Raw genomic sequence first — 72089 nt, 5'->3', positions numbered from 1 at the left:
AAGACTGAATTGTTCAATATACAGAGGGTTGAATTTAGGGATAGAGAGAGACCCTGGATTTATTTTTCTCTGAGTCTCAATTTTTTCACATATACTTTGAGTGATGCTGAAGCGAGATCTCAGACTCCATAACAGACTCAGTGAGGTCAGTGGTGTGACAAAGCCCTTGGATGTTCTCACTGCTCTAATCTGTTACTGTCATAGATCTAGAAAGTTCCCATGAAGAAGCCATGTCAAACTTGAGCAACAATACAAATGCCAAGATTCTTTATGAACAAAAGCTGGAATTACTCAGAAACTCATTCTCAAACTACATAGTCAAATAAAAATCTTTGCATAGTTCTTGATGTATTGCCAAATTACTTTCCCAAAGGGTATATCCTCTTTCTCTGCCCACCAGTAAAATATATAGCTACCATGTCAGAAAGCATTTATAAGCTTATATGAAATGCAAACTTTATCTTCAAAAACTATCAGAATACTCTGTAGAATGTTACATAACCCATCTATTTCATAAATTTTCTTTACATTAACTTTATTCATTAGCCAAGACTTTTGATGCTGTATTTTACCAAATGTGGCCTTTTAGTTAAAATTCAAGACTGATTTAACTTGAATATGAAATGTTTCTTTAACACAACTCCAAATTACAGCTAAGTGAACTTTTAAACTACAATATTTCATGTTTAGAAGAAAAAACACAATGTAATAAATAGACAATCTTGTTGAACCTTTTGTCATAATGATATTTCTGCCCTGAATTGATTACTTGACTTCATTTTGACAAGTTTACTGCTCCAAAAGTATACAAAAAAACCCACACAAATTGCTACCTGCAACAAATGTTGAAATAGATTTAATATCTCTACTAAGGCAGCTTCAATATTAGTTTTTGGGTTGTTACTCTAAGGAAAAGCATTCATTCATTTTTCCTGTCTTTTATTTTTCTAAAACTGAGTCAAGCAGTTGAATCAGACAATCTGTAGTCTCTTGCTAACAAAATCAAAAAGAAGAAGAAGAAGCTGATATCTAGGACCAATGACTGATATGCCTATTAAGATCTTATGGGGTGCTCTTGGCTATGTCTTGCACTACACTAGTGCACAGTGCAAAAAAAAAGTAATTACTGGGTGCAGACATTTATGCAAGTGAAAGTGTGTATGGGAGGCAAAGGTCCATAATTCCCAGAGAAATCTCTGACAATGGGTGGAAAAAGGGAAAAGAATCTTTTTCTGGATTGGTTTGAATGCTTGTCTGGAGATGGAGTGAAGTTTGAGGTCATTTAAAAGCTTTCAGAATGGATATGTAGCACCAGGTTTTGACAGAAATAAGCAGTACTTCTCTCTGTCTCCTAGACGCTGGAAACACTTGGTAAAGGAGTAAGAGATCTTTTATTCCAGAAGACTTCTATTGGAGGAATTGTGGGGCAATTTAAAAATGCTAAATTTGATGGAATGGGTCATAAATTAATAAAAGCTATTTATGACAAACCCACAGCCAATATCATACTGAATGGGCAAAACCTGGAAGCATTCCCTTTGAAATCAGGCACTAGACAAGGATGCCCTCTCTCACCACTCCTATTCAATATAGTATTGGAAGTTCTAGCCAGAGCAATCAGACAAGAGAAAGAAATAAAGGGTATTCAAATAGGAAAGGTGGAAGCCAAATTGTCTCTATTTGTAGACGACATGATTGTATATTTAGAAGACCCCATCGTCTCAGCCCAAAATCTCCTCAAACTGATAAGCAACTTCAGCAAAGTCTCAGGATACAAAATCAATGTGGAGAAATCACAAACATTCCTACATACCAATAACAGAGAGCCAAATCAAGAGCAAACTCCTATTCACAATTGCTGCAAAAAATACCTAGGAATACAACTAACAAATGATGTAAAGGACCTCTTCAAGGAGAAATACAAACCACTGCTAAATGAAATAAGAGAGGACACAAACAGATGGAAAAATATTCCATGCTTATGGTTAGAAAGAATCAATATCATGAAAATGGCCATACTACCCAAAGTAATTTATATATTCAATGCTATCCCCATCAAGCTACCAATGACCTTCTTCAAAGAACTTGAAAAAGCCACTTTAAACTTAATATGAAACCACAAGAGATCCCGCATAGCCAAGACAATCCTAAGCAAAAAGAACAAAGCTGGAAGCATCACACTGCCGGACTTCAAACTATACTACAAGGCCATAGTAATCAAAACAGCATGGTACTGGTACCAAAACAGAGACATAGACCAATGGAACCGAACAGAGGCCTCAGAAGCAACACCACACATCTACAACCATCTGACCTCTGACAGATCTGACAAAAACAAGCAATTGGGAAAGGACTCCATGTTTAATAAATGGTGTTGGGAAAACTGGCTAGCAATGTGTAGAAAGCAGAAACTGGACCCTTTCCTTACACCTTAACACTAAAATTAACTCCAGATGGATTAAAGATTTAAACATAAAACCTAACATCATAGAAACTCTAGAAGAAAACCTAGGCAAAACCATCCAGGGCATAGGCGAGGACTTAATGACTAAAACACCAAAAGCAATGGCAATAAAAGCCAAGATAGACAAATGGGATCTAATTAAAATTCAGAGCTTCTGTATAGCAAAAGAAACAATATTAGAGTGAACTGGCAACCAACAGAATGGGAAAAATTTTTTGCAATCTACCCATCTGACAAAGAGTTGATATCCAGAATCTACAAAGAAGTAAAACAGACTTACAAGAAAAAAAAAACCATTTAAAAGTGGGCAAAGGATATGAACAGACACTTTTCAAAAGAAGACATACATGAGGCCAACAAACATGAAAAAATGCTCATCATCACTGGTCATTAGAGAAATGCATATCAAAACCACATTGAGGTATCATCTCAAACCAATTAGAATGGTGATCACTAAAAAATCTGGAGACAACAGATGCTGGAGAGGATGTGGAGAAATAGGAATACTCTTACACAGTTGGTGGGAGTGTAAATTCGTTCAACCATTGTGGAAGACAGTGTGCCAATTCCTCAAGAATCTAGAAATAGAAATTCCATTTGACCTAGCAATCCCATTACTGACTATATATCCAAAGGATTATAAATCATTCTATTATAAAGACACATGCACACATATGTCCACTGTAGCCCTGTATACAATAGCAAAGACCTGGAACCAACCCAAATGTCCATCAATGATAGACTGGACAAAGAAAATGTGGCACATATACACCACAGAATACTATGCAGCCATAAAATATGATGAGTTCGTGTCCTTTGTAAGGACTTGGATGAATCTGGAAACCATCCAATGAGAACACATGGACTCAGGGAAAGGAGCATCACATACTGGGGGCAGTTGGTGGGGGCTAGGGGAGGGACAGCGGGGGGTGGGGAGGGTGAGGAGGGATAACATGGGGAGAAATGCCAGATATAGATGAAGGGGGAATAGAGGCAGCAAACTACCTAGTTATGTATGCACCTATGCAACAACCCTGCATGACCTGCACATGTACTCCAGTACCTCAAGTAAATTTTTTTAAAAATGCTAAATTCTCAGTTTCTTCTCTGTTAAACAAAGATCAATTTGGTTTATTGGGAATTTCTGCATTCTTACTTCTTATTTCCTTTGAACTCCATGTCAATGTTTACACATAGAGAAGTCTCTGCATTAAAAAGGATATCATCTTCATTTTTAAGCATCATTTGACTCTGCGGCTGTTCATTGTTCCCATAATTTAAAAACCACTTTCTACACTGTTTGTACTATCCTGAAAATGCAACAGTGACCCTAATCAGTGGATTTTTTGGGTTAGCTCATTTTAGGCATTCTGATTTTCCAAGCAAAATTGCTTTGGGATTCCATCTGTTTAGTAACATTCAGTATACAATTAAACTAGGGGAAAAAAAAAGACAAGTTGGGGGAATCCCTGGGCAAAGTTTAACTGAATGACCTTTTCCCATTCCATCTCTTTAAAGGAGTTCAGGAAACTGGATGAGAAACTCCAATCCCGTTGCTTTCTTTAAAGGTTGGAGAATTTTACTTCTTCCTAGAGTTCCCAGTTTTAACAATGCAGGTCCTTAAGATAGAGTCATATCTCCAAGATCCACCATCACTCATCTGAGTTACACTTAACCAGACAGATCATGAGCTTTGAAGCAAACAGATTTAGATTTAAGTCTTGCATCTGCTGTTTAGTTGCCATGTGATATCAAATCTTACAACTCCAAATATCAGTTCCATTTGTAAGGTGGAAATAACATCCTATAATAACCTTCTAGAAGCCTTGTGGGAATCAACTCAGCATTAAAAAAAAATGTAAAGCAACAGCAAAATATTTGGCATGTAAGAGACCAACTAATATTAGTTGAATATATAAATGCAATAATGACTCTGGGAGATAGCTGTTGTGATTCTCACTTTACAGATGAATAAACAAGTTCAGAGACATTAAGGTACTTGTCCAAGGCCATACAGCTGCTCAGACCTTTAACCAAAGTGTTATACCCTTGACATCTCTTTTCCCCTCAATCGTGTTCCCTCCCCAAACCTAATCCATTAGTAAGTTCTACCCTAAAATGTTGTAAAATCCTGACATTTGCCATCATCTCTGCTACAACCATGCTATTCTAAGTCTCACACATTATTTCTCATCTGCTTATTTCAGCAGCCTCTTAACTGGTCCCTTTGTTTTAACTATTTCCTCCTCTGCTATCTGTTCCCAATACAGAAGACAGGATGATCTTTTTAAACCATAAATCAGACCATGCCAATTTCCTGCTTAACACTAGACAATGGCTCCCATCTACACTTAGAATCAAATCCAAATTCCTTAACAGAGCCTTCAGGACTCTGTATTATCTGATCTTTGTCTGTGCCTCTAATTTAGTCTCTGACTACTCATTCACCTTGCTGACGGTTTCAATTTCACCAGCCTAATTGCAGCTCTTCATGCAGCCAAAATGCTTTCCCACCTCAGAGCTTTTACCAGTCCTGTTTTGAAGGTACTTTTACCAGAACTTCCAAGGTTTATACCTTCTCATATGATGTTATCTAAAAAACATCATGACCACACTCAGTCATTGACCCATCATCCTGTCTTATTGTCTTTGTAGCTCTTCCCACTATCTAAAATTACTGTATTTACTTCATTTTTTACTTGGTTATATTCAGCTCCACCTTACTCCCAAAAGGTATGTCTCTTTCATGTAAAAAAGACAAAATGAAATAAAGCAAAACCAAAAACAGAAATAAAAACAGTCACTTAAGTAGAAGGGTGAATTAGCAAAATATATTTTGTTTTTAAGATTAATTAGCAAAAACATTTGATCCCAGACAACTAATGAGTTTCCAAATGTAGACACAATATAAAGGCAGGCATTTTTACAAACATTCAAACCCTCAGGATATCATTTAGCAAGGAGAAAAATCATCCAACTTTCTGCTCACTCAGGAATCAGGAGTGGGAATAGCATGGTTGATTTCCTCTCATTTTAGCCATTAGTTGCAAACCCTTCTCCAGAAAGTCTTTTGTCAAAGCTACTAATAAGAAGCCAAATTGACTGATTTGATCTTTACCATTTTTCTCCAGCCCTGAGCAGTGCATATGGGAGATGCTAATGAACAACAAACTGGCTGAATGCACAATCACAGGAGGCCAAAGGAGAAGCAGAGCAGAGGAGAGATTCCTGAACATGTTGGCTAATACGGCTTGCATTTCTTACACAACGTCTTGTCTAAAAATGTGAAGATGTAAGGTTTGGTTTACTTATCCTTGACTATGTGCTGATACAGGGAGGTGACCAGCCTAATGGGAATTAGCAAGAAATGGAGAAGTGGCCCAGAACCAGGCCAACACCTAAATGACAAAGGAAATCCAACTATTCAATATTAGCAACAACAGCCTTCACACCTAAGTAACTCAGGGCTTCACCAATACTTTAGTAAGGGTGGGGTATTGTATATATCAGTCTCATACTGTTGTAAGCTCTGTGTTATTGTGTTTACTGTATATATATAAACCGCTTAGTAAATACTATAATTTATTTTATAATTATTTGTTTACTTAACTAATTCTGAAGATGAATCTATCCAATGGCTGAAATCACTCCCTAGAGTGGGTATATAACAGTGGCAGAATGTACTCTCACAATTAAAGCCACACCTAAAGTTCACAGCTGAGTTTATCCTATGAATCTGGGATTGGAGCTCTTGTATCAGCCAAAATATTTTGTGATACTGTTTGATATAGACACAAAGATGCTGGAAAACTGTCAAAGGGAATTTTCTCACCAATAAGAGTATTCTCTCATATACATAGGAAAAATTGGCATGGCTTGTTTGTTTATATATCTCATACTGCTTGCTAACACTTGAGCAGTAATTCTAAAACGTGAAATAAAATGTTGGTGAGTACGTAATTCATTTGGAGATCTGAGTTTTCCAATTTGGTGACATACAATGAGCAAAGAAACTAACAGTAGGTCAGACTCTGTGCTGTGTTGGCAAGACATCCTCAGCGTCCCAGATTTCACTCCCAATGTGAGATTTACACTGCTCAGCAGCCACTGCAATGCACCTCTTTTGGCATTTCTATTTAAATGAGTGTTTGGATAAATGCTCTGATGTCACCGCTCAAAATAAAGACCCAACTGCAAGGGTTTGTTTAACATTCTGTACACATACCCCTGCAAAGTCAGCACATTCTCAAAGTTATTTCATAGCACAAATCTTCATCATAAGAGAACACTTAGGTCCCCCACACAAATTGGCTATCTCTGGAGCATTTTCTCAAGGTCCCTAATTTGTCACGTTACAGAATTAGAATGCTGTGGCTTTAGTTCCCAGGTCAGTATGCTCCTCTGTTCCAAGGATGTTTATCTTGCTAGTAATCAGTGCTTTCGTCCTATGAGAGAGTATTCTTATCGTCCACCAGTAAAGTCATCATTCTGTAACTGAGGAGAAAAACTAGCTTTTTATTATTCTACACTTAATCTACACACTACCACACACAGTCATAACAATAGCTATTCTTTGAGGGTATTTACTTTATGCTAGGAGCCAGAGGTTTGTACATAATTCATGGGGTTCACTATGAAATGAAAATATAGGACCTGTTCGAAATTATTAAGAATTTCAATGTGGTGACAATAGAGTATTAAACCAAATGCTGAACCCTTCTAAATGCAGGGCCCTGTGTGATTACACAAATAATGTGCCCATTAACTATTCCCAATTCCTCCCAGACTCCCACTACCCTTCCCAGACTCTGGTAATGATTCTTCTACTCTCTATGTTCATGGGTTCAATTGTTCTGATTTTTAGATCCCACAAATAAAACCTACTATTTGATAGGGTTGACTACAGTCAATAATAACTTAATTGTGTATTTTAAAATAACTTAAAGAGTACAATTGAATTTTTTAAAATTCCAAGAATAAATGCTTAAGGGAATAGTTACCCCATTCTCCATGATGTGCTTATTTCACATTGCATGCCTGTATCAAAATATCTCATGTACCCATAAATATATGCACCTACTATATACCCACAAAAATAAAAAATACAAAATTGAAAAGATAATGTGCTCATAAGTCAGTCCTGCTGAAAGCAGATTTCTTTATTTTTTTGTGGATATATAATGCTGGTACATATTTATGGAGTACTTGTGAAATTTTGATACAAGCATACAATGTGTAATGATCAAACCAGGGTGACTGGAATATCCATCATCTCAGGCATTTATAATTCTTTTATGTTAAGAGCAATGAATTTTACTTTTCTACTTATTTTGAAATACACAATAGTAAACTAGTCGCTCTAATGATCTATCAAACATTAGATCTTATTCCTTCTATCTTACTGTATTTTTGCACCCATTAACCATCCCCTGACATACTACCCTTTCCAGCCTCTTGTAACTATCATTCTACTTTCTATCTCAATGAGACCAATTTTTAATCTCTCCTATATGGTTAAATATTTGTGATATTTGTCTTTTTGTGCATGGCTTATTTTGCTTAACGTAATGCTTTCCTCTTCCATCCATATTTTGCAAATGACAAGATTTCATCTTTTTATGGCTGAATAATATTCCATTATGTATATCTAAACCATAATTATTTCTATTTTGCAAGGATGGAAACCAAACTCAGTGAAGCAACACATCACAAATTACACAGCTAGAAAGGGATAGTGCTAGGTTCATTGACTCAAACACCTATCTTCTTCCTATTACAGTAAAGGTTGACAAGCTATAGCTTATAGGCCAAATCTGTCCACAAGCTAAAAAATGTTTTTTATATCCCTAATTTGTGGAAAAAAAACAAAAGAGGTATAATATTTCATGACACTTGAAAACTACATAAAACTCAAATTTCAGTGTCCATAAATATTATTTTGTTGGAACAGTCATGCCCATTCTTAACTTACTGACTATTCTTGCACTATAAGAGCAGATATCTGTGCCTAAGACCAAAGCCTAAAATATTCTTCTTTTACAGAAAGTTTCCTGACCTGCAACCAGTGAGCACAGACTCATTTGAATGAAAAATAATATATATATGTATATTTAATTGGATATTCACTATCCTTGGCATCCTCATTTTATAGGGCTGCATAACAAAGTACCACAAACTAGGTGGCTTAAAACAACAGCAATGTATTGGCTCACAGTTCTGATGGATAGATGCTGGAGGGCAAAGTGTTGGCAGGGTTGGTTCCTTCTGAGGGCTGTGAAGGGGAATCTGTTCCATGCCTCTTTCCCAGCTTCTGATGGTTGCCTGTGATCATTAGGCTTGTAGAAGCATCACCTTGATTTTTGCCTTCATGTTCACGGTATTCTTCTTTTGTGGGTGTTTCTTCGTGTCCAAATTTTCCCTTTTAACAAGGACACCAGTCATATCAAAGTCTTCTCTAATGACTTCATCAGAACTAAATCATCTGGAAAGTTTCAATTGCACATATGGTGACATTCAAAGGTAACTTTAAGTGAAATTTTACTGGGGGTTGGAATTTTAACTTAATTTTTTTTTTTTTTGGCTGGAGGGAGGCACAATTTAACCAATAACACTTAGGATACATTTTTTTAAAAGTAGGTAAACAAAAAAAAATGAGCAAATTATGTACAATCATTTATCATTCCTCCACTTATTTTCCCACCCCTGGCCAAAGAATAAATCATGCAAGAAATATTTATGGCACCTTTCCAAATCAATGTTATCCATTTTGCAACCTTTATCTTACCAAATTTTTCAGATCTGGGGAGTATCTTTGATGCGCATTCAATTCTGCCTCTGAACAGCTTTGTTCTAGTTTGTATCACTCAAATCAGGTGATGCAATAGAGGTCTTTTTCCTCACTCATGTTCTGAACGTTAAGATATACACCATGATGGGGTTTTACACTTTATTCATCTTGTCCACTTAAATCCTGTTTGTTTTATCCTTAATATGCATGTTTGTATTCTCTGTTAGATGCCATATACTTGAAAACAGAATGATGCTTTATGGGAAACCCAAGGCTATCAAGCTGCTCATTGTCTCACTTGAATTTTTAGCAAATGCCTTTTGTAATTCTAAAGCATTATGGTGTGCCTTCAATTCCTGGCACGGTATTGCAGACTGCATCGTTCCTGCAACTGTTGGATACTTATCCAGCACTTTAACACGCAGGAATTACTTTCATCTTCAAAGTACTGCTTCCTGACTCAATTAATCTTTCTAATTTTCTACGAAGTAAGTGTGCTATCCATTAGTTTATATTAAAGGCAAGTGAAGTAACAAGAGGAATCATTTATATAGCACTGCAGATCCTTCTTAATGAGTAAGGATCTAGTTATCTTTGCCTGAGTTGAGAAAGCAAGTATAGTTTTGGTCCCAGAGCCACAGACTTCCTAATTATCCTTACATGGACTCACTACTCATCAAATACAAATACCCAGCAGATAATGACTGCTTAATAAACATTTGGTGATTGAATGAAAGTAGGAATCAAAGCACATTTTAATATCCAGGATGCATCAAGTACTAATTAAAGTCATGTATATACTCAGTTTGCTTTTCTCTCTGAGTTTTTTTGGCACACATTTGATAAATAAAAATTGTATATAGTTTGTGTGTATATGTGCATACATTATATATATATATATATATAAAATTGTGTACATTATCAGGTTTTCTGTTTTCTTCAATTAAGATGACAGTACATGTATGCTCGGAATGTATAAAATGACTTCCCTATACTGCCCACCTCATCTCTGCTGTTTCACTACCACAATCTCTGGCACAACCCTGTTATATAGAGATTTCAATTATTGTGTATCATGTCTAAAGTGCTTTCAAAGCCTTAGCGTGTAAGAGAAACCACCCAATCTAATTTTTGCTGAAGGTACAACGCTCGGTAGTCATGATCCCTTTATCCTTGCTCTGTCATTCCTTTTTCACTGTCTGGCTACAGTTAATCAGATCAGAGGTAGGAACATGAGCAAAGGGCAAAATGTGATATGGCCTGCCACACACTGAATAAATGGCCACCGAAACATGAATAGGCAGAGCTGAGCTGCTCCTTGTTCTCAGGAATTTGAACTGAAAACAAAGCAGGAAGTGAGGCCATTAACAAAAAGCTAAATCTGAAAGGCAAAGAACCTGCAAACAATTTTAGAGTTATGAAATTGAGTAATGAGAAAGTAGAGTGAGTGGAAATACATGGGACCAAGTGTTTTTCTCATCATTCATTAAATGTTTTAGATTTTAGCAACGTATCTCCTGTGTTGCTCTCTAATCATATGATTGTCATCAATTTGGCAATTTCAAAATCCAAATAGATAACACTACTACACCCTGGACTCAGCTACTTGACCTTCTCACTTCTGATTTTCTTGGTCTCCATTCCACCTTGAACATTCATTTTACAATTAATATTATCAGACTTATAACTCAATGACTCTGAAGACTGAACTAACATAAGTAGAGTATTCAGTGTGGATTATTCCAATAGTCAAGGCAAAATAGGATGATTGCTCCTACTAGTAAGCAGGCAGTAGAAATGGTTATAGAAGTGATAAATTTACAATAAGTTTATAATCTTGAATAACATAATATACATTGGAATATATTTTGACTTTAGAGGCAACAAGATTTACTGACGCACTGGATAGTGGTGGTGGTGAGGAGAGTCATAAAGGATGGCAACATATTTGTCCTGAGAAACTGGGTGAATAGTGATACTATTTGTTAGTGTGAAGAAACCGTACCGGGGGAAAAAACTCAGATTTCAGTTACTGACAAGAACAAATGTCAAGTAGGCAGGAGGAGTCTGTGTTCCAAAGACATGTCAAATTTGAAAGGCAGTAGCACATAGAGGACAGTTAAATCTATGAATCTGAAATCACCTAGGTTGTGAGTATAGAAAGCAAAAACAAATGAACAAAGTACTAAGCTCTGGAACACTTGAACTTTGAGCATTTGGGAAGAGAGGAAATAGAATATCCTTTCCTGGATAATAATGAGTGTGTCATGAGTTATGAGGGTGGTCAGCTTTGAATCAAAGAACATGAACAGAAAAATGAAGACAATACGAAGAAAATAGTGTAAAAAAAAAAAGCAAGTCACTCTGTTTTCTGGCTGGAAGGTTATGAGTCAGCTCACCAGTGAGTATATTAATAAGTATATATTAGTATATTAATAAAATCACCACGATTGGATATTTGAATGAGTTGGAGTCAACAGCGCTCACAAAAACAAATCAAATCTATATACATATCAAACAACAACAATATACACTTGTTATAGATAATATTTAGAAGTCAACTAAGAGCAATAGTAATATAATTCATAGCCTCGGTTTTATTATCCAACTCTTAAACTCAACTTTTACCGAAAGAAAGACTATTTATAACGAGATACTTTAAAAAAATCAAATTTCTAACATACTTTAACAATGTCACCTACTTATTAGAAACCACTCCTTTTTCAATTTAAATCAAGAATAAGTACTTCTCAGCCAGGCGCGGTGGCTCACATTTGTAATACCAGCACTCTGGGAGACTTAGGTGGGTGGGTCACTTGAAGTCAGGAGTTGAAAACAAGCCTGGCCAATGTGGTGAAATTCTGTCTGTACCAAAAATACAAAAATTAGTCAGGCATGATGGTGCATGCTTATAACGCCAGCTACTTGGGAAGCTCAGGCAGGAGAATCGGAACCTGAGAGGCGGAGGTTGCAGTGAGCTGAGATTGCACCACTGCACTCCAGCCTGGGCAATAGAGTGAGACTCTGTCTCCAGAAGAACAAAAAACAAAAAAAAACCAGAATAAGTACTTCTCCTCTATGCTGCAGATATCTAGCTTGTGTCTTTATTGAAACATTAGAAATTACAGTTATCCACTTATGTCTTATATACCTTCTCTTCCCACCATCATGTACATTCCTTAAAAATAGAAACTATGATAGCATATACATCTGTATATTTAGTTTTTAGCCCAGAACCTAGACCAGTGCATTTACTTATCAAAAAACATGTATTGAACACTTACTAACTCCATCTTTAGAAAATTCCATTGTTCACAGGTTTTCCTTTGTAAAAAGCTTAGGTAAAAAGAGGTCAATTAATTCTCAAGATGAATGTCATACTAGATCTTCTAGTTAAGAAGAAAGCAAATTTAAAAGATACCTGCATTATATAATGGAAAAGTGTCAGGAGCCCTTGGCTTCTATTCCTCTATGTCTTTAAAAGTGTTTATGATTCGAGGCTAAATACTTCTTCAAATTGAAGAATTTAAACTAAAAGAATATGATTATTTTAGCTATCAACTTATCCTGCATGCTAATTGTGACTGTCAATATTTCATGACGCTATTTGAATTTTTTTTAAAAAGGGTTTTTATTCTACACCAGTATTAAGATCTGGGGAAATCATTAATGAGAAATGAGCATATGAATACATGCAGGACACTTCCCAGGCACTGCATTTTCCTTTGGCAGACTGTAGGAGGCAGGGTGATCTTCAGCCCTTCTGATGTTACAACTCCTCATTTATGGGTTAGTTTTTCAGGGAATCAGACTCTTTCATCTTTACTTCTCTAGCTACAATTTATTCCATCACCATATTAAGATAAAAAGCAAAAGCCGAAAGCCTTTATATTAGGGAAAAATTCTTGATATTTTTTGCTTTTATGTTCAAAAGAATTTTATGTATGGAGGTTTCTCCCATACATTTTGTTTTATTTTATAGTTAGATGAAAATACTACATAATAAAACACACATAGATAAATGATGTTTGCATATAGTTTTCATTTTTATACAAGCAGTTCTTACATATAGGAAGTATTCAGTTTTCTTTCAGAGAGATTTTAAATGAGGTTAAAAAAAAATTAGCTGAAATCCACATACTGTACTTGATTTTAGCCAATCATTTATTCAATCAATTATTTCAACCTTTTCTTCCTTCCATGCTAATAAAAGAACCAACAATGATAGATACAAATTTTACTCCCTTTCTTATAGAACGGGGCAAGAGAAGATGCTGAAGGATGCATATACTATGTTTTTTAGTTCAGTATTGCAATTTTTAGTGCAATATTGCCAATTCTGAAAACAATGCAAATAAAAAATAAAGGACTAAATTGGGGCCATGCCTTCTTCATCAAATAATGGAAAACCAAAGCAATCATTGACTAGTTGGTTCTTTTCCCCAGAGAACACTTCACTGATGTTATCATGAGAACCAATGAAAAATCAGATTTATTTTATAGATATGCTTCAATATGTAGATATTTCATAACACATATTTTAACTATAATTATTATTGTTCCTCCACCAGTTTTTAGGGTTAAATAGGTTTATTTCTACCATGGGTTTAAATAGGTGTTCAGTTAAATTATTTCAACATCTTTGTATTTGAGATGCTGCACACCTTAAGTCCTAGAGTAAACATGGAAAAGGAGGCCTGGGATAGATTATCTGCATAGTGTATAATTAATTTCTACTTACATTTGTTCAACTGCATAAATTGCTAACAACTATGTAGTACTGAACTTTCTGAAGTTACACATCACTAGTCATTTTTATGCTACTTGTGTGATCAACTAAATACATGAGTTACATGTGCACTAACTTCTGAGTTTGTTCTTGAGTTTTTGTAAAAGTCACTTTGAATTTATAATGATGCCTGACCTCCAGGAAATGCAATTGTCGAGAGACAAAGAAGACTGTCCAGAGACTGAGAGAAAAACAAACCTTCATCATGCAAATATGTTTCCAGATACGAATGTTGTTTTTCCTTTATCACCCTAAAAATGCATAAATATTTTAATTGCAGCTTCTATGCAGAAGACAGTCAAGAGTTTGTATCCTGCCTGGTGAAAAGACTCTGAGGAATGCTAAGAATACTAAGTAAAGAGATACATGTAAAGAATAATACATATTTTTTTAAATACCGCATTAGGTGAGGGTTTTCTAGACTTCTGCCCTCTGCTTTCATGCTCTGACATGGGTATTGTTGTACTGTTAAAGACCAAGAAGGCTGATAATATTATCTTAGAACTTTAGCAAACTCAGAGTCAGAGCCTGTGTTCCTGTTTTGCTTTTCCTAGTCCTTTAGATATTTGTGAAGTTGACAATCTACTCTGAATCCCCCAAACAGGCACAGGTGTTTTGTACCTGTCTAGACCTGCTTGGAATTGAAAATATTTTTCAGGAACCATTTTGTGCTTACCAAAATCCTTGAAGACCTGCTAGGATGAAATTCACATTCAGTTACAATGCTGAGATACAAGAAAATCTAATGGAAACTTAAATAACTATCAATGGTTGCAAAAAGAATCAGTAATGGAGGGAGAATGAGAATCAGTGGGCAGAATTATGGTTTTCTCACTATGCACTCACCTTGAACTGATTACTACAGCATCTCTAGAAGCCAGACTAGGTTTGAATTGAAGCCTCAACATTTACTAGTTTGAGCCCCAGTTGTTCATCTGTAAGGTAATATATATCTGTGGTACTCACAATAATGTCCAAGCAAATATTTCCGTGTCCTAATTTCCAAAGCCTGTGAACGTGACCTTATGTATCAAAAGGGATATTGGAGATGTGATTAGTTGAAGAACCTTAAGAGATGGGTAGATAATCCTGAATTATCTTGGTACATCTGATGTAGTTCCATAGGTCCCTAAAAGTAAAGAAAGAAAGAGAATCCAAGGGATGGCATCACGAGAGGGATTCAGCTCACCATTGCTAATGTGGAAGATGGAGAAGGGGACTGTGAACCCCAAATATATGAGACAGGTCTCAGTTAATTTAGGAAGTTTATTTTGCTAATGTTAAGGATTCGTGCTTCTGACAGACTCAGGAGGTACTCATGATATGTGCCCAGGGTGGTCAGGACACAACTTGATTTTATACATTTTAGGCAGACATGAGACATCAACAGTCAAAGATGTTGTATATCCATGTAGGATATACATTGATCCCGTCTGGCAAGGTGGGACAGCTCAAAGCGGTGAGGAGGCTTTCTGGCCATAGGTAGGTAAGAGGTAAATGGTTATACGCCTTTAAGTTTCTGATTAGCCTTTCCAAAGTAAGCAACCAGATATGAATTTATCTCAGTGAGCAGAGGTATGACTTTGAGTTCTGTCTGCCCTTGGTCCAAATGGAAATTCCTTCTGAGGGTGGTATGTAGCCTTTTCTAAAAAAAAAAAAAAAAAAAAAAAATCTTAGTAGCTATCTGTTTTGGGGAATAGAATTAGAAGCAGCTTTGCCCTAAGCAGCTCCAAGCTTAATTTTTCCCTTTGGCTAGTGATTTGGGGGTACCAAGATTTATTTTCCTTTCACATTTCCCCATTTTCTTTTCAAAATCTTTCAGAGAAAGCATTTTAGAATAAAATGTGTCTCTGCTCTCAGGTTTCATTTGATTTCTTATGGATAGGATGTTTTATTCCTTGACAGGTGAGCCCCACGTTATTTGGAAAGCTCGTTTTTAGTATGGTGTGAAGTCTCAAGTCCTATAAAGAGAAAATAAGTGGAAGAAGGGAGAAAAACACAAAGAACAATGCTGGAAAATTGATATAGGCCATATTACTCTGAAGTCCACATGCTGGTCTTGCATCAGTGTGCCTTTGACATTAATAGTTAATTTAGAGAGAAACTGAGGTTATTTTATCTCTCAAAATTGGCCCTTACAATCTCATGCACCCACCTCTTCTATGATAGTCCCTGAGCTTTGAGGAATTGAATAGCTTAAATTTCTGGCCCTGTATCTCATGAATGCAGTTTATTTTGATGGGCATCTTCTACTGGGTCTGAAGATGAGGCTTTAACTGCTGTCACTTTAAGCTTTAGCAGGATATAGTATAGTTTTTAGACTCAAGAGTCAAAGCCCTGTAACTTAATGGCACAAAAAAGTTACATGGATGTAATATCTTCTGTAATTATTTTTACTTTCAGTTTTCTCTAAGCAATTCAAACTTAGTAATAACAGGAATTATTTTGATAGAGCATAAGATCTGTTTATTAGGCCATTTACCAAAACGCAAAAGAAAAGACCTTCTGCAGTGTGACTGCTGCTCCCTGTAGGGAATATTATGTTGGAAGGAAATATTTCCTTAAGACCTTTAAGATATTACTGTTTTGTTTTATTTTTTAGCATTTGGCCATAACATCACTATTGTAAAATGTAAGAATAGTGCTTGTGATATTTTACAGACTCAGTACTCCCTTGATATGCTGGTACCTCCCAGATCAATAAACTGGCTTATCTGGTCTTGACTCAGTGTAAGAGGATAGGTTTTACTTTCTATTATTTTATCTATGACCCAACCAATCAGAAATCCTGATTCACTGTCTCCTTGCCCACTAAAGTGCCCTTAGAAATTCTGATCCCCAAATTCCTGAGGATACTAATTTTAGTAATAATAAACTCAGGTCTACTGCACAGTGGCTATGCATGAATTGCTCTTCTCTATTGCAACTCCCCTCTCTTGACAAACCAGTTCTTTCTAGGCAGTGAGCAAGGCAAACTCATTTGAGTAGTTACAGTTCCTTCACTGTCAACCATTTTATAGCCTGTGAATTTTAGGTGTTTACCTAAATAAGAACCTTAAGATTAAATATATGGTCATTTTAAATAATTCAAGATTTAACTATTTTCATTAAACAAGTATTAATTTCTTATTTATAAAAATTACGCAAGTAAAGATCATTCCATTTTGGGCATGGTTTATAGTTTTGTATCCCTTATGCCACATTTTGACACCCTATTATGTTTAGCAGGAATAAGTGTGAAATTGCTTGATCAATAAATGCAAACAAAAATGTACAGTGGAAATTCTTAAGACATTTCTAATATTACTTTACCAATAATTTTAAGGCTAGCTTATTTACAATTTTTTATGTCATATGAACTTGAAAGTATTTGGGTTTATTGTTTAATTTATGAGTACTCTTGATATGGTTTGGCTCTGTGTCCCCATCCAAATCTCACCTCAAATTGCAATACCCACAAATCAAGGAAGGGACCTGTAATCCTGATGTGCCAAGGGAGGAAAATTATTGGATCATAGGGATGGTATCCCCCATGCTATCTCATGATAGTGAGTGAAGTGTCACAAGATCCAATAGTTTCAAAAGTGGGCAATTTTTTCCCTGTACTCTCACTTCTGTCTCCTGACACCCTGTGATGAAGGTGAGTGCTTCCCCTTTGCCTTTCACCATAAGTTTTCTGAGACCTCTCAAGCCATAATACGGAAATGGGAGTCAATTAAACCTCTTTCCTTTATAAATTACCCAGTCTCAGTGAAGTTCTTTAAAGCAGTGTGAAAATGAATTAATACAGTAAATTGGTACTACAGAGAGTGGGGTACAGCTATAAAGATAAGATAACTTGAAAATATGGAAGTTGCATTGGAACTGGCTAATAGTCAGGGGTTGAAACAGTTTGGAGGGCTCAGAAGAAGAGAGAAAGATATAGGGAAGTTTGGAACTTCCTATACACTTGTTGAATGGTTTTGACTAAAATGCTGACAATGATGTGTACAATAAAGTCCAGGCTGAGGGGGTAGTCTCAAACGGAGATGAGGAATTTCTTGGGAACTGAAGCAAATGTCACTCTTGTGCTTTAGCAAAGAGACTGAAGGCATTCTGCCCCCACCCTAGAGACCTATAGAATATAGAACTTGAGAGACATGATCTGAAATTGGAACTTATGTTTAAAAAGGAAGCAGAGCATAAAAGTTTGAAAAATTTGCAGCCTCATGATGTGATAGAAAACCAAAACCTATTTTCTAAGGAGAAATTCAAGCCTGCTGCAGAAATTTGCATAAGTAACCAGGAGCCAAATGTAAATTGCCAAGACAATGGGGTAAAATGTCTCCAGGACATGTCAGGGGTCTTGGCAGCAGACACTCCTGTTACAGGTGCCAAGGCCTAGGAGGAATAAATGGTTTTGTGAGCTGAGCCCAGGGCCCCCGATCTATGAAGCCTCACAATTTGGTGTCCTGCATCCTAGCCACTCCAGCTCCAGCCATGGCTAAATGGCACCAAACTACAGCTGGGGCCATTGCTTCAGAGGGTGTAAGTCCCAAGCCTTTGTGGATTCCATGTGGTGTTGAGCCTGTGGGTTCACAGAAGACAAGAATTGAGGTTTGAGAACCTCCTAGATATCAGAGGATATATGGAGACACCAGGATGTCCAGGCAGAATGGAGAACCTCTTCTAGGGTAGTACAGAAGAGAAATGTGAGGTTAGAGCCCCCCCACAGAGTCCCCACAGAGGCACTGCCTAGTAGAACTATGAGAAAAAGGCAACCCTCTTCCAGACCCAAAAACGGTAGATCCACTGACAGTTTGCATTGTGTGCTTGGAAAAGCTGAAAGCAATCAACACCAGCCGTGAAAGCAGCCAGGGATTGGGGACTATAACATGCAGAGCCACAGAAGCAGAGCTGCTCAAGGCTGTGGATGCCTACCCCTTGCATTAGCATGCCCTGTATGTAAGACATGGAGTCAAAGAAGATTATTTTGGAGCTTTAAGATTTAATAACTGCCCTGTTGGATTTAGGACTTCCATGGGGCCGGTGGCCCCTTTGTTTTGACCAATTTCTTCCATTTGGAATGGAAACATTTACCCAATGCCTGTATCCTCATTGTTCCTTGGATATAACTAACTTTTTTTGATTTTACAGGCTTACAGGTGGAAGGAACTTGTCTCAAATGAGATATCAGACTTGGACATTTAAGTTAATGCTGGAATGAGTTAAGACTTTGGGGGCCTGTGGGAAGGAATGATAAGTTTTGAAATGTGAAGACATGAGATTTAGGAGGGGCTAGGAATGGAATAATATAGTTAGGCTTTGTGCCTCCACCCAAATCTCATCTTGAATTATAATACCCATATTCCTTTTTGTCTAGGATGAGACCTGGAGGGAGATGATTGGATCATGGGGGCAGATTCCCCCATGCTGTTCTCATGATAGAGAGTGAGTTCTCACAAGATCTGATGGTTTTAAAAGTGTCAGTTTTCTTTTTCCTACATTCACTTCTCTCTCCTGCCACCTTGTGAAGAAGGTGCCTCCTTCCTGTTCACCTTCCACCATGATTGTAATTTTCCTGAGGCCACCTCAGCCATATGGAACTGTGAGTCAATTAAACCTCTTTCCTTTATAAATTATCCAGTCTCAGTGAAGTTCTTTACAGCAGCAAGTAAACTAATAGAACTCTTTAAGCCAAATTGGTACCTTGGGGCCAAAACACATTGAAATACATGCATGTACATATAAACACACACACATACACACTCATACAACAAAAGGTCCTATAGCTTTTACTTCAGAACTCTAGTCATGAGATATTAATACAAACTCATTGGTTTGCAAAATAGTAACAGGAAGAAATGGTTGGATGCAAACAGTGGATTTTATCTAAGTAGAAAAGTAACAACAGCTTTAAAGCAGGCAGAAAAGAAAACAGAGAAAAAGAGAACTTAGGAACTGTATAGTTTGCAGGTCAAACTTAGGACTATTTTTTCTTAGTGTAAATGTGCACCGACATCATAGTTCCACTTAACACAAACTCTAGCAAGTAGAAGAACCATAAAATCAACAGAGTTCCCCAAAAGGGAAAATTCTCCTTGTTTTCTCCTCATTCGTAGATTATTTATTTCCCACTTCTTTTTTTGCTTAAAAAGAGGAACTGAGCTGTGGCCTAGGGTTTTTGTGGAGTGGGTCAAAGTGTGTGCTGGTTGTGGGACTCCACAGTGTATTACGTCTTAGTCATTTCTGCCCTCTTACCTGTCTCAGTATCTCTCTCCAGAAGTCAAAGCACCTCCAGGAAGGCTGAAAGAGCAAAACGGCCAGTTCCCATATGTGCTTCTTAGACAGCCTTTTTTAAACTAATTTTGATGGCAGTTCCCTGTAGGGATTCTGTATGTCACAGAAGCTCAGTAATGTGGTTTGGCTCTGTGTCCCCACCAAAATCCCATCTTGTACCTCCCATAATTCTCATGTGTTGTGGCAGGGACCCAGTGGGAAATGATTTAATCATGTGGGCTGGTCTTTCCCATGCTGTTCATGTGATAGTGAATGGGTCTCATGAGATCTGATGGTTTTAAAAATAGGAATCTCCCTGCACAAGCTCTGTCTTTGCCTGCTTCCATTCATGTAAGATGTGATTTGCTCCTCCTTGCCTTCCACCACAATTTTGAGGTCTTCCAAGCCACATGAAACTGTAAGTCCATTAAACCCTGTATAAATTACCCAGTCTCAAGTATGTCTTTGTCAGCCGTGTGAATAAGTACTAATACAGTAAATTGGTACCAGTAGAGTTGGGGGCTACTGGAAAGATACCTGAAAATTTGGCTGCAACTTTGGAACTGGGTAACAGGCAGAGTTTGGAACAGTTTGAAGGGCTCACAAGAAGACAGAAAAACATGGGAAAGTTTGAAACTTCCTGAAGACTTGTTGAATGGCTTTGGCCAAAATGATGATAGCGATATGGATAATAAAGTCCAGGCTGAGATGGTTTCAGATGGAGAGGAGGGACTTGTTGGGAACTGGAGCAAAGGTGAGTCTTGTTATGTTTTAGCAAACACACTGTATGGCATTTTGCCCCTGCCCTAGAGATGTGTGGAACTTTACACTTGAGAGATTATTTATGATATCTGGTAGAAGAAATTTCTAAGCAGCAAAACATTCAGGATGTCACTTAGGTGCTGTTAAGGCATTCATGTTTATAAGTGAAGCAGAACATGAAAGTTCAGAAAATGTGTAGCCTGATATTGTGATAAAAAAGAAAATTCTATTTTCTGAGGAGAAATCCAAGCTGGATGCAGAAAATTTGCAGAAGTAACAAGGAGCCAAATGTTAATCCCCAAGACAATCAAGAAAACGTCTCCAGGGCATGGCAGAGGTCTTCATGGCAGCCCCTCCCATCATAGGCCTAGAGGCTTGGGAGGAAAAAGTGGTTTAGAGGGTCAGGGCCAGGGTCCCCATGCTGTGTGCAGCCTACGGACTTGGTGCCCTGCATCTCAGCTACTCCAGCCATGACTAAAATTGGCCAGGGTATAGCTTGGGCTATTGCTTCAGAGGGTGGAAGCCATAAGCCTTGTCAGCTTCCATGTGGTATTGAGCTTGTGAGTGAACAAAAGTCAAAAATTAAGGTTTTGATTAGCTACAGATTTGACTAATTATTATTGACAATGAGTGCATCTCTTCATGGATATATATAAATAGTTATGGGTATAATTAGTTATAGACAGTTATAGTCATAGAGAGGTAGAAGCTTAGAGTTATATTTCTTTGATCTGTAATGTAGTCTAGTCACCAAAATAACTTTAGGTCTCGCAAAGCTTTCATCAAGCAGGGTGACTGGGCAGCATGTTTTTCATATTTGATTCCACCACATTACGTTCATTTATTGTTACTTATAGAGAATCTAAAGTACAATGTCTTAAGACATAAACTCATGTATGTAAACTCCTGGGAGGTTTCTTGTGCTCCTACATTCCATTTGTTATGCTCAAACACCAGGAGGTTCATGATGAATTAAAAAGCCAACCACCTGTGCAATTTTTATTCCTAGCAAGTGCTTCCACTCAGAAGCCCTGGCTCCTGTCCAATTATAAGGGAAAGTGAGCCAAAAAGAAAAAGAAAAAGAAAAAACTCTATGAGGAAACTTGATAATTCCAATTTTAGTACCTCTGAATCACTCCTGTCTAAACCCTCAGTCCAGTGTTCCCTTGAGGAAAAACGTTTCCATGACACTGAAATTCAGATATGCCTTTAGTCCAAACTGGAAAGTAAGACAGGCATACAAGGTGGTCAACAACATAGTCTATCTACCTTTCAAGGTCTTATACATTTACTAAGTGCCAGTTAAAATCCTACCTCCTCCAATAAGTCTTTGCAGATGTTTAAAGTCAGGATTCATCTATTATTTTTTCACAAAGCTCTGTTTGTAGGTCTAGTGTAGCACTGAATACAGTCTTAGTTGCATTGGCTTTAATATTAATGACTCTGTTTCCCTCAGTGGAGTATAAGCTTCTAGAGAATAGAGATGCATGCTTAATTTGTTTCTCTATGCACTAGAGATTGGCAGTGGTTCTAAATTATTGGAGTATGTCATTCTTGTGAAATCAGTCACAATGAACATAACTAACAATAGAATATCAAAGCTTATGATGGCATATTCTGCTTTGGCATATACACATGCATGTGTATACATTATATGTGTATAAATACAAACCTGCAAGCTTCGCACATGTATCCCAGAACTTAAAGTAAAATTAATAAAGAAACAAAACAAAACAAAAAGGGCGGCCAGTACAGGCCCAATTGAAAGGTGGCATTTGACTTGAAAGAGGGTCAGTGCCATGGATGTATAGGAAAGAATCATCCCAGGATGAAGCAGCAGCCAGTGCAAAGACTCCAAACAGGGAATGAGCCCAGCATGATCAAGGGACAGCAAGGAGTCCAGGGTGGTTGAAGCAGAGTGAAGTGAAGCCCCACTTCTCCATGCACCCACCATGTCTTGTATCCCAATACACTGCTGCCCTTTCTCTATCCTCCCCATGTTGCCTTGCCATGCTATCACCTGGCACACTGTCAGTTTTCTCTCATGGGACTTGGACAACTAACTCCCCCTCTAGGGATATTTTCTGCCTCAGATTACAGAGACTCACCTGCCTCTGCTTTTACACTCAAGTACTGTGCTGCAGCTAATTCAAGTCCTGCATTCCAATGAAAGGGTGAGGTTATTCTCCCATGCACAGACCATCCAGCACTGCTCCCTGGTCACCTGCTGGCTGCAGCACAGGCAGCAGTGTCTGAACCTGGCCTCGGGAAGGAAGCTGGGGAGGTGCTTGTGGTTCCTGGAAATTCAGGGAAGAGGAAAGAACAGACCCAGGAACTCCAGAACATAGCTTTTGGCTGAGGAAACAAAGACTGACAAGAACAGCAGCTAGATTCCTGTTGACAGGCACCCACTACCTTTGCCTCTCAGACACTGCATCAGACCCTTTAGCTCATTAGACACACCTGAGAGATAAAGATCAGGAAACTCCTAGGGCACTCCCAAGCCCACAGTTTCTGAGGGTTGGAGCTGGGATTTGCATGAGGCTTCAGGACCCATTGTCATAACTGCTGTGCTGGGCTCACTTAAACCCCACGTTACCTGTGTGTAAAATGCGACTAGACATTGTTTCCTGTTCCATCTGCCTCTAAATGGTTGTGAATTTGGTCAAAAGACAAAGTCTAGAGGAAGAGTTTATCTGCCACTCTTTTCTAACTTTCTTTTTAATAGCTCAGATTACTTGTAGGTGGTATACTTGTTTAAAACAGAAATGGTGACCTTTCTGTTTTATGAGGTTTCCAGCTTAGTATCTGAAATGCAGAAAGACACTGGGTATGTTCATTTGTGAATCTACAATCTCAATACATTCCCTTCTCTCTACATAAGACTTTCTAGCAATATATTGAACTCTTTCTAACATGAATGCTCACATTTTCTTTAGGCAACTTCTTGTCACTGCCTGTCACTCATTCTTCCTAGGGGATATCTCCATTCAGCAGAGGGAAGTCCAGCTTCCAAAATGAAATCTGAAGTTAGCTTCTGTGTAATTTATCTACCTGATCTTCAACCCTTACAGCAGAAGCTTGAACGAAAGCACATAATTGAAATATTCCTTTTAAGTTAAGAGATCAGGCTATCACCCAAGAGTCCCTTCTAAAACAATAAGCGTTAGCTGTCAAACACCCTCACCAAGCCCCATACAGTACTAGACATTTCCAATGCAAAATTCTGCACTAGGCAGAGGCCTGGGGTTGTCTACTTTGTTCTTGGTTCATTCTGTAAACAGCATACCCAGAGGCGATCTCATGGTATGTACACACTTGGAATAATTTGATTGAATGCCCCCAGTACTTACCTCACAGGATGTTTCAGGACAGAATCTGCCACCAAATGACTTTGTCAGAAATGTGCTCATCCCTTTGCCTCACCCGTGTCCAATTATCTTGAGGATGTTAGCTTTTTGCTTCTTTCACCTATACTCTGTAAATATGCGGTAATTCACCTAAGGTCCTGGTTTTCAAATTACTCCTTTTCCTGACCTTGATTGCCAATCACCCCCTCCCTAGTAACCCCTGTTACTAGACAGTTGGAATTCACTTTTCTAAATGAATCAATGACTTAATGTTGCCTACCATGACATTGGTTAACTTTCAGGGAAGTCTCAACAGAGGGGCACAATCCCAGGAGCAAATGTGCAGGGCAGAGCTTAATCTTCTCTCATATTTTAACCTTGCCCTTCAGCACCTTTAATCAGCCCTTACCTATAAAACTGAGGCTATCTCATATTCTTTCCCACAATTCTAAAATATCTCACTCTGCATTGTATCTTAGACAAGCAGCATTTATGCCCTGTGTCGCCTAAACAAGATGCCAACCCTGTTCAGCAACACATTCCAGATGGAATTTGTTACCTTCTTTTTTCTAACTTCTCATAAAATAGTTAGACCAGTGTTTTCCAAATATTATGTCATAATAGGAACACCAAATAAATATTAGTTACTGTCATGAATCCATGCATTGAGTTTAATAATATAACTCTCATTGAATATAATATAAAGTAGGTAGATACTTTAAAGATTTTTGTGTGCCGAAGTTCAGAGAAGTAAACCAAACTCTTGGGCATTATAGCTACAGACGTAAAATTTGAATAGAAGTCTTCATGACTATAAAATTTATGTTCTCTACCACTATGCTGTTCCTTTTCCATAAATGTCTGAACACAGAGGAAATAATCAAGTCTCAACTTGAGATACTGCCACATGCTTATGAGATTACAGAGCTAGTAAATATAAGAAAACATTTGTTGTGTTTCTGAAACTCCCACCTTCAGATGGAGACACTCACTATCTTACCAAATGTACTCTAACAGGAAAAATCAGTTTGCTTCAATTATGAAATTTAATGAGAAACACCAGTATATAAAATGGAAGTCATAGGTGTGATGTGGAGACAGACATCAACTCACTTGCCCCGAGAAATTCTACCTTTGGCAAATTAAGGGAAATATCTCTTGAAGCAATCTTCTCTGACCTGGGGATGGCGTTGGTTATTGGAAGAAAGTCTCCAAGAGAATAATTGAGAATTAATATGTGCCTTGAATTTGTATAAGCCATGAGATGGGATAGGAAATTCAGTTATGGGACTAGATCAATGTTAACACAACCCTCTAGGCTCATTAATATTCCACTAGAATCCATTGGATTAAAACTCTGGAGTCTCCCTCCATTAGACTTCCAGAGAAATGTACTTTTCTTTGTTTTTATGGCCATTATTGCTGACTTTTTTTGTGTCTGGGACATAATGAGTATTCATTAAAGTGTTTCAAAGGGACAAATCTATGAGAAATAGGATTGTAAATGCATTTTGTTAAATAGAAGAAAACGTATTTGTAAACAAAAACAGGTAGGAATGTGAATGGCTAGGTAGAAAGGATTCAGGAATGATGAATTTCTTGCAAAACTTCATAGAAATGCAACTATCTCCTCTGGAAAAAACAAAAACATCCAACATAAATAACTTTTTATCTATTTAGTCAAGAATGATTTCATGTTTAGTCTTAAAGTGGAGAAACCAATGAATCAACATTTTGGTCAAATTGCTTTTAAAAAGTCTCCTTACATCCCATGTAGAGATAATTTGCCCAAGGTGCTACAGTTACTAAGCAGAAATTTCTGGATGCAGGTGCTACTCCTGTGATTTGAAAGAGAGTAGATGTTGGAAATCCTATTCTTTTCACTATACTCTGCAAGGAAAAAAACAAATACTGGCAGCTACTGTGCAAACACATGAGAGGGTGGGTCTTATTTTGTCTGAAGAGGTTAGAGCGATTTCCAAAAAGTTATTATTTAACTCTGAAAGAATGTAAAAGGATTTTCCAAGAAGACAGGATAGGGAAGGTGATAGGGATTGGCTGTGTCGCCACTCAAATCTCATCTTGAATTATAGCTCTGATAATTCCCACATGTTGTAAGAAGGACCTGGTGGGAGGTAATTGAATCATAAGAGCAGCTTCCCCCATGCTGTTCTCGTGGTAATGAGTAAGTCTCACAAGATCTGATAGTTTTATAAGGGGAAACTCCTTCGCTTGGTTCTCATTTTCTTTTTGCTAGCTGCCATGTAAGACATCCCTTTGCTCTTCCTTCATTCGCCACCATGATTGTGAGGCCTCTGTAGCCATGTGGAACTGTGAGTCAATTAAACCTCTTTCCTTTATAAATCACCCAGTCTCAGTTATGTCTTTATTAGCAATGTGAATGCATGAAAATGAACTAATACAAAAGGATATCAAAATTATGTGTATTCATAATTCTCCTGCATGCATAAATGGAAAAGGAGTGACAATCTGTGTGCTCATTCAAGGATCTGCAAGTAACTGGTATGGCTTAAGATGATGCTGCACATGGGAGAGTAGTGCCTCCTTGGGTTGCAGAGGTTATACTATGGTGTGAATGTTTGCACTCTCCCCATCATATGCTGAAATCCTAACACAAGGCAATGGCATTAGGATATGGAACCATTTTTTGTTTCATCTTCAATTTCTTTCATCAGTGTTTTGTTTTCCTTGTATAAGACTTCTATGTTTGGCTAAATTGATACCTAGGTATTTTATATTCTTTTTAGCTATTCTAAATGGGATTCCTTTCTTGAGTTCTTTTTGAGACTGTTCACTGTCAGCATATATAAATGCTATTGATTTTTGTATGTTATTGTATTCTACAACTTTACTGAATCTGTTTATCACCTCTGACAGTTTTTGTGTGTGGAGTCTTCAGGAATTTTTCCAAATATAAGATTGTGTCCAAAAAACGGCTAATTTGGTTTCTTCCTTTCCAGTTTGGATGCCCTTTCTTTCTTTCTCTTACGTAATTGCTCTGGCCAGGATTTTCAGCACTACACTGAATAGAAGTGGTGAAAGTGGGCATCCTTGTCTTGTTCCACATCTTAGAGGAAAGACCTTCACTTTTTTCTCATTCAGTATGATTTTCTCTGTGGGTTTGTCATATATAGCCTTTATAATTTTGAGATATGTTCCTTCCATACTCAGCTTGATGGCAGTTTTTATCATAAGTGAATGGTGAATTTTATCAAATGCTTTTTAAGCATCTATTAATATCACCATACAGGTTTTTGTTCTTTTAATGTGATGTATCATGTTTATTGAGTTGCATATGTTGAAACATCTTTGCATCCCTGTGATGAATTCCACTTCATCATGGTGAATGATCATTTTTTGTACTAAAATGACTTTATTACAGTTGATTTTTAAAAACATTTCCTTTGCTATGATACAAAGGATACTTACAGACAAAATATTACATATGATCTTGTTTTCACTCATGTTCTGACAACTTGGTAACAGCTTTAAATGAGCAATCTATACAATTAATACAGGTTGAACTAGAAGGTATGCTGAACCAGAAGAGTACTGACAATGTACTATACAATAAGCCTTATCAGTCAGTGCTGTGGACCACTTATGTCAAAAAGAAAATACACTTCTGTACAGTCACCTTTACCAGCTGGTGCTGACAGAGAGAGAGAGGTTTCTTCCCCAATACAACCCTTGATAAACCTCCACTGTGAGCATCTGTTTGGTCCAAAAATTGAAAGGACAGTGCATATTTAAAATGAATTATTGGTAAAGTGGAAGAATATCACACTTTAAACATGATAATCTCCCAAAAATTATCAGTCCCAATTTTAAAAGACAACAAGTTCTTGGTCCATTATGAAAACCCTACAGGCACAAGGGCTTTGGGAGATGAGAAGATGAAGGCTGCAAAAAAGGAGGCAAGAAACCAAGCCAAAATCTAGGTCTTGCAAAATCATCATTTTTCCCTTCAGCAAAGGAAACTAGAAATGTACAAATTCATTGATGAACCTCAATGATAACATATCAGTTAGCTGATAACCCTCATTTTATCTGGACCCCTGACTTGTAGGAATAACTGAAATAGATTGTGGATAACAGATACCACTTTTATAAAAAAAACCTCTTGCTTAGTTAACATATTACCTTTAGCTACCAGAGCTGGTCCTGGGCTATTACAGGTGTCCATTCATCTCTCAATGGTCTACACAGAAATGATAAGGTTATAGCTTTCCTTCTTTTAAAATAAAAAGAAACTGAAGCATTTATTTTTTTGGGTAAATAGCAAAAATAAAAATAAACCCTGCCATTTGCACAAATAATCCAAATGGAGTGATATGGTCTTTTTAAAGTATTTATTTATTTTTAATATATATTTGATTGTGTTTTAGGTTTTGGGGTACATGTGAAGAACATGCAAGATTGTTGCATAGGTACATCCATGGCAATGTGGTTTGCTGCCTTCCTCCCCATCACCTATATCTGGCATTTCTCCCCATGTTCTCTCTCCCCAACTCCCCACCCCCCACTGTCCCTCCCTTACCTCCCCCCCACAGACCTCAGTGTGTGATGCTCCCCTCCCTGTGTCCATGTGTTCTCATTGTTCAACACCCACCTATGAGTAAGAACATGCAGTGTTCGATTTTCTGTTCTTGTGTCAGTTTGCTGAGAATGATCGTTTCCAGGTTCATCCATGTCCCTACAAAGGACATGAACTCATCATTTTTTAAGGCTGCATAGTATTCCATGGTGTATATCTGCCACATTTTCCCTGTCCAGTCTATCATCAATGGGCATGTGGGTTGGTTCCAAGTCTTTGCTATTGTAAACACTGCTGCAATGAACATTCATGTGCATGTGTTCTTATAATAAAACGATTTATAATCCTTTGGATATATACCCAGTAATGGGTTTGCTGGGTCAAATGGAATTTCTATTTCTAGGTCCTTGAGGAATCGCCACACAATGGTTGAACTAATTTACACTCCTACCAATAGTGTAAAAGTGTTCCTATTTCTCCACATCCTCTCCAGCATCTGTTGTCTCCAGATTTTTTAATGATTGCCATTCTAACTGGCATGAGATAGTATCTCAATGTGGTTTTGATTTGCATTTCTCTAATGACCAGTGATGATGAGCATTTTTCATATGTATGTTGGCCTCATATATGTCTTCTTTCATAAAGTGTCTGTTCATATCTTTCAGGAAGTAGAAAGGAAGAGGAACATGAAGAAAATTCAGAGAAAATGATGTACTAATTTTTTTCTTTTAAAACATTTCTACATGTGCAAAATAAAAATGCTGTTTGAGGAAAACAAGGGGAAATGAATACATAAAACTAAAATGTTGTTCCATATCCTTCTGGCCTATATGGTTTCTGTTGAGAAATTTGTTGCCATGGGAATTAGTTGGAGATCCTTTATATATTATTTATTTCTTTACTCTTGCAGTGTTTAGAATCTTCTCTTTGTCTTTGACCTTTGAGGGGTTTATTTTATGCCTTGAGGAAGTTTTACTTGGGTCAAATATGTTTGATGTTCTCTCTTCCTGTACTTGGATATTTATGTTTCTAAAGTTTTAGAAACTTTTCTAGCATTATTTCTTTAAATAAGCATTCTACTTTTTACTCCTGTTCAGCTCCTTCTTGAATACAAATAATTCTTAGTTTTGATCTTTTGTGGTAATATTTTATATCTCATAGGCAATCTTAATTGCTTTTTATTCTTTTTTCTTTCTCCTCTGACTGTATAATTTCAAATACCCTGTCTTCAAACACCCCAATTCTTTGAACTGCTTGATCTACTCTGTTGTTGAGAGCCTCTATTTAATTTTTCAGTTCAGACTCTTTAGCTCTAAGATTTCTATTTGATTTTATTTCAATCTCTTTGTTACATTTCTCCAATAAATTTCTGAATCACTTTTATTATCTTGGAGATCACTAACATTTTTTTTAACGTTTCAGATCATTTCTTTATTATTGGTTTTATAGAATTTTTTTTTTTCCTGGTGTTCTTTTTTTATTGCATTTTAGGTTTTGGGGTACATGTGCAGAACATGCAAGATAGTTGCATAGGTACACACATGGCAGTGTGTTTTGCTGCCTTCCTCCCCTTCACCCACATTTGGCATTTCTCCCCATGCTATCCCTCCACAGCTCCCCCCGCCACTGTCCCTCCCCTATTACCCCCAATAGACCCCAGTGTGTAGTACTCCCTTCCCTGTGTCCATGTGTTCTCATTGTTCATCACCCACCTATGAGTGAGAATATGCTGGACTGGGATCACTAACTTTTTTTTAAATTATTTTGAGTTGTTGGTCAGAGAGTTTACATATCATCATACAGTTAGCAACAGTTATGGGTTGCTTGCTTTATCCACTTAGAGAGATTATGACTTCTTGTTTCCTGTTGTGTCTTGTGGATATATGTCTATGTCTCTGCATAGAAGGATTAGGTAATTATTCTAGTCTTCTCTTTCTGTTTTGTTTTTATTTTTACTGGGCATATTACCTTAGAGGTTCTTTACGACTAGGTTGCTGACTCCTTTTATACTCTAGATTGGATCTTAACTCCTTAATCCTAGGTTTACAATGGCTTTAGTAAAGGATTGGAGTGCTGCCCTTCCTGAATACGGGAGGTGCCAAAATGGAAATTTTAGCAGTGAGGAAAGGTAGGTTAAGCAATTGTGCCCTGAGGACCAGTGGAATGAACCTCCTACAGTATGGTGTTGCTGAATAGTCACCCTGATTTTACATCTCCTTTTGCTAAGTTACAGAGCAGTGTTTCCAGGGCTGGAATGGTAGTACCACCACCTCCCCCATTTGTGTCTGTTTGTCCTCAGGAATATTTCTTACTTCAGGTTATTGTAATGCTTTTAGTGAGTAAAGGCAAGGACAGATCTCCTACCAGATAATCCAAGATAGTGAGAAAACTTGTAGCCAATCTCAATCTCATTTTTTTCCAGTAGAGAAACTGAGTTGGGGGAAACATTTTTGCATGCTTGGTTCTGGGCAGAATTGAGGAAGATGTCATACATGTGGAAGTCTGATTATCTTACTGTCCACTCGAAGATTTTTCACTATTTTGTGGCCCTGGAAACTGTCTCATCTCATATTTTATTTCCAGGATATTGCTGGTAGCAATCTTCACAGTGTGAATTGGTTTTTGGTTTTGCAGGAGAGAAAGGGAAATGAAGTCAGCATGCTTCTACACAATCATAGTGGAACCACCATAGCTTTTTTTTATTATGTTTTTAGTATCATACATGGGGCTTTATATTTCTACCTAAAATTCAAGTTGAAACATCTGACAATTTTATTGGAGAAGACTTTATCTTTGCATGACATAAATGAAATAGTTATTTTTTAAAGTCTGATCTACAATCTTGAGATTAAAACTTTTCATTCCCATAATATTTTATAGCATATACTTGTGACTCTGTTTACTCAGAAATGAAATGTTATTAAAATGTTGTTCTTTTGCTTAAACAGATAGCAGGTACTGAGTAAAGAATATTTACCACATAAAACGTCCATTAAAAAAGCAAGTTTAATTGTTTTAGATTGTTCTCAAAGAAATTGTGATACTTAATAGACATGTGTCATTGATCATTGGAAAGTCTGATGCATCTAGTCTTTTCACACCAATAAATGTATTTTGTACTTGACTGTCTTACTGAACTTAAGCCTAAGAATAATAAGAATATCCAGAAGAAATTAGGTGATAACCTATAAGTATGTGGTACCTCAAGTCTAGAACAAGTCAGATTTTCCTGATATTTCAATTCTGAATTTGAATTGAACCCAATTCAATTCAAAACAACTGAACTAACCTTAAAAAGATGTAAATGATTGGAGAAGAGCTGAATTACAAAGTGAATATGCTTCTGATATGGCAGGACTTCTGATCTCTGTTAGTGTTGCAAATGGTATGGATAAGTTTTGTCGTGTGTATATGTGTTTACACACATGTGTGGGTGTGTGTCATGCAGATGTGCTTTAACTAAATAAAAAAGAAGAACGTCCTCTATACTAAAATTATCACTGAGAAAATTTGCCTTCCATGTGTCAGCATTTTTTATTCCTATTGTAAGAAAAACATATATTAATAAAAGCATGTATGCTTTTTTTTTGCTTTTTGTCTTTATTTTTTTTTTAATTGAATTTTAGGTTTTGGGGTACATGTGCAGAACATGCAAGACAGTTGCATAGGTACACACATGTCAGTGTGTTTTGCTGCCTTCCTCCCCTTCACCCACATTTGGCCTTTATCCCCAGGCTATCCCTCCCCAGCTCCTCCCCGCTGTCCCTCCCCTATTCCCCCCAATAGACCCCAGTGTGTAGTACTCCCTTCCCTGTGTCCATGTGTTCTCATTTTTTCATGATGGATTAGAGAAAGCAAAGAATATTCCAAAGGATATTTTTAAAGGACAATGACCCTGATGTTGCAGAGATGCACGATTAACATAACAGAAGGCCAGTCAGAATCACACTTTGCCTGTTGGAAAAGTGGTTCCTCTGTCTATCACCTTACATTTCTGCCTACTCAGGCACTCCAATAGCTTCGTTTTGAATTACCTTTACCTTTCTATTTTCCCCTTTATTTGGCAACTGTCATTTTAATTACCTAGAGAAATCTCTATGCATTTTCTCCCAGGAGATTTTTGAATAGTAATAATATACCATTAGCCATCTTTGGGGAAAAAGCAAGTATTTCCTGAACATTAATCTTACTAATATTCCTTTGAGTTGCCTGTTTCTTACTCAAGTCATATTTCAGATTTCAAGATACAATTCTGACTTGTATTTTTTAGAAAAAAACAGCCCATGGGCTGGTACTAAGAAGAAAACTATTCTCTTATTTTCAAAACATTCTGGGAAAACAGCATTAACACAACCATATATCACATTGCACATGTTTAAAATTCTTTACAATTCATATGTTTGCTCCTTACAACATTGTTTTCAGGATATTAAGGAAGACATTGGGATGGATTCGCATTTTTCATTGCAAGGAAACCTAATAACATTAAGAGAAGCCATTTCAGGTTAGGTTAAAGGAGTGGATGATTGGCTTTTATCACACATCTAGTACATGACAAAGCCAGAACTCTAACCTAGGATTTCAGTTTCTTACCCACACATTCTCCTTCTCTAAATCTTAAATTACTTTTGTCTTCTTTATTCCTTAAATGATAAAGATGAGTTACATTTTACTGGGCATTTTATTGGTATCTTTACATAACTCATCCAATTCATGTATTTGAAATGCATCTTCTTTACGGACATGGACACTTTCACGAAGAGACAAGTGAGACTGAATGCTAAAATCGGTGCCATTTGAACAGGTGAAAAGAGACTTGTTAATTAGACATGCTTTGCTGGTTTTAGCTGCTGTTGCTGCTACTACTACTGCTGCTACGCCTAGAGACACAGTAACAGCATTTGCGCACATTGGTGGCAGCAGTAGACAGGATACGGGGATATAATTATAAATCAGCACCTGAGGAAGGGAAGACTCCTTTGGGGAGCATCCCATTGCTAAAGGAAAACTGTTAGCAGCTATGATGAGACTAGGAAAGGTGTTCTGAGTACTTTAGCAATTGCAAGGCTAGGAACAGGAAGTAGTTGAGGAAGAGGAAAAATGTGAAAATATTCCTCCACCAATCTCCAGTTTATTTTTTCTCCAGATAGCACTCAGCAGTGTTATTTGTATTACGAATAGGAATGGTTTCAGGAATAGTTGGCTTCTCTTGAACAAAAAGGGACTGCAGGTGCAGAAAGCATGGTTATGTGTGTGAAGCTTGAGCTCCGGTGTCGAATAAAAAACTGCCTCTGCTATTTTCAAGTTATGTGAATGGGGAACAATTACTTACATCTCTGAGTCTTTGTTTCCTTAGCTTTCAAATGTATATGATAATAGCTAGGTCAGAGAAAATCTTATTTGCTCATATCACTGTGCCACTCCTGCTAACCCCCAATATTTACTGACATGTTAGAATGAGATTCTCCAGTGCCAGGGCTCAGAAAAACACCACCTCAAAATATGACTATAGAAGACCAGAATATACCACATCAAAATATAGTTCTTTGGCATATTTTGAGCTACTTATTCTGAGACCCTGCAGACACCGGAGGAACTCTGAAAAGCTACCCTTTTGTAAAGAAAATTTGCATATATAAAAGAAATCTACATTAGCAAAAATATCTGTATCAGGAAGAGGGCTGCTGCAAGGCAATTTTTATTACCTAAGAGTTTTTTTTTAACTACATAACATGATAATCTTTATGCACTATATATTTTCTCTTCTTAACCTCCCATAACTTGTGGCTACCACCAACCTAGAAGTCCCAATCACCTATTTCTTTCTTTAGCTCAGGATGTTATATAAGTTTTAATCATCTTGCTCTTCTTTGAGTCTCATGTTTTATGTGACTCTCATGTGGATTTATGCATTTAAATACGTCCTTACTCCTGTAGCTCAGGCAAAGAATCATGGAGGGTGGAAGAAAGCACTTTTTTCCTCTTTGACAAGAGAGATTAAGCATATAGGGATGGTGGTGGTGTGTGGAGGTGATGCTATTATTTACAGGGACTAACCATATGAAGGTGTGTATGGGGGGTTGCTATTATTTATAGATGAATTGTCACATGTCAGGCATTATTCTAAATAATGAAAGAGTTCAGAAAATGCCATCCCAAAATATACCACTTTGAATATCAAACTGAGGGTACTCAAGAAGCAGCAAATGCATGGAGGAGATTTCTCTGAATTTCCCTTATCTGCCTATAGGCAGATTCTACAAAATGAATGTAACTGTCATGATTCCTTTTTCCAGGAATCTCATAAACTAGGAATGATTAACTTGGATTAAAGGTGAGGAAAATGGATGTGTACACCACTCCCAGATGGGCTTCCACCTTTTCTTCTAAGGACTCCTTTATTTTTTCTCCAAATCATTTACTTTCGCTTATAAAGAAAGCATATAAGCTTCTATATATCACTGGGTTTGGGGGTATTCACTTTTCTTTTCTTTGATGCCCTCATGAATGTAATAAATCTGTGTATCATTTGTGCGGCTACTATGTCTACTGTCCGTTTGCTTCAAAGACTCAATTATCAAACCCTCAGAGGGTTGAAGTTACCTCTCCCCTACGGGGACTTCTAAATAATAACTTATTTATTCCTTCAAACATGTGTACATCTTCAATTTACACATTAGAAAACTGAAGTAAGGATAAGTTAAATAATTTGTCCAAGGTCACAGAGCTATTAAATGGCAGAGGCAAAATCTGAACCCAGAAGTCTTACTCTTAACCTTAATGCTTACTACATTACGTTTCCCCAAGTCTTAAATATTTTTTAAAAATGTGTTGCCTATGTGCATACAACAATCAAGTAGCACCTTTGTGAGATTTACTAAGCATCAAATGGCCAGAAATCAACAAAATTATCTTCAGATTCTACCTTATTCATTTTAAAGCTTCTTAATACCTATAGGGAAAAGACTTTGTTCTGTAAATATTTGTTAAGTCCTTTTGTTCTAGGGTATAGGTTAAGTCCATTTTATCTTTGTTGAGTTTCTATCTTGATGATCTGTCTGGTGCAGTCAGTGGAATACTGAAACTCCCCACTATTATTGCCATATATGACAAATCTACAGCCAACATTATTCTAAATGGAGAAAAATTGAAGGCATTCTCTCTGAGATGTGAAACAAGACAAGGATGCTCATTTTTACCACTTCTAATCAACACAGTACTGGAAGTCCTAGCCAGAGAAATAAGGCAAGATAAAGAAATAAAGCATATCTCAACTGGAAGAGAGGAAGTCAAACTGTTGCTGTTTACAGATGATACAATCGTATACCTAGAAAATCATAAAAACTCATCCAAAAGTCTCTTAGATCTGATAAACAAATCCAGTAAAGTCTTAGGTTACAAATTCAATGTACACAAATCAGTAGCATTGCTATATATCAACAAAAACCAAGTGGGCAATCAATCAAATTAAGAATTAAATCCCTTTTACAACACCTGTAGAAAAATGAAAATATCTAGGAAAATACTTAACAAAGGAGGTGAAAGATATCTACAAGGAAAACTATAAAACACTATTTAAAGTAAGCATGGAGGACGGAAACAAATGGAAATACATTCCATGCTCATCGATGGGAAGAATCGATATTGTGAAAATGACCATACTACCAAAAGCAATCCACAGATTTAATGAAATTCCTATCAAAATATCATACTTTTAAAAAAATCTAAAATTCACATAAAACCACAAAAATCCTGTAAAGTCTAAGCAATACTAAGCAAAAAGAACAAATTTGGAGGAATAACATTATCAAATTTCAAACTGTGCTACAAGGGTATAGTTACCAAAGCAGCATTGTACTGGTATAAAAATAGGCACTTAGACCAATGGAACAGAACAGAAAACCCAGAAATACACCCAAATACATGTTGCCAACCAATCTTCATCAAAGCCCAAAAAAACCTTAAATTTTAGAAAGAACACCCTATTCAATAAATGGTACTTGGAAGGCTGGCTAGCCACATGTCACATGTAGAAGAATAAAACTGGATCTCCATCTCTCACTTTGTACAAAAACCACCTTAAGGTGGATCGAAGACTTAAATCTAAGACCTGAAACCATAAAAATCTCAGAAGATAATATTGGAAAATCTCTTCTGGACATTAGAATAGGCAAAGAATTCATGAGTAAGACTCCAAAAGTAAAGTCAATGAAAACAAAAACAAATAAATGGGACTTCATTAAACCAAAAAGCTTCTGCACAGAAAAATAAATAACCAGCAGAATAAACAGACTACCCACAGAGTAGGAGAAAACATTTGCAAATTATGCATCCAAATAAATGACTAGTATCCAGAATCTACAAGGAATTCAAGTCAGCAAGAAAAAAAAAACACAAATAATCCCATCAGAAAGCGGCCAAAGATATAAATAGACATTCCTCAAAAGAAGATTTAAATCAAGTTTAGTCTAAAGCTCCCACGTTACATATTTTATGTTCGGCCTAAAGGTTTCTCTGTACATCGTAAACTATACCTAAATACAGTTATAAACAGACTGTAGCCTACTCTTGTGCCAGTCGCTGAGTTTCGGCCAAAGGTGGCCAAATATTCAAACCATATTCAAATAAGGAAAACACTGAGCTATAACCAATCCAGCTGTTTCTGTACCTCATTTCTAGTTTTTATACTTAACTTTATTTTTTCTGTTTATAAGTGTTTTTCCTCCATGTAGCTGTGCTGCAGTCTCTAAGACTATTTTGGCAAAGAAGGCTGCCCAATTTGCAAATTGTTCTTTGCTTAATTAAACTTTTAAAATTTTAATTTGACTATTTTTTTTTATCAATGGCATCAGAAAGGAGACCTGAAGTAGAGCTCCAAGGGATACCCAGGAGCACTAAGTGACAAAATGAAGTACTCACCAGGCCCATTATGTCTATTGCTCTCTCAGAGCATCTCGGGATAGTGGTAAATACTCAGATTCTGAAGTTCCTCAGATTTGTATTTTGAGCCCTCTGAGTTTCTTTGAACAAATTTCTGATCCCAACTGTGTTTGGAAGTCATGACAGAAACTGGACTGGGTCCAGGATCAAATTGGATCTGTCAATTAACTGGCTTGGATCCAGTTAGAGGCCTCTTATGTTTACTGGGACAGAAAAAAAAATGGTAGTAAATGGTAATATTGCAGAGGGTCTAAAATTCGGCTTTTAAAAATTCACAGAGATTTTTGTATTCTACTACTGTTTCATTTTGCGTGTGTGTTTAGGTAGAAAAAAAAATGGCCAAGTTGATAAAAGGGAACCTGAAAGCCAAAGCCAATATTTGAGATAAAAATGGGAATTTCTGAAGAACTGAGTTCCTTCAGTCTTATACATGCATAAGTATTAAGCCTCTAAAGCAGCAAAATCTTACAGAAATGGTGAAATATTACCAACGTTACAGTGGAAAGTTCCAAATGAACAACACTGCACTGAGCAAGTACATTTGAAAGTGAGGGTTCACGAGACAGTGGGACGTCCAGCTTCTGAGCGGTAACCTTTGTTGCGCTGACGATGAAAAAGAATTAAATACGGGTGATGTTGAGAAAGGAGGATTTTTATTCAGAAGTGTTCCCAATGTCACACGGTGGAAAAGGGAGGCAAGCACAAGACTAGGCCTAATCTCCATGGTATCTTTGGGCGGAAGACAGGTCAGGCCTCTGGATTCACTTACACTGAAGCCAATAAGAACAAAGGCATCATCTGGGAAGAGGAAACACTGATGGAATATTTGGAGAATCCCAAGAAGTATATCCCTGGAACAAAAATGATCTTTGTCAGCATTAAGAAGAAGGGAGAAAGGGAAGACTTAATAGCTTATCTCAAAAGAGCTACTAATGAGTAATAATTGGCCACTGCCTTATTTATTACAAAACAAATGTCTCATGACTTTTCTATGTGTACCATACTTTAATAGATCTCATACACCAGAATCTACATCATGAGTGACTGACAGAATATTTTGTTGGGCAGTCCTGATTTAAGACTAAGACTGGCTTGTGGTTAAATGAATATGTTCAGTTTTTGGATTTTAATAGTAATTCCAATTTAGTAAATTCTATCACTGTTTACCCTTCTAAAGATGTGATTAGACTTCATTAGTAATGTTAAACTTTTCGCAAAGATGGTGAGTGCCATCTTAAAACTTACTGGAGATTGGTTTTATATTTAGATTTATATAACTGGTTATGTGAATATATTTAAATATGGGGGAAATTCCTTCACTGTCTCAGAACCAAGCAAGATTCACCTGTGTTTTGTGTTCACTTGCCTCTTAAAGGCAAGGTTGAAGATAAATGGGTAGCAATAGCTATTTTATATTTTTGGCCTTAACTATGCCAATCTAATTAGTGTTCCCTGTATTTAAAATGGTTCCTTTTACCTATTGAAAGGCATTTTGTGTGGTTTATGTGTAATATCAAAAATTATTTAACACTTCACACATTTTATAGATGATCTATAAGGTCACATGCTTTTAAAATAGTAGCCAATTAAACTTCACTCTTGTATTCTTTACAATCTAAGTCAAACTAAGTTATAATATAGGATTGTCTTTAAAAACAGCCATTCAGAAACAAAACTATATAACTGCTGTGTATTTGTGATTGGGAGTGGTGCTTTTACCAACTCAAAAGGATTAAAGTAGAAGAGATATACACAAATTTAAAAATGATGTGTGATCATAAGACTTAAGATAATTAAAAAGAAAACCACAGATCATAAAAGAAAAGAAAATGAGGGCTCACAAATTAGTCTCATCTAGGGATGCCTATTGATAAGCAGAAGCTTCTAAAAAGATTTCAAAATTTATATTTAAAAATTTTCTGAGATATTTGTAGTAATTTCTGATGGTGGTTTGTATTTCTGTGGAATTAATGGTGATATCCCCTTTATCATTTTATATTGCATCTATTTGAGTCTTCTCTCTTTTTTATTAGTCTGGCTAGTAGTCTATTTTGTTGATCTTTTTGAAAAACCCACTCCTGGACTTATTGGTTTTTTGAAGGCTTGTCTCTATCTCCTTCAGTTCTGCTCTGATCTTAGTTATTTCTTGTCTTCTGCTAGCTTTTGAATTTATTTGATCTTGCTCCTCTCATGCTTTTAATTGTGATGATAGAGTGTCAATTTTACATCTTTCCTCACTTCTCATATGGGCATTTAGTGCTATAAATTTCCCTCTAGACACTGCTGTAAATGTGTTCCAGAGATTCTGGTACATTGTGTTGTCATTCTTATTGGTTTTGAAGAACATCTTTATTTCTGCCTTTATTTCATTATTTATCCAGTAGTCATTCAGGAGCAGGTTGTACATTATCGATGTAGTCATGCAGTTTTAAGTGAGTTTCTTTCTTTTTTTTTTTTTTTTTTGAGATGGAGTTTCGCTATTGTTACCCAGGCTGGCGCGCAATGGCGCGATCTCGGCTCACTGCAACCTCCGTCTCCTGGGTTCAGTCAATTCTCCTGCCTCAGCCTCCCGAGTAGCTGGGATTACAGGCACGCGCCACCATGCCCAGCTAATTTTTTGTATTTTTAGTAGAGACGGGGTTTCACCATGTTGACCAGGATGGTCTCCATCTCTTGACCTCATGATCCACCCGCCTCGGCCTCCCAAAGTGCTGGAATTACAGGCGTGAGCCATTGCGCCTGGCCCCTGAGTGAGTTTCTTAATCCTGAGTTCTAATTTGGTTGCACTGGTCTGAGAGACTGTTTGTTATGATTTCCATTCTTTTGCATTTGCTAAGGAGTGATTTACTTCCAATTATGTGGTCAGTTTTAGAGTAAGTGCAATGTGGTGCTGAGAAGAATGTATATTCTGTGGATTTGGGGTGGAGAGTTCTGTAGTCTATTAGGTCCACTTGGTCCAGATCTGAGTTCAAGTCCTTGATATCCTTGTTAATTTTATGACTTGTTGATCTGTCTAATATTGACAGAGGAATGTTAAAGTCTTCTACTATTATTGTGTTGGATTCTAAGTCTTTTTGTAGGTCATTAAACACTTGCTTTACGTATCTGGGTGCTCCTGTATTGGGTGCATATATATTTAGAATAGTTAGCTCTTCTGTTGCATTGATCCCTTTACCATTATGCAATGCCCTTCTTTGTTCCTTTTGATCTTCACTGGTTTAAAGTCTGTTTTATCAGAGACTAGGATTGCAAGCCCTGCTTTCTTCTGCTCTCCATTTTCTTGGTAAATCTCCCTCCATCCCTTTATTTTGAGCCTATGTGTGTCTTTGGACTTGAGATGGATCTTCTGAATATAGCACACCAATGGGTCTTGACTCCTTAACTAAATTGTCAGTCTGTGTCTTTTGATTGGGGCATTTAGCCCATTTACATTTAAGGTTAATATCATTATGCATAAATCTGATCCTGCTATTTTGATACTAGCTGCTTGCTTTGCCCATTAGTTGATGCAGTTTCTTCATTGTGTCGATTGTCTTTACCGTTTGGTATGTTTTTGCAGTAGCTGGTACTGGTTGTTCCTTTCCATACTTAGTGCTTCCTTCAGGAGCTTTTAACATTCCATGCTCATGATTAGAAAGAATCAATATTGTGAAAATGGCTATACTGCCCAAAGTAATTTATAGATTCAATGCTATCCCCATCAAACTACCATTAACCTTCCTCACAGAATTGGAGAAAAAACAACCTTAAATTTCATATGGAACCAAAAAAGAGCCCATACAGCCAAGACAATCCTAAGCAGAAAAAAAAAAAAGCTGGAAGCATCATGATACCCGACTTCAAAATATACTACAAGGCTACAGTAATCAAAACAGCATAACACTGGTACCAAGACAGAGATATAGACCAATGAAACACAGCAGAGGCCTCGGAAGTAACGCCACACATCTACAACCATCTGATCTTTGACAAACATGACAAAAACAGCAATGGGGAAAGGATTCCCTGTTTAATAAATGGTGGTGGGAAAACTGGCTAGCCATATGCAGAAAGCTGAAACTGGACCCCTTCCTTACACCTTATACAAAAATCAACTCCAGATGGATTAAAGATTTAAATGTAAGACCTAACACCATAAAAACCCTAGAAGAAAACATAGGTAACACCATTCAGGACATAGGCATAGGCAAGGACTTGATGAATAAAACACCAAAAGTAATGGCAACAAAAGCCAAAATAGGCAAATGGGATCTAATTAAACTTGAGAGCTTCTGCACAGCAAAAGAAACAATCATTAGAATGAACCAGCAACCAACAGAATGGGAAAAAATTTTTGTAAGCTACCTATCTGACAAAGGCTAATAGCCAGAATCTACAAAGAACTTAAACAAATTTACAAGAAAAAACAACCCCATTGAAAAGTTGGCAAAGAATATAAACAGACACTTCTCAAAAGGAGACATTTATGCAGCCAACAAACATATGAAAAAATGCTCATTGTCACTGGTCATTAGACAAATGCAAATCAAAACCACATTGAGATACCATCTCATGCCAGTTAGACTGGCAATCATGAAAAAATCTGGAGACAACAGATTCTAGAGAGGATGTGGAGAAATAGGAATGCTTTTACACTGTTGGTGGGAGTGTAAATTAGTTCAACCATTGTGGAAGACAGGGTGGCAATTCCTCAAGGATCTAGAAATAGAAATACCATTTGGCCCAGGAATCCCATTACTGGATTATAAATCACTCTATTATAAAGACACATGCACACATAATGAACATTGTGGCACTGTTTACAACAGCAAAGACGGAATCAACCCAAATGCCCATCAACAATAGACTGGATAAAGAAAATGTGGCACATATACACCAGGGAATACTATGCAGCCATAAAAAGGGTGAGTTCATGTCCTTTGCAGGGACATGGATGAAGCTGGAAACCATCATTCTAGCAAACTGACACAAGAACAGAAAACCAAACACCACATGTTGTCACTCATAAGTGGGTGTTGAACAGTGAGAATACATGGACACAGGGAGAGGATCATCATACACTGGGGCCTATTAGGGAGTGTGGGGGGATAGGGGAGGGACAGGAGGGGGTGGGGGGATTTGGGAGGGATAACATTAGGAGAAACACCTAATGTAATTGACGGGGGGTGGATGCAGCAAACCACCATGGCATGTGTATATCTATGTAACAATCCTGCATGAACTGCACATGTGCCCCAGAACTTAAAATTTAAAAAGATTGATGATAAAAGCACAACACCTACAACAACGTAGATATTTTCTTTTACCTATTTAACTCTTTGATTAACTAGTATTTCTCATTTCTGCCATAAAATCTTTCAATTTTGGTTAACCACAGCACGTTCACATGTGCACATCTAACAGGCTATTCTCTACTTTGCCCATATGCTTTAGCTCACTAGTATTCATTCGTGTGTTGCCAAGGGTCAGTTGTGTTTGATCCTACACCTGTTTCATTTGTTCTTATTGTAATTACTGTATGTAAATTAATCAATTGCATTAGCTTTATGAAAAGGGGTTGTTTCTATAGTAACTGAATATAATGCTTTGGAAAAACCTTATAGAAGCAAGGTTATTTCAGGGAAAAGATAGTATCAAATTTAATGTGGTTTAGATAAGTTTGAAATCTTGGTAAAAATAGTGTCAACACCCAGAAGGATTTTACATTCACACTGATTCATTTAAATTTTCACTACTTTCAAACTGAACACATACTAAAACTCATGGAGATTCACTGTTGATGTGGTTTATGCAGAGAAGAGAAGACAGGCTGTATTTGAAGGAACCTTACAAAGATATTATTGGATTCTGTCATGGATTTTATTCACGTATACTGATATGACCTAAGTTTTCCCATATTTAGTTTGTTAATATGGTGAGGTCATTCGTTTTCAAATATTAAATTAATTCTGTCTTTCAGGAATAAACTGTACTCGATAGTGTCTTTTTCATAAGTTTTCTGATTTTAGTTGCTAGAATTATGGCAATTGCATTGCCATATAGTTTCCTTTTCTTATAATGTCTTTGATTGGTTTGATATTAAGGTAATAAAGGCCTTACAGAAGGAGTTAGGAATTGTTACATCTTCAATTTTCTGGAAGAGATTGTGATTGATATTTATTCTTTAATGATTGGTAATTAATGTTTTATACATAAAATACCTTTCTTATAAGAAGCATATACTCAAGCCTTGCTTTTACATCCAATCTGACAGTCTCTGATTTTCAACTGGACTGTTTAGAACATTTATATTGGATATGATTTTTTATATGTTTAGGGATTTCTTTTCTTTGTTGCCTTCCCACAAATATAAGGAGTTTGCAGTAATGCCCCAATGAAAGCAGTGCTTTTTGTCTTTCCTCACAGAATAAGGCTTTTGTTCTACATTTGAGATAAGAGGAAAGCATCTGGGGGCAGTTTTTCCCCCCCTGGAAATCAACTATTCTTTCTTTTTTTTTTTTGAGATGGAGTCTCACTCTGTCACCAGGCTGGAGTACAGTGACATGATCTCAGCTCACTGTAACCTCTGCGTCACAGATTGAAGCAATTCTCCTGCCTCGGTCTCCCAAGGAGCTGGGATTACAGGTACGTACCAGCACACCCAGCTAATTTTTGTATTTTTAGAAGAGACGGGGTTTCACCATGTTGGCCTGGCTGGTCTCAATCTCTTAACCTCCTGATCCACCTGCCTCTGCCTCCCAAAGTGCTCAGATTACAGGCGTGAGCCACCACACCTGGCCTGAACTATCCTTTTCTTGTGTCCCAAGTCTGCAACACAATAGCCATTTCTTTAGGTTTCTTTCCAGTCTTTTCTGTTTGGACCATTGCAGTTGTTGGTGAAAGAGACGATAAGTGGATTGGAACTCCATCAATTTTTCTGACCCTCTTAGAGAATTCACACTATACCACCAATCTGATCTTGGTCTTCATTAATTTGACATTCTCCCTGAATTCTTCTTCCCACTATCTGGTTAGATCCACCTAGGTTGTGAAAGAGTTCATGACTACAGACCCCGAAGGCACCTTCTACCCTTAGGTTTTGAGTCAGGTAGTTGCTCTGCAACCTCGAGTCTCTCTGTTTGAATCTGAGTATCAATTTAAAGTAAACTTGTCTCTTTTTCATTGTAAATTTAGGACTTATGCTCTTTCTATACAGCTATTTCTCATAATAGAAGCTGGAAATCCTTTGGTGTACATCTTTAACTTATCACAAACTACTTGCAAGTGATTTATACTATTGCACATATAGTTTAAGAACCTTATAATAGCATAGTATAACTTTTTTTCTAGTCTTTGTGCTATTGTTGTATATGTTACTTCTACATATGTTATAAACATCATACAACATTACATTAGAATTTGATACGTGTGCTATGATGAGGAAATATAAGCAGCTATGGAAATAAACATAAGAAGTGTTCCCCTTACCCATTAAGGGAGGAAGACTATCAGAAAAGCATTCTCAGAAAGTGATATGAAGTCCTATAATTGAAACATGAATAGAAGTTATCCGGATAAAGTGGAATGGGCAGGGAGGAGGTAATGCTAGGCTGAGCAAATGGCTTGGGTTGAGGCTGGAGAGATAGGGAAGGATCAGAATGTATGGTACTTGTAGTTTATGGTGAAGAGTTTAAACTTTAAGCAGAGTAGTAACCTATGAAAAGGTTTTAAGTAGAAGAAACATGTGATACAATTAATTTTTTAATAGATTATACTGCCTTCTGTACGGAGAATAGATTTTTGTACAGGGGCAGGAATCCAAGTAGATAGAGGTAGCCACTGAAATACAGGAGTGGGGACAGTCTAGTATGAGGAAATAGCGAGAACAAAGGTCCCAATGTAATAAGGAGCTGGGTTGAAAAAGAGAAAGGTGCCTGTTTGCCTCAAGTGTGGTTAGTAAGAGGGAGTGTGGTATCATCAGATAAGATTAGACAAAAGAGTCAGAGACCAGATTATATAGGGATCTGTAGAACAAGTTTAGATTTTTTGTTTTGATTGTAAAGGAAAAAAAAAGATGTGAGCAGGTTGAGAGAAAAGGGAAGAATGAGGAAAATTATTTTTATGTTTCCTTTACTGTTTCGCACATTTCTGTTTATAACAGATTATGCATACAACTTTTATACTAGAGAGTGAATTTTTTTATTAAAAAAACAGCAATGGGAAACGGCTGAAAAGTTTTTATCCAATAGTCATAATGTAACTTGTATTTTTAAACTTTACATGCATTTTAATTTTTATTTTTTGCATAAAATCGTTATAGTAATGAATAGAGTTCTTATAAACCCTTCACCTAGCTTCCTATATAGTTAGCATCACATATAATTATAACACAGCAATAAAAAAACAGAAAACTAACCAATCTTATTTAAATTTCACCCATTTCACTACTAATGCTTTTTTTAGTTTGTTTTGGTCTATGATCTCACACTGTATTTTATCTTGATATTCCCCTTAGCCTTCTGCATTCTGCAAGAGTTCCTCAGAGTTACTTTGGTTTTTGTGATCTTGGCATTTTCAAGAGCACTGGTCAATAGTTTTGTGGAATAGTCCTCACTTTGCATTTGTCAATGTGTTTTCATGACTCTATTGAGCTTTTGAATTTTTAATAAAAAATTACAAAATGATGTTGTGTCCATATTAGAGCATAATAGCAGGTGCATGATGTTAAACCATCTTGGTACTGGTGATGTTAACCTTGATAACTTGATTACAATGATGTCTGCCAAGTTTCTCTATTGCAGATATTATTTTTTCTTGACTTCTGGGTTTAATCTAGTGAATGGATTGGTGTAAAGCAAGATATGAGTTAGGCAAAATAGAGAAGAGAGTGTTAAATTTGATCACATGAGCGATAATGTGACTCAAACTAGATAGTGGTAAAAAAAGAATTATCTGCTACATATTTTGGAGTAAAATCAATAAAATTGGTGATGAATTGAATATGGTTGGGTGAGAAAATGAGATATAAGGAAGAACTCCAAACTTTCTGCCTTGTGGAATTGGGTGAATGGTAGTGACATACGTTGGGATGAGAAACATAGATGAGTTCTGTCAGTTATGTTAAGAGGAAATATGGCTAATGAGTTGGAGAAATACAAGAGTGTAAGAAAAGAAACTAGTTAGGAAGTTATTGCATTAGTTTAGATTACCAATAATGGTTTCCTTGGAATAGGAGGGATGACAAAACAGAGCAAAAAAAAAAAAATCTTGCTGATGGGGGAGATGGTTTAAGAACGACACTTGATAGGTATTATGCCTTAATTGATTAGGGGATTTGGTGAGCAAGAAATGGGTGGCAAAGGATAACTTCTAGATTTCTTGCTTTCACAACGGAATGAACTGTGATTTTATTTATTCAGATGGGAAGCCATGATGGGAAACTAGATTTAGAATTGGAGTTAGTTATCCATTCACTACTAATAGTACAAAGACCAGAAGCAGGAGAGAGAGTAGTAGGGATGAGGTAGATTTCTCCTGATGGAGAAAGGTTAAACATGTACTGTTAAAACATGGCTTTCCAGCAGTATATTGTAGAGTCTGCCAGGTTAATATTTGTCATGGTTTTTAAAAGCAAGAGTCAAGGAATTTTGTCAAGAGATATAGCTCTTGCTCATGCATATTACTAATTCTTCTTTTAATTTTTAAGTTCAGAGGTAGATGCACAGGTGTGTTACATAGGTAAATTTGTGTCATGGGGGTTTGTCAAATACATTATTTTGGCACTCAGGTATTAAGCCTAGTACCCATTAGTTATTTTTACTGATCATCTCCCTCCTCCCAGCCTCTACCCTCCAGTAGGCCACAGTGTGTGTTGTTTTCCACTATGTGTCCATGTTATCCTTTGATAAAATGCATGATGTTGCTTTGACTAGCATCACTGAATCCCTGCTGGCTTTCTATTTCAGCATGAGAAGCTCTTAAATGAAGGCCACAGCACCATAAGGTAAACATTTTAAAAATTAATCCATGTAACAAATATCATACCATCTGCACATTATATGGAAGCAAAATCAGGCAAGGCAAAACTTCCTGTTGAAGAAAACACATTGTGCAACCACCTGAAAATTTCAAAACCACCAGGAAAAGAATGTAATGGCCACAGTGAGGAGAAAAGCTTGAATGTGCTTATAACTAGAAGTAAAGTATGTTTACCCCTTTCTAAATAGTCTATGATCAACAACATCTGTATCTTTTTAAGAATAGAGGTATTTTAATCATTTGCAGAGGATGAAATGGAGATGGGACTCAGAGGTAAGTGAAAAATAAAAGCTGTGAAAGACATTGAACCATATAAAGACCAAGCTAATACTTTTTTTTGTTTCCCGGTAACGAAGAATACTATTCACTTCTATTCCACCTCTTCCTTTTTTCATTAATTTAGCAAATATAGAGAGAACTTCTAACATGTGTACTTTATTTTCACTATCTATGGCTTGATGGATGGCAAACTGCATACTTTATCTAAAATTATAACACATAAATCAGTGGAAAGATCTAGGATTCTTTGTTATCAATTAGAGATCGTATAGAACACATTGGCAAATAAGAATAGAGAGGGAATTCGGAAATGTATCTTAGTTAGCCAATCTAGTAGTTCTTTGTAGTGTGGTGTGTACCATGTGTGATTTTATAATCATTATGACAAAATGAAATAAGGAGCTAATTATTAATGACATATCATAGACTTTCAAGAAGGTAAAAATTTAATTTCTATTAAACCATAAAGAGAACACAAAACCTTTTAGGAATCCTAGACTCTTCACTTAAAATTTATTAAGTCCAACTAGTCAATACACCACCCTCAAACTTTCATCAAATATTTAATAGAATGCACTGTCTTTTCGTTCACAACTGTTGACTTTTTACCACTCATTGAAATGTACATACTGAATGGAAGCTTAAAATACAATTCAGACTAAGCAATAACTTTGTTGTTCAAAAGCCTAGGTATATCAAATGTGGATAGCCTGAATTATCTAGATTAATACTTATTTAACTTCTTATGTGTATAGACAAATTATTTTATTGTTGCAAAGAGTCTTGAATACATTTCCCCTAATAATATCTATTACTCAGATATCCAGAGTAAAATATTTTAAATACATGTTTTTCTAAAAAATTTACTAATGAAATATTGTTTCATTTATTTTCCATATGCCTTACATTTTGCTAAGATGAAATAAAGGTTTTGTTCCCAAAGAAGCAAATCTCTCCCTGCTTCATGCTACCAAAAAACACTAAATATGGTAGACAAGAATGCCCTCTAAATGACAAGCGAAGAAGGTTTCCGCCTACCTGAAGTACTAATAAAACCCAAATAATCAAGATTTTTTTTCTAGGTAAAGTCACTTTGTCTCTGGCAGCCACTAAGATAAGATTGACAAAGCAGCAGTTTAACTATTGAACTCTCAAACTCCATGAGCACTGGTCTTGTTCCAGCACTTGGTTGTTTCTCAAATAAGACCTTTTTCTAAAACCTGAAGTTAATCCTCATGAAATCCCATAGGATCTAGAATAATGATTGATACAAATTACATGCAGATTGGAGTGTGATTTTCAAATAGAATATGCTGAATTAGGGAGTACGTTCATGGTCAGCTTGTTGATATTTTCTAATTTTGATTCACTGAGAAATACAATTTTAAATGGAAAATATCCCCTCTTAGAAACTAGCAACTAACACAGCTGGTTCATTTTTCTTTTTGTCTCCACATGAGTCCAGTTGCAAAAAAAAAAAAAAAAAGATTACTCTAGGCTATATCTCTTCTTAAGTGACCTGCATTCAAATATGTACTACTTTCAGTGCATTTGAGCTACTCAAAAAGAAAATAAAGGAATGGCCCTTTCTTGAACACCCCGTAAGAAGCAGGCAGGTTATTAAGAGATCTATTTAAGTACTTTATCATATGCTAAAGGACTGAGAAGGGGAGCATGCACATTCTCAAAGTCTGCACAGCCATGAGGAAGAACTGATTATTGACTGAGACTCTGGGGAATTGGGGACTGGAGGTCCTGCTTACATTGTTTTGTGTGTGTGAATTTTAAATTTGGTTTGGTAGAATCTGAAGAAGGGATAATGGTGACAGTTTCTGCCTCCCTGATCAGGAATAAGTATAGCTTCACTTGAGCAAAAAATGCAAAAGTACAATGGAAAATAGATATTCATATATTCATAAAATATATGAAATGAAAATATATTTCAATATATAAATGAAAATATATTCAGTCCTCAGTAATCATAAAAGGAATTTAAAATAAAAGCAATATATCATTTTTTGTTGATCAAATTAGCAAAAATTAAAAAAATACCAACATGTTTTGTTGGCAAGGGGCAGATAAGAAGGGTACTTTTACGTATCACTAATGAGAATGTCAACCAATACAAAGTTACTGTGAAAAAAATGACAAAACATATATGAGCCTTTCAACTGTTCATATCCTTTGATTCTGGAATTTAGAATTAATCCAATTTGAAAAAGGTGGGTGATGGTTAGGTAAGTCAGAGGCCTACTTCTAGCTGACCTACAGAGTGAAGCCAGAGTGCTCTGTTGGGACATTTGGCTCACATGCCTGCTGGGTTTGAAAGAGTTCAATGCTATAGTGATTGCAGTTGGATCCTAAGGGACTTTTATCTTTGAAAATATTATTTTAAAGTCTAAAAATAAAATGGATTAAACAATGCACAGATGAATATTTCTTTAAGTCAATGTTCATAGAAAATGTTTAGATCTGCTGTTTTATCTCTTGGAAAGCGAATTTATTTAATTGAAGTAAATCTCCAAATATCAGATTAGTAAGGGGTACTTGATAGCAAGTCAAAAAGAAACTGTTTTTTCCACACATAGTAAAGGACATATTAGAATAAATTGAGTTCGTTTTAATCAAGTAAGCAGCTTCAGAGAATGGATTCTCGAAGGCAGCCTTAGAAATGTCAATCATGTAAATGTTTACCAAGAAATGCATCTACACATTTCCCTGCTTGGCAGCTGGGGTTGTTGTGAATGCTCTTCACCCTGCTTCACTGCACACCTACAATTAAATTACACTTTTCAGTCCTGTATGGGTTCTCCTTTGGTTTCCCAAGGGCACTGGATTTAAAAGGATAGACCCTGTGCACAGCCAGAATGGTCCCGATAGAGATAATAATAATCTTTAAAAATATACAAAATATATCATAGGTCTTGAAGACCAATGAATCATACATGTCTAACTGACTGAAAAAACTGCAAAGTCACAATGTAAAAATTCTTGAGCACAGTCCTGCATTCTTGTTGCTGACTGAACACTAAATAATCATTTGGGAAGAATGACATGAGGATAAAAATATCACGATGCACTGTTAGAAAAAAGGATTAAGTAGCCCTAGTAATTAACAGTCTGTCATTTTGATATGAAGAAAAAAATCACAAGAGGTACCAGATATCTGGGAAAGACATGTGCTTGTCATTTCAATACAGAAACAAGAGAAAACCAGCTTGATTAGAAGAGGGCACATTGGAAAATAACAGTACTTTGCTTTTTTATAGATTTTACTCAGAAAAACATTATTTTAAAAAAATCAAAAAGTGGCCCTTTAACAGTCCCTGTAAGAGTCTTTAGACAGCTAACAGTGTTGAATAACAGCCATGGCTGTATTGCATGGTGTCTTAAGACTATTATGCCTGACACATGGAACATCTTTTTGACTTAAATGTAATGTGGCTTCTAAGACATACAGAAACTTTGATGCCAGACTGTCAGATTTTTGTCGACTTGCTAGACTATGGTGACCACAGCAATACAGCCCATATCAGAGTTACATGACCACCTTCTCCCGCATTTACTTTAAAGCTTTTAAAATTGTTTTTCATTCGGGTATTTAAAATATATTCTTCAATTAAATAGTGTCCATTTTATGGATACAAAAACTAACTACCAAGGTGGTGAAGCAACTTGCCAAAGGCCACACAGTATGGAATTGGAGAATAAGAACTGTCCCTAGGTTTGTCAGATATTTATAAAGCCTACATATTTTATTGTACCATGACTCTGTAAGAATACTGGCATAAAGACAGGAGTCTAAACCTGGAGTCTGATATGACATAATTTGACTCTGTGTCCCTACCCAAATCTCATGGTGAATTGTAATTCCCAATTTGGAGGGAGGGACCTGGTAGGAGGTGATTGAATCATGGGGGCAAATTTCACCCTTGTTGTTCTTGTGATAGTGAGTTCCCATGAGATCTGGTTCTTTAAAAATGTGGAGGACTTAGGACTTTTCTCTCTCTCCTTTCAACACGTGAAGATGTGCTTGCTTCCCCATCACCTTCCACCATGATTGTAAGTTTCCTGGGGCCTCCTAGCCATGCTTTCTGGATAGCCTGCAGACCCGTGAGTCAATTAATTCTCTTTTCTTCATACATTACTCAGTCTTAGGTAGTTCTTTGTGAAAGATTGAGAACAAACTAATACATAAAATTGGTACCAGAAAATTGGTACATTACTGGAAAGATACCTGAAAATATGGAAGTGATTTTAAAACAACAGGCAGAGGTTGTAATAGTTTGGAGGGATCAGAAGACAGGAAAATGAGGGAGTTTGGAACTTCCTAAAGGCTTGTTGAATAATTGTGACCAAAATGTTGACAGTGATATGGATGTAATGGTTACTGCCAAGTTTAAAATGAGGAAACTGGGGCCAGTATAAGAACAATTAGATGCCAATTTATTTATCTCCTGGATGAGGTTCTGTGGTCCTGGGGAAAGGGGCCAGAGAAGTCGCGCTTGACTTCTCAGGGCAGGGGGTTTTATGGGGGGTTAGAGGGGGGCTGGCCTAGGATGCATGGGGTGGGCTGCCATTGGGTAAGGCTTGGCAGGATTTCTTCCATTTTTGTGGGTTCAGCTGTATAGTTTAGTGCTGAGAGTGCACAGTTTAGTGCTGAGGTTCAAATGCATAGCTTGGTGCTGAGAGTGCATATTCTAGTGCTGAATATAGACCTGGGGGCAGAATGCAGAAGTGGGCGAGGGGAGCCTGCATGGAGGAGCCAGATGCTGAGTAATATGTTCTGCCTGATAAGCTGTTATCAGGCATAGAGAGGGGTGGGTGTTGTTCATCCGGCTCTTAGCAAGGCTATTGGCCTTACAATGGACATTGAAGTCCAGGTTGAGGTGGTCTTAGATGGAAATGAGAAACTTATTGGGAACTAGAGTAAAGATCACTCTCGCTATGGTTTAGCAAAGAGAATGGTAGCATCATTCCCCTGCTCTGGGGATCTGTGCAACTTTGAACTTCAGAGAGATAATTTCAGGTATCTGGAGGGAAAAAATTCTAAGCAGCAAAGCATTCAAGATGTGGCCTGGCTGTTTCTAAAAGCTTTTATGCTTGTTTGCCTTAAGAAATTACCTGAAACTAAAACATATTGAAAAGAGAAGCAAAGCATAAAAGTTTAAAAAATTTTCAGCTTTACTATTTTAGTAGAAAAGAAAAACATATTCTCTGGGGAGAAATTTAACCTGCAGAAATTTGCATGAGTAACCAAGAGCAAAATGTTAATCACCAAGACAATGGGGACAATGCCTCCAGGGCATTTCAGAGACATTTGAGGCAACCCCTCCCATCACAGCCCTGGAGTTTTATAAGGCAAAATTGGTTTCATTGGCCAGGGCCAGTGTCCTGCTGCTCTGTGCAGCCTCAGGACATGGTGCCCTGCATCCCAGCCACTCCAGATTCAGCTCCAACCACAGCTAAAAGAGATCAAGATACAACTCCAAACTGTTACTTCACAGGGTGCAAGTCCAAAGCCTTGGCGGCTTCCACGTGCTGGGCCTACGGGTGCACAAAAGGCAAGGGTTGAGGTTTGGGAGCATCTGCCTAGATTTCAGAGGATGTATGTAAATGCCTGGATACCCTGGCAGAAGTCTGCTGTAGGGGCACCACCCTCATGAAGAACCTCAACTAGGGCAGTACAGAGGGCAAATGTGGGATTGGAGCCTGCACACAGAGTCCTCACTGCAGCACTTCCTAGTGCAGCTGTGAGAAGAGGGTCACCAACCTCCAGAGCCCAGAAATGTTTAACAAGTTACAGCTTGCACTGTGCATCTGGAAAAGCTGCAGGCACTCATTGCCACCTCATGAAAGCAATTGTGTGAGCTGTACCCTGCAATGACACAGAGGCAGAGCTATCCAAGGTCTTGGCAGTCCACCCTTTGCATCAGTGGGGCCTGGATGTGACACATGGAGTCAAAGGAGAGTATTTTGGAGCTATAAGATTTAATGACTGATCGACTGGGTTTCAGTCTTGCATAGGGCCTGTTGCCCCTTTCTTTTGGCCAACTTCTCCCTTTTGAAATGAGAGCATTTACCCAACGCCTGTCTTTCCCTAGTATCTTGGAAGTAACTGACTTGTTTTTGATTTTACAGGTTCATAAGCAAAGGGACTTGCCTTTTCTCAGTTAAGACTTTGAACTTGGACTTTTGAGATAATGCTGGAACGAAGACTTTGGGGGACTGTTAGAAAGGTGTGTTAGTCTGTTCTCATGCTGCTATGAAGAAATACCCAAGACTGGGTAATTGATAAATAAAAGAGGTTTAATTGACTCACGCTCCATGTGGCTAGGGAGGCCTTGGGAGACTTACAATCATGGCAGAAGGCCATACTTCACAGGGTAGCAGGAGAGAGTGAGAGCTGAGAAAAGGGGGAAAAGCCCCTTATATAATCATTACACCCATGAGTCAATTACCTCCCACTGGGTCCCTCCCATGACATGTGGGGATGATGGGAACTACAATTCAACATGAGATTTGGTGAGGGACACAGCCAAACCATATTATTCTACCACTTGCTCCTCCCAAATCTATGTCCACACATTTTAAAACATAATCGTGCCTTTCCAACAGTCCCTCAAGATCTTAGTTCATTTCATAATTAACCCAAAAGTCCGACTCCAAAGTCTCATCTGAGACAAGGCAAGTCCCTTCTGCCTATGACCCTGTACAATCAAAAGCAAGTCAGTCACTTCCTAGATACACTGGGGGTACAGGTGTTGGGTAAATACACCCATTACAAATGGGAGAAATTGGCCAAAATGAAAAGGCTACGGGCCCCATGCAAGCTCAAAATCCAGCAGGGCAGTAAAATTTTAAGGCTACAAAATAATCTCCTTTGACTGTATGTTTCATATCCAGGTCATGCTGATGTAAGAAGTGGGCTCCTTCTTTGGCAACTCTTTCTCCACTGACCTAACAGAGGTTCTCCATGAGGGCTTTACCTCTATAGAAAACTTCTGCCTGAACATCCAGGTGTTTTCATATATCCTCTGAAATCTAGCTGGAGGTTCCCAAACAGCAATTCTTTACTTCTGTACACTCACAGGCTAACACCACATGGAAGCCACCAAAGTTTGATGCTTACACTTTCTGAAGCAATGACCTTAGCTCTACATTGGCCCCTTTTAGCCATGACTGGGATACATAACTCCAAGCACTGAGACTGCATAAGGCAGTGGGGCCCTGGAATTGGCCAACAAAATCATGTTTTCCTCATAGGCCTCTTGGCCTGTGATGGGAAGGGCTGTCGGAAAAACCTCTGACATGCCCTGTAGACATTCTTCCCATTGTCTTAGTGATTGACATTTGGCTCCTCATTACTTACACAAATTTCTGCAGCCACCCAAGTCAACACTTTAACACTTTGCTGCTTGGAAATTTCTTCTGCCAGATACTCTAAATCATCTCCCTCAAATTCAAAGTGCCACAGAACTCTAGGGCAGGGTCAAAATGCCACCAGTGTCATTGCTAAAACATAGCAAGAGTCGACTTTATTCCAGTTCCCAAAAAGTTCCTCATCTCCATCTGAGACCACCTCAGTCTGGATTTCATTGTCTATATTACTTTCAGCATCTTTGTTAAAGCTATTCAACAAGTGTCTAGGAAGTTCCAAATGTTCCCACATCTTTCTGTGATCTTCTGAGCCCTCGAAACTGTTCCAATCTCTGCCTGTGACCCAGTTCCAAAGTCATTTTCAGGTATTTTTATAGCAGTACCCCACTATCTGCTACCAGATTACTGTATTAGTCCATCTTATGAAGAAATACCCAAAACTGGGCAACTGATAAAGAAAAGAGGTTTAATTGACTCACAGTTCCACATGGCTGGGGATGCCTCAGGAAACTTACAATCATGGCAGAAGGTACTTCTTCACAGGGCAGCAGGAGAGAGAATGAGAGCTGAGTAAAGGGGGAAAAGTCCCTGATAAAACCATCATCCCCATGGTTTAATTACCTGCTACCAGGTCCCTCCCATGCCACGTGCAGATTATAGCAACTAAAATTCAAGATGACATTTGAGTGGGGACACAACCAAACCATATCAGAAGGCATAATTGTGTTCTCAAATGTGAGAAGTACATGAGATTTGGGAGGGACCAGAGGTAGAATGATATCATTTGGCTCTGTGTCTCCACCCAAATATCATGTCAAATTGTAATTCCCAATGTTTGGTGAGGGACCTGCTGGGAGGTAGTTGGATCATGAGGATGGATTTTCCCCTTGCTGTTCTTCTGATAATGTGTGAGTTCTCATGGGATCTCTTTCTTTAAAAGTGTGTAGCACTTCCCCATTTGCTCACTCTATCTCTCCTGTCACAATGTACTTGCTTCCTTTTTGCCTTATACCATAATTGTAAGTTTCTTGAAGCCTTCCAGCCATGGTTCCTGTAGAGCCTGTGGGACTGTACATCAATTAAACCTCTTTTCTTTATACCCAGTCATGGGTAGTTTTTTTATAGCAGTATAAGAAGGAACTAAAACAGGTTTCAGCTCTGTTACTGACTCAATAGTTGATCTTAGGGAAACCAGCCTTTTAATGATTGTTTGCTTGTTCCCCTGTCTACTTGTTATTTTATGGGTCACTTCGCTTCCTTTTTAACACAGCCCATGATGTTCCTTTGCTTTTATTTATCTCATTTCACCAGCATGATCTTTAAATATCTTTGGAATCAAGATTAATTTAAAAAAAAAAAAAAAAAAAGGTTGAATTACTTCCCACAGGCTTCTAGGATAATTACAGAGAAAAAGTCCCTCAGAGAGTTACATCAATCAGGACAAGAGGAAAGTATAAGAATTTGATACTCACAGTCCCTTCTTCTTACGGATATTAGTTTTATTCCCTAAGTGTGTCACCATTAGTGAGCCGTCTGGAACTTGGTTAGTAGAGCAGAAGTGAAGAAAGCCCTAAATAGATTATTTCATTAATTGTGTTATATATGGTAATATTCTCTTGCAGTAGCTGTGATAATTGTAAGTTGACTGCAATAACAATGAGATTACTACTAAAAATTGGTGGAATCAATCTTATAAAGTAGAATGTGCAAAATTACCATAGATGGCAAATAACTCTTCATCAATTTCTTCCTGGGGAAGAGAACAAAGAATGCAGGCTATCTTGCAGAATACTAAGGAAGAATTTCTCTCTAAACAGAATTTGTGTTATATAAGTAGATGATAGGTGATACTACCAACAACTATCCACACTAGTAGCCATGAAAACCCTGGCATATACTATTAAAAGGTTGGTAGACAGCATTAAACGTCGGCATGTAGAAACACAAACTTGTCAAGCATGCCCAGATGCCAGAATGAACTCCACAAGGTTCTTCACAAAATTCATGATATTTTAATCCAAAAACAACCCTGCATTATGAGTACATTTGACTTCATTTTGCAGATGAAATTAATGAGGAGCACAGCATTTAGCAACTTGCCCATTGCTGTGATATAAATGTGTCTTCCAAATTTTGTGTGTTAAAAACTTAATCACCAAATTCATATGTTGATTGAAGATAGGACCATTAAAAGATAATTAAGATTAGCTATGATCATCAGGGTGAAGCCATCATGCTGTCTGGTGGATTTACAAGAAGAGAGAGAAGCCTTAGCTCACATGCATTTTCTTACTCTTTTGCTATCTGATGCCTTCTGCCATGCAAGCAAGAAGGCCTTCACAAGATTCCAATGCCATGCCCTTAAGACTTCCCAACTTCCAGAACCATTAGCTAAATAAACTTCTTTTCCATATAAATTACCTAGCTTCTGGTAGTCTGTTACAGCAGCAGAAAACAAACTAAGACACCTAGAATTCAACAGCCAATTATGACAAAGCTATCATATGACTTTAGACACCTTTGCTCTTTCCACTACACAATGTTAAATCTTCTGGGCTCTATCAGCTGATCCTCCTTAGCTTTTGTGATTGAAGGCACACATTAAACAGATGGGGAAAAGTGGAGTTTGTGACTTTATAACAGACTGCAGTACTCCTCTATGTACACACAACTTGTCATGTCTCTCATGATGACTAGGAGCCAACCAAGTAACAAAAATAACCTAGGTATAGAATCAGGGAAAGTAAAAGTGCTACACAGACACTGGCAAAAGCTGGTTCAACATCTCATTAACTCCCTCAACAGCCCTTTGAGGAAGAGGCACTGCAATATCAGCCTCTTGATAGATGAAACTGAACCAAAGAAAGCTCAGCCTGGCCAACATAATGAAACCTCATCTCTACTAAAAATACAAAAAATAACTGGGCATATGGCGGGCACCTGTAATCCCAGCTGCTTGAGAGGCTGAGGCAGGAGAATTGCTTGAACCTGGGAGGCAGAGGTTGCAGTGAGCTGAGATCGTGCCATTGTACTCTGGCCTGGGCAACAAGAGAGAGACTCTGTCTCAAAAAAGAAAAAAAGGAAAAAACAAAAAAGAAAGTTGAAGTGGCTTGTCTAACATCACTGAGATGTAAGATACAGAGCTAGGAAGAACCAAACAGCTTTGAACTGTTCTTTCCATTTCTTGTCAAGAATATTCCACATCAAAAACAAAATACTGAAACATACAAACCAGCCACATAGGGTAATTATTTCTTGTAAGTAAGATATGATAAAAATATACGCTTCACACAATGAAAAATTGTAGTTTTCTTTCTGTGACAGTCATCCAAAGTTTGAAGAGGAAACTATTCAAGATGAGCCTGAATTTGAATTTCACAAATTAATTAGTTTTTTCTACAAATGATTTTATCAAGATATTCCCTACTCATGTTCTGAAGTTTGGAAGAGGTATGTCCAGAATAAATATTCTTTGCCCATCAGAATCCTAAATGTGAGTTAGTAAAATGCTATTATAGAAACCCAAGCTTCAGGCCAAATTGCTTTGCCTCTATGCCATTGAAATATAAGCCTGTCGGGGGTTGGCGGGCAAGGGGAAGGAGAGCATTAGACAAATACCTAATGCATGAGGTACTTAAAACCTAGATGATGGGTTGATGGGTTCAGTGAACCTCCGTAGCACATATACACCTAAAATTCCTATTTTATACAGTCCAATTTGGCTCTCTCACTCATCTTATTTGGCCTTTCTTGGTTCTTTATAAATATATTTAGAATAAATTCCAGTGCTGAGCACTTGGAGTACACTTAAAACCTGAGTTGACACATAGATGGAATGACAGTTTTGATTCAGGATATAGTAATAATGATAATACTGCTACTGTTATAAGCTCTTACTATGCATTGGCCACTGTAAATTATACTTGACATGCATTGCTTTCTTTAATGCTCATAGAAAATCCCACAGGGAGAGGTACAATTATTTTTCATTCATAGTTTACAGATATGAAAACTGAGGCACAGCACGTCGACATATTTCATATAACTATAAGAGTCAGAGCAGGCATTCAAACTCAAGACTCTGACTCTAATGCCTCAGGTCTCAACTAATATTCAGGATATTTATTCTGCCAAGAAGACTATACAGAAATACAGAGCCAATGTGTCTACAAAATAAAGCAGTCCAAATTTCCAGGCAAAGATCAGACAGGGATGTTAGCCAATATACTGTATTATTCCTCAAACTCTGCAATAAACACTGTGAGTCATTGACTATCGGTCAACAGGCATTTATTCAGTGTATACCCTGTGTAGAGCTCTAGACAAGGAACTGTATGGATAGCCAGAAAGACTAGAAGAGAAGGCAAAAATAACTCACAGAGGTCTGTAATTTGACTTGTGGAAAAGAAGAATTGACCAAAAAACTATTCCTAAAGTAAAATTGAGACTGTCTCTCCACAAATGATACATTGGAAAACATAAGTTCAGCCATTCATTTACTATGAAGATATCAGTTGAATCAAAAAAAATGTGGTTAGAAACTGTTTTAGCAAAAGTGTATAAGAACTACTTCATTAAATTCCTATTACCCCAAACCTGTGTGTGTGTGTGTGTGTGTGTGTTTGTGTGTGTGTGTATGTATGTTTGGGTAGACAATACTAAAACTACTTTAGGTTGGTTTATGACTAATTAGCATTTATACATGTTCTCTAATAAGTCTTCTAATTGAAATATATCTATGCATTTGGATTCTAAATGAATAGAAAATTCCTAGAAAAAGATTAAATATAGAACATAAAGAGTTCAGCTTTATCTTTTGTGCCAATTATTTACCAAGACACATGGAAAAAAAGGAAATATAGTTGAAGTAGCCCATAGAATATAATTTATACAGCTGATATCTGTAAAGAGTGATTTTTCAATTTAATTTTTTTACGTTCAATTTGCACTAACAAAACCTTACTTTTGATGTATAATACATGATTCCACCATGCTAAAGGATTGAAAAACTAAGTAGTTACAATTAAAGAAACCATTAATTTACAACACCTAAAGAAATAAAATGCTTAGGAGTAGATGTAAACAGGTAAAAGACATATACAATGAAAAATATAAAACACTGATGAAAGAAATTGAAGATAACACAAATAAATGGAAAAATATCCCATGTTTTGGACTGAAGAAAATATTATTAAGATGTCTCTACTCCTCAAAGCTATCTACAGATTCAATGCAATCTCTGTCAAATTTCTAATATTATTTTTCATAAGAATAGAAAAAAATACAAACAATTCAATAGCAAGAAAACAAGCCAATCAAAAAACAGGCAAAGGATCTGAACAGACATTTCTTAAAAGATAAAAATAGCCAAAAAATATACGAAAAATGCCCAACGTCAGTAATCATCAGGAAAATTCAAATAAAAGCCACAATGAGATTTTACCTAACACCTGTTAGAATGGCTATTGCCTAAAATAAAAATAATAAATGTTTATGTGGATGTGGAGAAAAGGGTATCTTTGTACAGTGTTGGTGGGAATGTAAATTAGTACAGCCACTTGGAAAATGGCATATTTTCTCAAATAAACTAAAAACAGAATTACAATATGAAATAGTAATCCCAGTTCAGGGTATATATCTAAAGGAATTGAAATTGGTATGCCAGAGAGATATCGGCACTCTTATAACTATTGCAGCACTATTCACAATAGCCAAGATACGGAATCATCCAAAGTGCCCATCAACAGGTGAATGTTTTTAGAAAGTAATATGTCTATTCTCAATGGAATACAATCTAGCCTTAGAAAAAGAGAAAGCATGTCATTCACAATAACATGATTGGAACTGGAAGACATGCTAAGTGAAGTAAGCCAGGCACAGAAAGACAAATACATAATGTCACTTACATGTGAATGTAAAAATGTTTGTTTCATAAAAACCTATAAGAAAAAGGTGTCTGAGAGGCTGGGGGGAAGCAAAGGGATGGAAAAATGGCAGATGTTGATTAAAAGATACAAAGTTTTAGACTGGAGTAATAAGTTGCATTGATCTATTGCACTGCATATTCACAGTTAATAATAAGACATCATTTATTTCAAAATTGCTAAAATGATAGATTTGTTTCTGTGAGACAGTGTCTCACTCCATCACTCAGGCTGGAGTGCAGTTGTGCAGCTCACTGCAACCTCCACATCACTGCAATTCTGCTGCCTCAGCCACCCAAGCTGCTGGGAATACAGGTATGTACCACCATGCCTGGATATATATTTTTAAATTTATTTTTAGTAGAGACAGGATTTTTCCATGTTGGCCAGGCTGGTCTCAAACTCTTGACCACAAGTAATCTGCCTGCCTCAGCCTCCCAGAGTGCTGGGATTATAGGCATGAGCCAATATGCCTGGCCAATAATACATTTTTGATGATCTCACTACAAAAAATGATGTTAGTGAGGTGAAAGGTATCTTACTTAGCGTATTAGTCCATTGTCATGCTGCTAATAAAGGGATACCTGAGACTGGGCAACTTACAAAAGAAAGAGGTTTAATGGACTTAAGGCTCCACATGGATGGGGAGGCCTCACAATTATGGTAGAAGACAAGGAAGGAGGAGCAAGTCACATCTTACATGGATGGAGACAGGCAAAGAGAGAGAGCTTGTGCAGGGGAACTCCTCTTTATAAAACCGTCAGCTCTCATGAGACTTATTCACTATCATGAGAACAGCAGGAGCAAGAACCACCCCCATGATTTAATTACCTCCCACTTCATTCATCCCATGATTTGTGGTAATTGTGGGAGTTACAATTCAAGATGAGATTTGAGTGGAGACACAGCCCAATCATATCACTTAGCTTGACTGACTTTACAAATGTATACATAGATCAAAACATAAAATTGTACCCCATAAATACAATTATTATTTGTCAATTACAAATTGATAAAAAGTGCTATAACTACTTTGTGACTGGGAAAAAAACCTAAATGCCACTAGCTCATGCCCAGAAAGAAAGTAGCTACAGGCAGCACTTGCACATGTTGTGATTGGTAAATGCTGTTGTAACCACTAATAAATACATCACTCATGTTCATAATTGTTTGAAGCCTCTATCTCTAACTCAGGTTTCTTTGTCTGGTAGATCAACATGTGTAATGTGCATTTGATCTTTTTTAAACCCAGGTGTTTCTACTGTTAGGCTGGAATAAATAATAAACATCAGTCATACAGAAACCAAAAATGAAGATGTAATCTTAGAGTAATAATTTTCTAGCTTTCAAAATTATCTGTACAATGTGAGTAAATTTTAATTAATTTATTTTTGAAGATATTAATGCCTAGACTTCATCCCACAGAGTATGACTTAAATGTCTAGGAGTTAAAACATCAGCACAAGGACCTTTCATTTTTTAGCTTCCCAGGTGAGTTCTCGTGTGCATCAAGGTCTAAAAATTGCTGATACATGAACATTAGAACTTTTGAGTGGCCAATAATAAAGACTCTCCTCAACTTGGACACTTGTATAACTGTGGAAAAAATATGATTCATGGAGGAATAACTCCAGCATTTCAATCCATCTCCATATTTTTATAAGAAATATCTTGGCCTTTTAAAATATTTACCTTCTTAAAATGTAAATGATTGTGTAAGAGTCATTTTATTTATCATCTCCATGTTTCATATTAAAAAAACAAAAACACAGTGTTTGCTGAGATATTATGAATTTTAAAACATCGTAAACTATAAAATAACATTTAAAACTTCTTTATCTGACACAAGAGTTATTAAAAACTGCAAATTAGAATCAATGAAAACCTCCACCATCTTTTGTTTGTATAATCTCATGAATGGTTAATATGTGCCAGACACCGAAAAGACTAGACACTCAGTAATAAACGAAATTTCTGCCCCCACGGTACTCATATTCTAGTAGGAAGGGTATACAAAAAAAGATAAATATTTCAGATGATTGTAAGTTCTACGGAAAAATAAACTGAAGCAAATTGCTAGAAAAAGGAAAGCAGCCAGAACAAGATGGCTAAATACAGAAGCCTCCTTGTATCATCCTCCCCACAAGAACACCAAATTAAATAACCATCTACCAAAAAAATTACCTTTTTAAGAACCAAAAAAACAGGTGAGCAATCACAGTACCTGGTTTTAACTTCATATCACTAAAATCAGCACTGAAAATTGTAGGAAAGACAGTCTTCTGTTGCTTTTACAACTCCTCTTCACAACCCCCATGAGCAACCATGTGGTGTGGAGAATTGGTGCACTTGGGGGAGGGAGAATGCAGTGACTGTAGGACTCTGTGTTGGAACTCAGTGCTACCCTGTCATAGTGGAAAGAAACAGCAGGAGGAACACAGGGAATACCCCCAGTGGGAGCATTTAGGCCAGCAGTCACCACAGGGAAATCTTTTATACCAGTAGTACAAATGTGAGTTTTGTCAAGCATTGCCACAACAGGCTAAAGTGCTCTGGGCTCCTAAGTAAACTTGAGAGGTAGCCTAGACCATAAGGACAGCAATCCTAGGCAAGTTCTGTTGCTGTTCTCAGCTCAGACCCAGTGGACATGGGGGCATACAACCTAGTGAGACACTATTAGGGGTGGCCATGGGAGTGCTTGTGCCACTCCTTTCCCAGCCCCAGGTAGTTCAGCTTGCAGCACTACAAGTGACTCCTTCCTTCCACTTGAGGAGAGGGCAGAGTAAAGAGTTCTTTGCCTTTCAACTTGGATACTAGTTCACGTACAGTAACACAGGGCAACAAAGAGAGTCATGAGACTCCCATTCCAAGTCTTACCTACTAGACCACATTTCTCAACACACCCTGGGCCAGAAGGGAATCTTTTGACTTTAAAGAAAGGACCCAGACCTGGCAGGATCCCTCACCTGTTTACTAAAGATTCCTTAGGAGCCTGAGTCATTAACAGGGATATGCAGGTAGTCTGCCATAGGCTTTGGATAAGACTTTGAGACATGCTGACTTCAGGTATGACGAGGCACCATCACAGATGAGGTGGCTATGTGGAAAGGCTCCTCTACATGAGATAAACAGAGGGGAGCAGAAAGAGAATTCTGTCATGCAGCTGAGGTTCCAGGTCAGCCACAGTAGGGTAGAGCCCATGCAGAATATTGGGTCTCTGATTCCAGGCTTTGGCTTTTAGATGGCATTTCTGGACCTGTCCTGGGCCAGAGGGAAGCTAACTGTCCTGAAGGGAGAGTCCCAGGCCTGGCAGAATTCACCACAACTTGGGAGAAGAGCCTTTGGGCCTTAAGTGAACATCAGTGGTCACCCAGTAGTATGCCCCATGGGCCTTACGGTAGTAGACATGGGGAGACTCCTCTGCCTGTTTAAAGGGGTGTGAAGAGTGGAAGGACTCTGTCTTATGGTTTGGTTCCCAATTCTAACACACTGAAATAAAGTACCAGGTAGATACCTAAGGTTTCTGACTATAGGCCCTGGATTCCAGATGGCACCTCTGGACTTGCCTGGGCCTGTGGCAGCTTTCTGCCCTGAAGGGATGGGCACAATCCTGGATGGCTTTGCCATATGCTGATTATAGACCCCTAGTTCTTTGAGCAAACAAAAGTGGTAGCTAGGTTTTGGTTATAGTGTGCTTTGAGCAAGATCCATTACTCTGCTCTCTTCTGGCCCAATTTAGCAGTCCCAGTGATGGTAGCCACAGAGGTGTTTGTACCATTCTTCCCCAAGCTCCAAACAGCTCAGAGGCAGGTGTGGGGGCAGGGGTGGGGGTGGGGGCGGGGAAAGGGGAGGGGGAGGGGGAGGGGGAGGGAAGGGGGAGGGGGGAGGGAGGGGAAGGGGGAGGGGTGGGGAAGGGAGAGGGGGAGGGAGGGGAAGGGGGAGGGGTGCGGAAGGGAGAGGGAGAGGGAGGGGAAGGGAGAGGGAGAGGGAGGGGAAGGGAGAGGGAGGGGGAGAGGGAGACCCTCATTTGTTGTGGAGAAAGTAATGGGAGAGAACAAGAGTGCTTGCCTGCTAATCTAGAAAATTCTTCCAGATTTTCTCCAATACTACCAAGGCAGTACATTTACAGATCTGCAAGACCTACAGCATTACTAGGTTTGGGGTGTCCCTTAATGAAGATACGCCTGCAGTGACCAGAAACTTAGATCACAACACCCAAGTCCTTTTGAATATCTGGAAAACCTTCCAAAGAAGGAAGCCTAGGACTGTGAAGACTACAGTATATACCTAACTCTTAAATGCCCAGACACCAGTGAACAACCACAGGCATCAAGACCATCCAGGAAAACATGGCCTCACCAAATGAACTATATATATCACCAGCAACCAATCCTGGAAAGGCAATTAATTTGACCTTTCAGACACATGATTCAAAATAGCTATTTTGAGTAAACAATGTAATTGAAGACAACACTGTGAAAGAATTGAAAATCCTATCAGATATATTTAACAAAGAGAATGAAACAGAAAATCTGGAGTTGAAAAATGTAATTGGTCTGGGTGCAGTGGCTCATGCCTGTAATCCCAACGCTTGAGAGGCTGATAGTGGTAGACAGCTTGAGCTCAGCCTGGCCAAAATGGAGAAACCCCATCTCTATAAAAAATAAAAAATTAGCCAGGTATGATGGTGTGTGCCAGCCACTTGGAGGGCTGAGGTAGGAGGATCACTTGAATCTGGAAGGTCGAGGCTGCAGTCAGCCAAGATCATACCATAGCACTACAGCTTGGGTAACAAAGTGAGACCCGGCCAAAAAAAAAAGGAAAAGAAAAATTTAATTGGCATTCTTAATAATACTTCAAAGTCTCTTAACAGAATTGAAGAAGCAGAAGAAAGAAGAAAGAATTAGTGAGCTTGAAGACAAGCTATTTGAAAATACACAGTAAGTGGAGACAAAATAATAAGAATAAACAACAAAGCACAACCACAAGATCTAGAAAACAACTTCAAAGGGGCAAACCTAATCGTTATCGGCCTTTAAGTGGAGGTGGGGAGACAAAAAAAAAAATAGAAAGTACTCAAAGGATGAATAATAGACAATTTCATAAACCTAGAGAAAGACATCAATACTCAAGTGGAAGAAGGCTATAGAACACCAAGCGGATTTAGTCCAAAGACTACTTCAAGGTATTTAATGATCAAACTCACAAAAGTCAAGGACAGAAAAATAATCCTAAAAGTAGCATGATATATGAAAGAAATAAAATACAATGGAGTTCCAATATGTCTGGGCGTAGAGTTTTTACAGGCCACGAGAGTGGTATGACATATGTATTAGTTCGTTCTCACACTGCTATAAAGGGTAATTTATTTTTAAAAAGGCTTAATTGGCTTACAGTTCTGCAGGCTGTAAAACTGTACAGGAAGCATGATGCTGGCATCTGCTTGGCTTCTGGAAAGGCTACTGAAGATTTACAATCATTGCAGAAGGTGAAGGGGAAGCCACCACTTCTCACATGGCCAGAGCAGGAGAGTGAGGGATGAGGTGCTACACACTTTTAAACAACTAGACTTTGTCAGAACTCTGTCGTGAGAACAGCACTAGAGGAATGGTGCTAAACTATCAGAAGCCACCCCAATGATCTAATCACCTCCCACCAGGCCCCAACTCCCCAACATTTGAGGATTACAATTTGATATAAGATTTGGGCAGGGACACAGATCAAAACCATATTACTTTGCCCCAGCTCCTCCCAAATCTCCCATCCTTCTCACATTTCAAGACAATCATGCCTTCCCAACAGTCACAGTACAGCATTAACTCAAAAGGATACAGTACAGCATTAACTCAAAAGGCCACAGTCAAAAGTCTCATCTGAGACAAGTCTTTTCTACCTATGAAACTGTAAAATCAAAAATGGGTTAGTTACTTCCAAGATGTAATGTGGGTTGATATGGTTTGGCTGTGTCTCTACCCAAATCTCATCTTGAATTGTAGTTCCTATAATCCCCATGTGTCCTGGCAGGGGCCAGGTAGAAATATTTGAATCATGAGGGTGGTTTCCCCCATCCTGTTCTTGTGACAGTGAGTTAGCTCTCACCATGATCTGATAGCGTATAAGGGGCTTCCCCCTTCACTGGGCACTCACATTTTTCTCTCTCCTGCTGCCATGTGAAGAAGGATGTGTTTTCTTCTACTTCTGTCACAAGTTTAAGTTTCCTGAATTATCGCCAGCCATGCAGAACTGTGAGACAACTAAACTGCTTTTCAAGTTACCCAGTGTCAGATATGTCTTCATTAGCAGTGTGAGAATTGACTACTAGAGTAAATTGGTACCAGGTAGTGAAGTTCTGCTGGAAAGACACCTGAAAATGTGGAAGCAACTTTGGAACTGGGTAGCAGGCCAAGGTTGCAAGGTTTTGGAGGGCTCAGAAGAAGACAGGAAGATGTGGGATAGTTTGGGACTTCCAAGAGACCTGCTGAATGGCTTTCACCAAAATGTTGATAGTGATATTAAAAACAGAGGTCTGGTTGGAGTGGTCTCACATGGAGATGAGAAACTTGTTGAGAACTGGAGCAAAGGTGAGTCTTGTTATGCATTAGCAATGAGACTGGTGGAATTTTGCCCCTGCCCTAGAGATCTTTGGAACTTTGAACTTAAGACAGATAATTTAGGGTATCTGGCAGAAGAAATTTCTAAGCAGCAAAGCATTCAAGAAGAAGCAGAGCATAAAAGTTTGGAAACTTTGCAGCCTGTCAATATGATAGAAAAGAAAAACCAATTTTCTGGGAAGAAATTCAAGCCAGCTGCAGAAATTTGCATAATTAACGAGGAGATGAATGTTAATCACCAAGACAATGGGGAAAATGTCTTCAAGGCGTGTTAGAGACCTTCAAGGCAGCCCCTCCCATCAGAGACCCAGAGGCCTAGAAGGAAAAAAATGATTTTGTGAGTTGAGCCAAGGGGACCCCTGCTCTATGCAGCCTGGGGACACTGTGGTCTGCCTCCCAGCCAGCTCCAGCTGTGCCTAAAAGGGGCCAAGGCACAGCTCGGTCCATTGCTTCCGAGGGTGGAAGCCCCAAACCCCATGGCTCAAGGTACAGCTCGGGCCACTGCTTCAGAGGGTACAAGTCCCAAGCCTTAAGCCAGAGGGTGACTTACACTTGGTGGCTTACATGAGGTGCATTTTCGGTTGTATGAAAGATAGTTTTATTATGTTAGGTATAATTATGACCTTATTATCATTTTCATTTGAAGATTTTTGTATGATCTCAAGAGATATGTATGGGTTCAAGTTGATAAGGGGTGGGTTTGTGATGATTAGTACTGAGGGCCAACTTGATTGAATTGAAGCATACAAAGCACTGATCCTGGGTGTGTCTGTGAGGTCCTGGGTGTGTCTGTGAGTGTGTTGCCAAAGGAGATTAACATTTTAATCAATGGACTGGGAAAGGTCGACCCACTTTTAATCTGAGTGGGCACAATCTAATTAGCTGCCAGTGCAGCTAAATATAAGCAGGCAGAAAAATGTGAAAAAAGAAACCGGCCTATCCTCCCAGTCTACATCTTCCTCCCGTGTTGGATGTTTCCTGCTGACAAACATTGGACTCCAAGTTCTTTGGCTTTGGGACTTGGGCTGGCTTCCTTGCTCCTCAGCTTACAGATAGCCTATTGTACAACCCTGTGATCATATGAGTAAATACTTAATAAACTCATATTAGTTCTGTCCCTCTAGAGAACCCTGACTTATACAATACTGATTAGCTAGCTTTTCTCTGGATAAATACTCTGTAGTGGAATTCTTGGATTGTATAGTAGTTCTATTTTTAGTTTTTAAAGAATCTCTTACACTGCATTTCATAACCTTAACCCTAACCTTACAAATATGATCATCACAATCGATTCAGAAAGAGCATTTGATAAAACTCATTCCTTCCTTAAAAAAATAAAAACTCTCAACAAATTAGTTATAGAAGGAATACACCTCAAGACATAAAGACTATGTCTGAAAAACACAAAGCTAACATCATACTGAATGAGGAAAAGTTAAAAGTGTCTCTGCTAAGAACTGGAATAAAACAAGGATGCTCACTTTTACCACTCATTCAACACAGTTTTGGAAGAACTAGCCAGAGGAATTAGGCAAAAGAAAGAAATAAAGAGCATCCCAATTAGAAACCAGGAAGTCAAATTGTCCCTCTTTGCAGATGATATGATCTTATATATAAGAAATCTAAAGTCTCTACTAAAAATATTTTTAGAACTGATAAATTAATCCAGTAAAGTTGCAGGATACAAAATAAAACATACAAAAATCAGTTGCATTTCTATATAACAATAGTAAACTACCTGAAAAAAAAAACAAAGAAAGTAATCCCATTTATAATATCTAGAACAATACCTAATAAGTCTAGTGAAGGAGATGAGAGATTTCTACAATATGAGCTACAAAACACTGATGAAAAAATTAAAGAGGAGACACACACACACAGAAACACATTCTATGATCATGGACTGGAGATCACATAGTTTTGACTACAAAATAAAGTAATAATCACTTCTCAAGTGATTTGAATCAGGACATACAGTAGTTCTCCCTTATTCTCAGTTTCACTTTCCTGGGTTTCAGTTACCAGCAGTGAATCACAGTCCAAAAATATTACATTACTACTTTTGTGCTTTGGGACCATTAAGTAAAAAATAAGTGACTCGAACAAAAACACTGTGATACCAACACAGTCAATCTGATAAATCAAGACTGTCAATAAGTGATTAATGACAATCTGAGCAGGACAAAGCAGAATGATGTTAAATTTAAGCACGCTACTAAGAGTGACACTCAATTTAAAATTTATGAGATATTTCTGGAATTTTCCATTTATATCATAATGCCTATGTCATTCACCTCAATCTTTTCACATAGGCATTTTATCATCTCACATCATCACAAGAAGAAGGGTGAGCAGCGTACAATAAGATATTTTGAGAGAAAGCGATACCATATTCATTTAACTTGTATTACAATACATTGCTATAATTGTTCTATTTTATTATTGGTTATGTTGTTAATCTCTTAGTATGCCTAGTTTATAAATTACCCTATCATAGGTGTGTATGCATACAAAGAAACTACTCTATACAGGGTTTGTAACTATCTTTGGTTTTAGGCATCTATTGGGGGTCTCAGGATTTATCGCATGTGAACAGGAGAAGAGTACTACGATTTAAATATAACGTCAGCAGGGTTGCTGATGAATTTTACATGAGGCACTAAAGAAAAGGAAGAAACTCCAACATCCAGGTAAACGTTGGCACCATTATTAAATGAAGGGAAGCTGGGGGAGGGGCAAGTTTCAAAAGGCTGGGTTAAACAGGAATTTAGTTTTGAGCATGTTAAATTTAAAATGCTTATTAGACACCCAAGTGGGAATATCAAGTAGACAGCTGAATACCAGTGTGAAGTATAGCAGGGAAGTCTGAGCCAGAGGATATATTTAGAAGTGTATCAATTAACGTAACTTTAGCTACAAGTAACAGAATAACCAACTGAACATATTTCTAACAATCAGAAGTTATTCTCTTGTATAATAAATTCAAAGATGAGAAGTTTCAGATTTAATAAGTTTAGCAATTCACTGGATCATCAAGACCCAAGTTTATTTTTCTGCTTTCCCATATTGAATGTAGTGATTTATAATGACATAGTTAAAAGATGACTACAGTAGTTATAAGTACCATATGTAGATGAATATATTGAAGGCAGAGAAAGAGAATGTTCCAGGAAAAGGGAGTCATAAACTGTACTAAATATTACTCATTGTTCAAGAAAATGGGGTATGAGAACTGATTATTGGATTTTAAAACAAAAATCTTTGATGACTATGACAAGAATAATTTCAGTGGATTGTGAAGAAAAAAACTCTGATGGTAGTGGGTTCAAGAAAGGAGTGGTGAGGAGGTAGAAGACAACTCTTTTGAGGAGTTCTAAGTAACATGAGTGGGGTTTTAAAGTAGTCTGATATTCAGGTGAAATGGTTGGGCCGGATATATATTACTGAAAAACAGCCATCATAAATAGAAACATTGAGAGTGAATGTGAGAGAGACTGCCTCAAAAATCATGGTGACTATTAGAACAAAAAGGAAACTCCACATACTCATCTGAATATTAAGAGGACTTCATGAAATAATCTGTAAGCCTGTTTCAGTAGTACTATTGATAAATCCTATATTCGTTTATGAATAGCCCTGTAAACATTTGGAGTCTTTTCCGACCACAAGCCGATACAGCATGTTAGGCATAGTAAAGGACTTAGTGCAGAATCCTATGGAGGCTACTATCCTTTTTAATTTACTCTTAAATTTCAAATTAATATATGCTTACCCTATCAAGTTAATAAAATTCACAGATACATAAGAAAAAAACCCAATCTCCTTTCGTGTCACTACACTTTCTTTATGATTGTAAACAGATAGAGATGCTTATTTGCCTATCAAGCTATCTATCTACATACGTACTGTTCAGTCTTTTCCTTTTCCTCCACTGAGTTTGCACTAAATCATGCTTCACAGAGTCCTGTTA

The 72089-nt window shown here is 37.5% G+C and overlaps 1 pseudogene; it reads left to right on the top strand.

The window, feature by feature from the left end:
- The first annotated feature begins 20982 nt into the window (after positions 1-20982).
- LOC108589779 (cytochrome c pseudogene) lies at positions 20983-39057 on the top strand (annotated as a pseudogene).
- Positions 39058-72089: the final 33032 nt, after the last annotated feature.

The sequence above is a fragment of the Callithrix jacchus genome, chromosome X, assembly GCF_049354715.1.
Source record: "Callithrix jacchus isolate 240 chromosome X, calJac240_pri, whole genome shotgun sequence".
In the NCBI taxonomy this organism is placed as follows: domain Eukaryota; kingdom Metazoa; phylum Chordata; class Mammalia; order Primates; family Cebidae; genus Callithrix; species Callithrix jacchus.
Note: the sequence above shows the minus strand (reverse complement) of the source record. Positions and strands in the feature narration are given on the sequence as shown.